The sequence below is a fragment of the Gorilla gorilla genome, chromosome 8 (genome assembly GCF_029281585.2).
Source record: "Gorilla gorilla gorilla isolate KB3781 chromosome 8, NHGRI_mGorGor1-v2.1_pri, whole genome shotgun sequence".
Lineage (NCBI taxonomy): Eukaryota > Metazoa > Chordata > Mammalia > Primates > Hominidae > Gorilla > Gorilla gorilla.
The window spans coordinates 33,736,895-33,808,983 of record NC_073232.2 but is presented as its reverse complement, the minus strand read 5'-3'; the positions used below and the strand labels follow the sequence as shown (position 1 = coordinate 33,808,983).

At 42.5% G+C, this 72,089-nt stretch overlaps 1 long non-coding RNA gene across 1 annotated transcript; it reads left to right on the top strand.

Annotated features, from left to right (window-relative positions):
• Nucleotides 1-34,744: 34,744 nt before the first annotated feature.
• Nucleotides 34,745-59,993, top strand: LOC129524813 (uncharacterized). The gene is made up of 3 exons (XR_008668752.2): nt 34,745-34,874; nt 36,177-36,367; nt 59,283-59,993. It is a non-coding gene; the product is annotated as an uncharacterized lncRNA (long non-coding RNA).
• The last annotated feature ends 12,096 nt before the right edge of the window (nt 59,994-72,089 follow it).

Below are 72,089 nucleotides of genomic sequence, written 5' to 3'. Positions count from 1 at the left end.
TCCGCCTCCCAGGTTCAAGTAATTCTCCTGGCTTAGCCTCCCAAGTAGCTGGGATTACAAGTGCCCACCACCATGCCCAGCGAATTTTTTGTATTTTTAGTAGAGACGGGGTTTCACCATGTTGGCCAGGCTGGTCTCAAATTCCTGACCTCAGGCGATCCGCCCACCTCGGCCTCCCAAAGTGCTGGGATTACAGGCATGAGCCACCACACCCAGCCAATTATTATTATTATAGGCTGTCAAGCCAATTCCCAGTAGTACTCTTACCTACATGAGGATGGAAGCTCTGGCAGGACAGGGAGGTAAGCTCACGTTAGAGCCAGTCTACCTGCTGGGAAGCAGAGAAGCTCAGGCTGCCGCCTGCCAGTATTTTTAGCAGCGATGGTGAATCACGAGCAGTTAGTGTCAGAAAGACTTAAAATTGAAATAGCTTCTAACACCTCGACAGTATTTTTACCACACTGTTTTATCTGGGCATTAAAAATATATATGGTTTTAATTATATCTTGCTTTGCAGGAGGGGAAAAAAAACCCTCAACCGCTTGCCATCTCTCTCCTTTTTATATGTGTCTTTCTTCATGAAAAGCGGGCCTCTAAAAACGATGGCATGAAGTGGAGTGTCTCTCAGTCAGGTGGAACTGGCCTCCCAGGCCGCATTTAGCCCAATGTTATTACAGGAAATGAATGCATTGTATTGAAGGCCGTTCGTCGCTCATTGTTCCTCAGGCTCAGGCCTGTGTGGGACTGTTTGTCCTCCCGCACACACAGCAGCCATTGTGTCCCCTGCAACATCCTACATGCAGCTGTGAACAGTTGTGCCCGAGCCAGTTTATTGGCCGTGGAATTCACTCAGAAAGGAATCGAGAACAACATATCAAGTCAAGCCCTCATTTTCTCTGGGAATGTTCTGAGCTCTCCCGCATTCCTCCTCCCACTTGGCCAAGAAAAACAAACAAACAGTGGCCTCCTTTGATGTACGCACCTCTGGGCTATTCAGAGGTGGGACTTTTTGGGTAAGAATTTCCAGTTTCTACATGGAATCTCCATTCACAACTTTCTGGACCCAGAGAGCTAAGGCAACAGAATCTAATAACTACAAAGGCTGTCCCTGCCACCGATCTCTGGGGCCAAATGATGTCCCTACAGTAAACAAAGTCAAGGGGGTGTCCCACCTCGTCATTTCACACCATGACAGCTGTGAGGCTAATTTGCAGGGTGACTCTATGAACACTGTGTGGTCCTTTCGGGTTGTTCATATGGCCCACCTCCCATAGGACACATATTTAATTCATCAGAACATGAAACACTTGGCAGGGCACCGTGGCTCACCCCTGTAACTCCACACTTTTGGAGGCCGAGATGAGAGCATCACTTGAGGCCAGGAGTTCGAGACCAGCCTAGGCAATATAGCAAGATCCTATCTTTATTTTAAAAGAATGAAAAATAAAAAACAGGAGGCCGGGCATGGTGGCCCATGCCTGTAATCCCAACACTTTGGGAGGCCAAGGCAGGTGGATCACCTGAGGTCAAGAGTTCGAGACCAACCTGGCCAACATGGCAAAGCCCTGTCTCTATTAAAAATACAATTAGCCAGGCATGGTGGTGGGCACCTGTAGTCCCAGCTACTTGGGAGGCTGAGCAGGAGGATCGCTTGAACCCAGGAGGCGAAGGTTGCAGTGAGCCGAGATCGTGCCACTCTACTGCAGCCTGGGAGACAAAGTAAGACTCTGTCTTAAAAAATAATAATAATGAAAAAAAAAAAAACAAGAAATATCGGCTCCCAGGCTAGAAATAGGAGTCAAGAAAGACTGAGGCAGGTTTCATAGGTGAACATTCATATCAAGTCTTGGCAACTGTTTAGGTGGGACAGTTGAGGCTTGGGTTGGCTTAGAAACATTGATCATTTTTTCTTAAGCATAGTGCCTACAATTTTGATTGGTAAATGGGGTTTTAGGCTTGGTTGTGGAAAGTGAACCAACCATCTGTTTTTTTCCTTGGACTGCAGTGGTGCTCAACAGAACATTTTGCACGAGGAGCCTTAAGCTAAACATTTGCTCTAAAACATATATGTGTATCTATACATCTATGTACATGTAAAAAAACCACGTGTATCCACTTATCAGAATAAATCTCTGATGCTGGGTGTGGTGGCTGATGCCTGTAACCCCATCGCTTTGAAAGGCCAAGGCAAGTGGATCACTTAAGCCCAGGAGTTTTGAGACTAGCCTGGGCAACACAGTGAAACCCTGTCTCTACAAAAAATACACAAATTATCTCGGTGTGGTGGTGCATGCCTGTAGTCCCAGCTACTAGGGAGGCTGAGGTGGAAGGATTGCTTGAGCCTGGGAGGTCAAGGCTGCAGTGAGCCATGAGCATGCCACTGCCCGAGTGACACAGCAAGACCCTGTCTCAAAAGAAAAAAAAAGAATAAATGTCTAACAAACACAATATATCAATAGTTGCCAATAAAGTTTAGAGTAAGTAGAATTTAGAAGAACATGACTTAACTAAGTCCAAATACATAGATGTAACTTTTCCTCACTGTCCAAATTTCCAGTTTTCACTATTAAATGTGACTCTGATATTCATAAACAGGGCAAAGGAGGAAACAAACTTAATTCACTCAACTTGTTCTTCAGAGTCTAAAAGCCTTGTGGGGCTTATGCTCAACTTTTACATAACGGCTTTGGCATTAAAAGTCTTTGCACAGGCTGCCTATAATCCCTGCACTTTGGGAGGCCAAGGAAGGAGGATTGCCCTGAGCTCAGGAGTTTGAGACCAGTGTGGGCAACATGGTGAGACCCTGTCTCTACACAAAATTTTAAAAACTAGCTGGGCAGGGTGGTGCATACCTGTAATCCCAGCTACTGGGGAGGCTAAGGCAGGAGCATCGCTTGAGTCCAGGAGGTCAAGGCTGCAGTGAGCTATGAGTGTGCCACTGCACCCAAGCCTGGGCGACCCTGTCTCAAAAAAAATAAAAATAAAAAAATTTTTAAAGCCATTGCACAGTTTTCTCTGCTGCTGGAATAAACGGATCTTATGCTAGCTCTAATTGCCCTAGTAAAATAATATTATCTTTGACCACTGATCCTAAGAACCCAAATTCCCTGGAATTCCTTTGCTAAAGGAAATCCCTGTCTTCTCTCCATTTCTGGCCCCTGAATGCTATTTTTCTTACAACCAACAAAGAAGAATATAAAGGTGTTTATGGAAAGAGCATCCCTGTGAGCCCCCTTTTCCTGGGACAGTTATTCTTTTTCCAAACAGAGAAGGGTTCTTTTAATAATCAAGTTACCGATTTATTCTAAACTCTCCCCTCCCAACTGATATTTGAAGCTTGGAATGGCAATAAAAATAACATCACATAGAAAGCTAATTATGTTCCCCTTCCCACCCATCCTTCTTGCCAAGTAATCTTGGGTTTTGCCACCTTGTTTTTTTTATTTTTTGAACATTAAAAAACAGAAGAAGACGAGGGAGGCAGCAGAGAATGGGAACAGGTTAGGCTTTAAAATAGAACTATCAAGGTGGTTCCCCGCAGGCTCTGTTCTGATCTAGCAATTGGTAACTTCAGATCCACTTGCTTTCACAAGTGTCTGGATAGCAGTAGATTGAGCAGCAATTAAGGGATAGAGCATTAAGCCGAATGAACTTACTTTTCTAGCATTAACTATGGTTTTTCATGGTTTCCAGTGAAAAATAAATTTAAACAAACTTATAAAATATTTACGTGAACAAATAACATGTGAAAAAACAAATTTATAGAAATCGGTCAGTTGTTCAGAGCATATTTGCAAAACACTCTAAATTGGGGGTCCTTAAACATTTTACTCACAACTCCCCACCTCCACTCAAAAAAAAAAAAAAGTTTGAAAAACTATGCAGCACTTTCTCACCTGTTTGAAGGATAACATCTAAAATTTTTCAACATAAGTTTAAATAGTTGCCAAGGATGTAATTTCCAGCTGATTGTAAACGTTAATATTGTAAACTAAACACACAGATCACTTTTAAACGTGTCCGATGGAATCTAAATATCTGGGCAATTTAATACTCATTTTCATTCACTAAAAAGTATATGAGGCCAGACACGGTGGCTCATGCCTGTAATCCCAGCACTTTGGGAGGCCGAGGCGGGTGGATCACCTGAGGTTGGGAGTTTGACACCGGCCTGGCCAATATGGTCAAACTCCGTCTCTACTAAAACTATTAAAAAAATTCACTGGGCATGGCAGCACATGCCTGAAATCCCAGCTACTCGGTAGGCCGAGCCGAGAGAATCGCTTGAACCTGGGAGGCGGAGATTGCAGTGAGACGAGATCGTGCCGCTGCACTCCAGTCTGGGCATGACAGAGCGAGACTCCGTCTCAAAAAAAAAAAAAAAATAAATAAATAAAGAATATGAAAGTCATTGTTTAATATTTGAAAATAAAATATCTTTTTTCTTTTTATATCCATTCTACTTCTCCATATAATTTTATCCTAGTGAAACTTATTCTTATCTCTGATTTTTTTTTTTTAAGACAGTCTTACCCTGTCACCTAGGCTGGAGTACAGTGGCATGATCATGGCTCACTGCAACCTCAATCTTCTGGGCTCAAGGGATCCTCCTTCCTCAGCCTCCCTAATGAGGGGGGGACTACAGGCATCCACTACTATGCCCAGAGACTTTAATTTTTTTATAGACATGGAGTCTTGCTATATTGCCTGGGCTGGTCTCAAACTCCTGGCTTCAAGCGATCCTCTCACCTTGGCTTCTCAAAGCGCTGTGATTGCAGACATGAGCCACAGTGCCAGGAACTGTTTTGTTTTGTTTTTGAGATAGGGTCTCACTTTGTTGTCCAGGCTGGAGTGCTGTAGGGAGATCACAGCTCACCATAGCCTTGAACTCTGGGCTGAAGGGATCGTCCTATCTCAGCCTCCCAAGTAGCTAGGACTTCAGGTGCATACCATCACACTCAGCTAATTTTTAAATTTTTCAAAATGTTTTGTAGACATGGGGTTTTCCTATGGCTGGGGTCACCCAGAATGGTATCAAACTCCTGGGCCTAAGTGATCCTCCCACCTCAGCCTCCCAAAGTGCTGGGATTATAGGTGTGAGCTATTGCACCCAGCTAAAAGTTGTTTTATTCATCATACTGTCATACTTCTCTGTCACAAAAATAGATTTAAAAACTGCATTTATGACTGGAATTTGGAAGGAGAGTTGGAGGTAGATTTATGATTTGATGGACTGGAGCAAGACTGGGGAAGCACTCAACAGTTTGCTTCAACAGCATGCTCAGTGTGCTAGGAGCAAACAGCATGCTGTCTGGGACATAGATGTTTCCACCAGTTTCTCCCAGCAAACAAGCATCAGAATCTTGATGCAAGAAAGAGGGAGGCAAGTATGAAAGTGCTTTCTCAGCCGGGCTTGGTGGCTCACACCTGTAATACCATCACTTTGGCAGGCCAAGGTGGGCGGGTCGCTTGAGGTCAGGAGTTCGAGGCCAGCCTGGCCAACGTGGTGAATCCCTATCTCTGCTAAAAATACAAGCCGGGCATGGTGGTGTGTGCCTACAGTTCTGGCTACTTGGGAGGCTGAGGCAGGAGAATCACTTGAACCCGGGAGGCAGAGGTTGCAATGAGCCAAGATCACGCCACTGCACTCCAGCCTGGGTGACGGAGACTTCATCTCAAAAGAAAAAAAAAAAAAGGACTTTCTCATACAAAACTCTTTGTGAGACACTTTGGGAGCATAAAACAGGGCAGCTTTGGTCTGAGGTAGAAGAGCATGCCCTAAAAGTGATGGGGAAGGTTTATCCCTACTTCTGTAAGGCCAGCTCTGCATAGGGAGCCATGGACACCCTGAGACTGCAGCCCTGGGAAGCAGCACACAGTATCACTATTTGCAGCCCCTAGGCCAGCACCTGCTCTGGTGGTGCCTGCCCCACAAGGGGTTGCAGATCCCAGCCCAGAACGAGAACTAGGGCTGTATCTGTGGGCAAGTCCATCATAATGGCACTGGCAGTCTCAGGACAGTGTTGGCAGAGACACCCCAACATCAGCCCCAGCATCCCTAGAACAACGATGTCTTTAGTGGATGTGGGTGACTTCAGCTGCAGCTGATGAGAGCAAAGTATCAGTACTTTTGTTCAGATGAGGGGCTGAGCTACAACTTCCGGGGTGGTATTTCCTACAGGAGCCAAAGAAAATGGCCAACACTCAAAAGGCATATTTGCAAACCCACGTGAAACATTAACTAGGACCCCTCAAAAAGATTGGTATGGACTTAGATGAGTCCCAGAGGTACTTCAATAGCAGAGGAAAGCCAGAACCAAGAAAGCATTGCTCTTCTGCATGGATCTGCCTTTATTTATTTGCAAGACAGAAACTAGGAATTTTCCAGTCCTGCAGAGCACCAAATCCAATTAAGGGAAAATAGTATTACTGTGGATCAAATCAGAATGAAAGGTAGAAATAGTAAAGTAAAGAAGAAAAGCAGAAGTTAGCATGGCAACAGCGACCTTCCAATTCCTCTACAAGAGGAGAGAGAGGAAAAAACAGAGACATTTGCCGATAATCAATATCTAGTTCCAATAAATAGAATCTTAATTGAAGGGCACTAACTGGCTGATTTTAGTTGTGGTTTTTGTTTCGTTTTGTTTTATTTTTTTGAGATGGAGTCTCACTCTGTCGCCCAGGCTGGAATGCAGTGGCACAATCTTGGCTCATTGCAACCTCCGCCTCCTGGGTTCAAGCCATTCTCCTGCCTCAGCCTCTGAGTAGCTGGGATTACAGGCTCCTGCCACCACACCTGCCTCATTTTTCTATTTTTTGTAGAGACAGGGTTTCACCCTCTTGGCCAGGCTGGTCTCGAACTCCCAACCTCAAGAGATCCGCCAGCCTCGGCCTCCCAAAGTGCTGGGATTACAGGTGTGAGCAACCACACCTGGCCCATTTTTAGTTCTCTTTTCAGAGGGTTTGAAGATCTATGAATGAGAAGTAATGTAGATACATGCCAAGTATATCATGGATGCCTGAAACAGAAGTCTATTCTCTATGAGAAAAATGGAGGGGTGCAGGCAGGAAACGAACCTGTACAGAGAGCAATTTTTAAAAATGAGGCCCTACATCTAGCAAATTGCCAAAAAATTAAAAATTGGTAGGCAGCTGAGCCTGGCACAGAACATGTTCTGAAAAGAACTTGCTGTATCCACTAGCATTCTCCCTTTGGGTTTTCCCCGCCCCCCCCCCCCCCCCCCAGAAAGATGAGAAAACAACCCTGTACTAAAACAGCTCTGAGCAGGGAAAGCATTTTGGCTCCTGAAGACAAGTCAGCATGTGCACACATTCCCAGAATCCCCCAGACCCCACCTCACATTAGCATGAAACTCCCTAAATCCCAGTTAGCTCTGCAGAGGTGAAGAATGCTAGGCTCTATTGCACAGCTGGGTGAAGAAAGCCATCAAGGTCTCTCCCACTCTGAAATTCAACAAGTCTCCAGGCTTTTGTCCATAGTCCACTACTTGGTTTAGTTCTAGATGACTTATCTAGTTGTTTGGTTTCTTTCACAAAATTGTAAGCTCTTTTCTTCTTCCTCTATGTCCTCCATATTACCCAGGATATTGGACAGGGCTTAATAAATACTGTTTAATTGATTAAATACAACATTATTCAATTGCTGAGCAAAACAAGTCATTATCAGAGAGAATTTCAGATAGTCCTGAAAAATTTAACCTCTGCAGATCCTTTAAAAGGGAATGTCCTATAGTAACATAATTGCAGTGGAGCGGTGTAATTGCATTCCGGTGTTGCCTGGGCCAGATCCTGTCTTGCTGTGGGAATCTGGGAGTTATATTTTGGACTGATAATTATGTACAGTGGGAAAAGGAGCAAAAAATGGGAGCTAAAGGGAGTTCTAGGATACACCAGACAATTTTTACATATGCAAACTCATCCATTTACGTGATAACACTAAGAAGTATTCGTTTTACAGATGAAAGAAGCAAAGTTCATAAAGCTGTGAGAAATTGAATCGGGGATAAAACTGGAACTCAGATCAAACAGACTCTGAATTCGGGCTCTTTCCAGCACACCAGAGGTCCTCCTTTGGAACGGAAGAAGTCAGGGTTAGGGCATCCGGATGTCTGCTAGAGCTTGCTGACCTCCCGCTCCTGTGTGGGTCCCAGCCCCTGCCAGCCCCTTTCTTTTCCCACATCAGGCAAGGGTTCAATGTCACAGATCCGCCAGAGCATAGCGTCCCACTTCCCACAAAAACTTCCCATCCAAATCCTGAGTTCGTCGTACCCTTCCAAGCACACGGCAGCTATTTATTGAAAGGAATCAAATAAGAAAGGGGCTTTCCTGGGCGGGGCGTGGTGGCTCACGCCTGTAATCCCAGCACTTTGGCAGGCCTAGGCGGGCGGATCACTTGAGGTCAGGAGCTCAAGACCAGCCTGGCCAACATGGTGAAACCCTGTCTCTACCAAAAGTACAAAAATTAGCCAGGCATGGTGGTGGGTGCCTGTAATTCCAGGTACTCAGGAGGCTGAGACAGGAAAATTGCTTGAACCCAGGAGGCGGAGTTTGCGGTGATCCAAGATCGTGCCACTGCACTCCAGCCTGGGTGACAAGGGCAAGACTTCATCTCAAAAAATAAAAATAATAAATAAAGGGGCTTTCCTGAAGAGAAGGGAAGAGGACATCTAGGGATGCCACGTGAGCCCACATGGAGTATCCGCAACCCACTCTGGGCACGTTGGCTTTATTAGGCAAACTTTAACATTCACCTTGGAAATACCAACAACTCATACAGCAAAAGAATCTAGTGGGTCTTCCTAAAGCAGTCCTTGTATGTCATTTGAGGCTTAGTTCCTACAGAATGAGCTCCACATCTTGTATTGGATCAACAGCTGCAGACTATTCTGTTTTGTTTTTCTTCTAATGGTTTTCTTAAAAAAAAAACAAAGCAACACCTGTCATTTGAAATGACAGCAATAATCATAGCAAACACCTATATAATACTTATAAGGTATGAGGCATTATTATAATTATTTTCTTCTTCTTTTTTTTTTTTTTTTTTGAGTCAGAGTCTTGCTCCATTGCCCAGGCTGGAGTGCAGTGGCGTGATCTCGGCTCACTGCAACCTCTGCCTCCTGGGTTCAAGTGATCTTCCTGCCTCAGCCTCCTGAGTAGCTGGGACTACAGGCGTGTGCCACGGTGCCCAGCTAATTTTTGTATTTTTAGTAGAGATGGGGTTTCACCATGTTGGCCAGGATGGTCTCAATCTCTTGACCTCATGATCCACCTGCCTCAGCCTCCCAAAGTGCTGGGATTACAGGCGTGAGCCACTGTGTCTGGCCATCCCTATTCTCTGTCCTGTTCAGAAACATGTCCCCAGTCATTCCATGGACAGCAAACTATGGTCATTTCTGGCTTCAAAGACTCACTCTAACAACTCCTTAGACTTTTGCTTAAATATGGCGGATTTAACAAATACCTAATAAATCTAACAAAATGTTAATAATAAAACGTCAGGAATAAAAAGGTAAAAAGTTGGAAAGACCAATGAATGATACGTTAATGTCTCTTTAGGAGAATAAAAAAATAGATGGATGAGATATATGCAGATTTGAGACCCCAACCATCTAAATGCCTGCAAAGGGGGAAAAACAAAGAAAAGAGAGTCATTTTTCCTACTTACCCCCACCAGAGCCCCAGAGGGCATCGTGTTTTGGAATCACCAGCTAATATGGAAGATTGTATTAGGCACAGAACTGAAAAGATGGATATTGGATGAAAAGACTACCTACACAGGCCAGGCATGGCGGCTCATGCCTGTAATCCCAGCACTTTGAGAGGCCCAGGAGGGAAGATCATTTAAGCCAGGAGTTCAAGACCCGCCTGGGCAATATTGCAAGACCCCATCTCTACAAAAAAATTTTTAAAAATTAGCCAGGCCTGGTGGCACACACTTGTAGTCCCAGCTATTTAGGAAGCTAAGGTGGGAGGATTGCATGAGCCTGGGAGGTCCCCATTGCAGTGAACTATGATCACTTCACTGTACTCCAGCCTGGGCAACAGAGCAAGATCCTGTCTCAAAAAAAAAAAAAAAAAGACTACATACACAATATAGGTTGTCTCCTTTTCCTTATATATCCAGACATGTTATCTACCCACCCACCCACCCTAACTCCATCCCACACACTTAGGAAACAAGAAATTATTGTCAATCTGAGTCTCTAGATTTAAAAGGGCCGGTTGTACACCTACCACAAAGGACCCAAACCACAAACATCACTGGGAAATTCCAGAACCTAAAAAAATAAAGAGAAGATCCTAAAAATTTCTAGAGAGGAAAAAAATACACAACGGTTTACATAAAAAGTATCAAGAATCAAAATGGCATTGAATCTCTTCACAACAATAGCAGAAGGTATAGATCAATGGATTCGTTTTTGATCTTCAAAAAACCCGAGGGGACTTTGTTTTTTGACTTCAATTTCTACATCCAGCCAAATTATGAACAAAGTATAAAGATAGAAAAAAAAAAAAAAGATCTTTTCGTGGACTGGGTGTGGTGGCTCACGCTTGTAATTCCAGCAATTTGGGAGGCTGAGGCGGGTGGATCACTTGAGGTTAGGAGTTTGAGACCAGCCTGGCCAACATGGTGAAACCCTGTCTCTACCAAAAATACAAAAATTAGCTGGGTGTGGTGGCGCGTGCCTGTAGTCCCAGCTACTCTGGAGGCTGATGCAGGAAGATCACTTGAACCCAGGAGACAACAGAGGTTGCAGTGAGTCGAGATCACACCACTGCATGCCAGGCTGGGCAACAGAGTAAGACTCTGTCTCAAAAAAAAAAAAAAGATACTGTCACATATTTAAATCCACAATTCATACACAAGTGTGTATGATATACGGAATGATGTTCTTTGGAAAAATAAGAGAGAAAGCAAGAAACAGAAATTATAGAAACCAGAGAATGCAACACAAGATGATGGCTATATGGGAGGCATACGAAACAACCAGTTCAAGTTAGACTATGAGGAGAGAAGTCTCCAAGAAGAAGCTCTGCTGGATAAAACAAAACAAAACAAAACCAACGTACTTGTGTGAAAAATAGAATCAAGAGGCATATTACAGAGCTGTCGGAGTATTTAGAATTAATGATTGCACAAATTTAAAAAAATATTTAGTCAATAACTCCAGGAACATTTAGGGACTTTGCATGATGATATCTTGTAATATAAAAAACAAAGCAAAAAAAATTTTTTTTAATTTTAAATAAGAAAAGGAACATATGCTCTTCTATTTACCTCAGCCAAAAAATAAAAAAACATTTACATAGTCATAATAATGTGAATTCCAAATATTGATTTACCCAAAACTTATGATATAAGTTAGGAAGAATGAGAAGTCAGGACAGCAGTGGGGAAAGAAAGCCAAATCCTCATCTAGGATAACAGACGATTACATTTCAAAAGGGATTCCGTGAAACATGGTGCTATAAACACATTACTAAGAATGACGGAGGAAAATGCCATAGGGGATAGTTTTGAAGTCGATATCATTAGAAAGCACGATTCCAGTTGGGGAGGCCTGGGAGATGGGTCTTAAAGTTTTCTTTTATTTGTTTGTTTCTTTTTCTTTGAGATGGAGTCTCACTCTGTGGCCCAGGCTGAAGTGCAATGGTGCAATCCCAGTTCACTGCAATCTCCACCTTCCGGGTTCAAGCAATTCTCCTGCCTCAGCCTCCCGAGTAGCTGGGATTACAAGTGTGCGCCACCATGCTCGGCTAATTTTTGTATTTTTAGTAGAGATGGGGTTTTGTCATGTTGGCCACGCTGCTCTCAAACTCCTGACCTCAAGTAATCCGCCCGCCTCAGCTTCCCTAATTGATGGGATTACAGGTGTGAGCCACTGCGCCTGGCCAGGGGGCTTAAAGTTCTAAAACTACATTGATGAGTTACTTTGATACAAATTTAAATTAATTCACTTTAAATTGTAGCTAGATTTTCCAGGTGTCTAGGGTGGCAGATGACATGTTTTTGTGTTTGCTAAGACTTGTAGAGGTCCCTACCCATAGTAATGGGTAGTAGATCACTACCTAATTGTTGATATAATTAGGAAAAAAAACACAGCTTTAAAATGAGCTATTTTTGTAATGACTGTATTTTTTGTTTACTTTCCCCTTTGCATTTATAAAATTATAACATTTAGAATTGGAAGAGACAGGAGATTGAATTAAGATGGTTAACTGAGCACAGATGCCTAAAAATGACAGAAAAGAGATTACAAGTTTAAAATAATAAACCCATAATAGGGCTGGAGAACAGGAAGGGGTATTCTTGGAGGACCAGAAATAAGAAGGAATATCTAAATAAGGGAAGGCAGGCAGGGTTCGTTCATAGAGGAGGCTGTTTTTCTGAAAGCAAACGACTGTTGTAGAAGGAGGAAGTCATTCTGGAATGCTCCAAGCCTCCAACCCCAAGCTGGGAGGTACAGCTTGTGAGGAGTAAGAGGGGAGCCCAGAGGCAAACCTGGGGGTAACTGGCTTGCGACATGCATTAGGAGCAGCCAGATGAGATAAGCTCCGACTTCTCCTTGCCAAGTAGAGGTGTCTGCCCTTGGGTAGGAGCAATGAATGTGAGCTTTGGAAGAAGACTTGTAAACACTCAGAAATAATGGGGTGTCCCCATATCCAGGAGACTGACTATGGGTATAGCCCACTTGACAGTAGGTATAGTTCACCCCTTCTTAAGAATGCTGGGAAGCAAAGAAAGCACTCTAGACAGGCTACAAGGACATGCCAGCCATCATATGAGTTCACACCTAAGAATGGGCAATCATTTTTTACAAAACCAATATCCTGAAGAGTGATATCAAACTCAATAAGCAGAAGCTCATTTTTTATGAGGACACAGAGTTAATATCCTCAGAGAGATAAAAGAGGATATTGCATCCCTGAAACCGAACAGGATTTTTTTTTTTTTTTGAGATAGGGTCTCACTCCATCATCCAGGCTGGAGTGCAGTATCATCACGATCATAGCTCACTGCAGCCTTGAACTCCTGGACTCAAGCAATCCTCCCACCTCAGCCTCTCAAGTAGCTGGAAGGGCTGCAGACAAGTGCCACCATGCCCAGCTAACTTTTTTATTTTTTATTTTGCAGAGAGAGGGTCTTGCTATTTTGCCCAGGCTGGTCTCAGAATTCTGGTCTCAAGTGATCCTCTCACCTTGGCCTCCCAAAGCACTGGAATTACAAGCATGAGCCACCACGCCTTGGCCATTTTTTTTTCTCAGGAAATGATTAGAGACATAGAAATCAAAACTATGGGGCCATGCCTGTAATCCCAGCACTTTGGGAGGCTGAGGTGGGTGGATCACTTGAGGTCAGGAGTTTGAGACCAGCCTGGCTAACATGGTGAACCCCTCTCTCTACTACAAATACAAAAATTAACCAGGTGTAGTGGCGCGTGCCTGCAGTCCCAGCTACTCTGGAGACTGAGGCAGGAGCATCACTTGAACCCGGGATGCAGCGGTTGCAGTGAGCTGAGACTGTGCCGACTGCACTCCAGCCTGAGCTACAATGGTCAGAACGAGAATCTTTCAGATCTCATTTGTATTTTCCTTCCTACGGCATTCTTGACTGTGTCTGTGTTGACAGACAGCTCACAATCTTATCAGTCTACTCTATTGTGGGAGAGCTCTAATTTAAAAGTTTAACAATTCTCTTGTATTTTGAATTTTGTCTCCTTGCTCCTAAATCCACTGGTCCTGGCTCTGCCTGTACAGCAAAACTAAGTCTGCTTCCTCTTCTACAAGAAAGCCTTTCAGATATTTGCAAACACTTACGATGTCTCTCTCCTTAGTCTTCTTGTCTGTGAGCCAAATAGTCAATTCATTGAACTGTTTTTCACCTGACAGCTTCCAGATGCTTTCTTCTTCTGATAACCTTTCCCCTGAGCTCTTTTTAGAGCTCTTTTTAGATTATCCCCAATACCTGGGATAGAAACAACTTGTGGTAGATCTGGAATTGTGCATATTTTGGATGTGGCCTAATATTTCCACGGTGGTATTATTATTATTACTCAACCGCTATTAATAATAATATCTAAGCAGACATGAGTGGTAGTGCTTTCCTTGAAGAACCCCAGGGAATGAGTAGACTTGTTTCTTCAATGTTTAATATTAGGTTCATCTATTTACTAAGTAGTTATTACCCACGAGCTACAATCCACAGATGGTGCTGGGTGCTATTGGGGCTTCCAAAATGAATGAGGTATAGTTGCTGCCCTAAGGAAGTTTATGGTTTAGTAGGAAACTTAAGATATACATATAAATAAACCTCCAATGTAGAAAGTGGTACAGATGGTAGAAGCGTACAGATATAGAGCTATGGGATCCAAAGGAGATGCGTCATCTAAAAGCAGAAATGCTTCCTGATAAACAATATCTCAGAAGGCTGGAGATAGGCTGGGCACAGTGGCTCATGCCTGCAATCCCAGCACTTCGGGAGGATGAGGTGGGCAGATCACTTGAGATCAAGAGTTTGAGACCAGCATGGCCAACATGGTGAAACCCCGTCTCTACTAAAAATACAAATATTAGCAAGGTATGGTGGCGCACACCTGTAGTCCCAACTACTTGGGAGGCTGAGGTGGTTGGATCGCTTGAACCCGGGAGGTGGAGGTTGCAGAGAGCTAAGATCATGCCACTGCACTCCAGCCTGGGCAACAGAGCAAGACCCTCTATCAAAAAAAAGAAGTCTGGGGATGGAGTTCGTCCTGCCCAGACTCCTTTCCTGGACTTGGGTTCTCTCCTTGCCCAGCTTTCTCTTCCCATCTTCTCCTCAGTTCCAGAGCTCTGTGCATGTCTCTGTTTGGTCTTATTGTTCCCTCCTGGGCTTAAAGATGGGCTGAGATGCCTAGCTGGAAGAATCAGCCTAGGGTTGGGCACAATGGTTTATGCCTGCAATCCCAGTACTGAGGCAGGAAGATCCCCTGGGCCCAGGAGTTCAAGATCAGCCTGGGTAACATAGCAAGACCCCATCTCTATAGAAAGTTTTACAAAAGTAGCTGGGTGTGGTGTTGCTTCCCTATAGTCCTAGCTGCTTGGGAGGCTAGGGTAGGAAGATTGCTTGAGCTCAGGAGTTTGAGTCCAGCCTGGACAACATAGCAAGACCCTGTTTCAAATTAAATAAATAAATAAAAGGTTAAATGGTAAATTTTATATTATGTATATTTTACCTCAATTAAAGAAAAAAGAATCAGCCCATGCTTGGCCCTTAGACATTACAGAATTCAATTTCTCACTTCTTTTCCTGGCTTTGTCCCACAGCTTCACCCCTCCTTCTAAGGACTGGATTGACTCGGAGCTACTCCTGACATGGGCCTGTCTCATGGATGCAGTGATGATGATGAAAGATTAGCTAAGGGAAAACTATGTTCCCAGATCAGGGACTTGTCTTCAGCGGACACAGTCAACAGACTAAAGCTAGAACCCTCCAGGGCAAGGCTCACATTCTAGTCAGGGCTCATCTTCCCATAAACTTGTATGTAGCAGGCTCATTAATTAACCAGGAGATTTGTTTGGTTCTAGTCTGGACTGGGGCTGACATGGAAAATCCTCATCCCCATCCCTGCCAATCTCGCCACTGCCACAGAAGTGCTTTTTTTTTTTAGATGGGGTCCCACTATGTTACCCAGGCTGGTCTTGAACTTCTGGGCTCAAGGCATCCTACTGCCTCGGCCTCCCAAAGTGCTGGGATTATAGGAGTGAGCCATTGCACCTGGCCAGAAGCACTTCTTATTTTTTATTTTTTTTAAATGATAGAGACAAGGTCTCACTCTGTCACCCAGGCTGGAGTGCAGTGATGTGATTACACCTCACTGTAGGCACTAACTGCTGGGCTGAAGCCATCCTTAACCTCAGCCTCCTGAGTATATAGGACTATAGGCATGTATCACCTTGCCCAGCTAATTTCTTATTGTTTGTAGAGATAGGGTCTTACTATGTTGCCCAGGCCAATCTTGAACCACAAGAGCTCAGGTGATCCTCCTGCCTGGGCCTTCCAAAGTGTTGGCATTACAGGTGTGAACCACTGTGCCCCAACCTGGAAGCTCATTTAGAAAGAGGCTCTTTCCTGGGCATTTCTTCCTCCATGGCCAGGGCAGGACCTCATACTTAGGGTGGGCAGCCTCGGGACCAGGCGACTGAGTTTCCAGATTGGTGACCCAGCCAACAGACTGCAGTATTGTGTCATAAAGAGTGCTCTATTCATTGATTTTGACAAGCGTTGTTTAATTTTAATTATTCATGATGCTTTATAGTACACTAGAGACTGCCCACAAGTCCTTCAATAAGAAGCAATCCAGGAGAGTAAACTGAGACCTTGGTCTGCCTCTCAACTGTCAAATCCTTTTTTTTTTTTTCCTTTGTAGAGACAGGGTCTCATTCTGTCACCCAAGCTGCAGTGCAGTGGCACAGTTATAGTTCACCGCAGCCTCAAATTCCTGGACTCAAATGATCCTCCCACTTCAGCCTCCTGAGTAGCTGGGACTTCAGGCCTGTGCCACCATATCCTGCTAACTTTTAAGTTTTTTTGTAAAGATGGGGTCTTGCTATGTTGCTCAGGCTGGTCTTGAACCCCTGGCCTCAAGCAATCTTCCCACCTCAGCCTCCCAAAACGCTGGGATTACAGACGTGAGCCATGGCACCCGGCCTCAAATCCCTCTTACAAAGAAAGAAGAGTTATTTGTTCATTCCATAAACATTTATTGATATTGACATGATAATTATATGTGTATGATAACAGGGTTATGATAATAAATGGGTCTGTGATTGATTAAATGAAAATTGACTCCTTACAGGTCCGTAAGTATTCTGTTTTTATATGAAGACTCTTCCACCACAGTCTTGTAAAATCCAAAACAGCTGTATCTCTAGGTATTCATGGGGGCCAGTAGTGGCACGATTCCATGTAATTGGTTGAATTACTTCCCTCTCCCTCCCAAATTCCTATGTTGAAGTCCCCAGTACCTCAGAATATGACAGTATTTTTGGAGATAGAGTCTTTAAAGAGATAAGAAAGTGTCCTACTCTGTTTGGACAGCAGTAACCAAATACTATAGACTAGGTGGCTTATAAATAACAGAATACTATTTCTCATGGTTCTGGAGGCTGGGAAGTCAAGGTGCTGGCAGATTTGATGTCTGGCGAACACTTGCTTCCTGGTTCAAGAGGGCCACTGTGTTCTCACACGGTGGAAGGCGCAAGGGTGCTCTCTGGGCTTTCTTTCCTAAGGGCACTAATCCCAATCATGAAGGCTCCACCCTTATGGCTTAATTACCTCCTAAAGGCTCCACCCCCTAATAGCATCACACTGGGGGCTAGGATGCTGACATATACATTCTGGGGATGGGGAGCACGCAAACATTTGGTCTCTAGCATTACGGTTAAATGAGGTCTTTAGGGTGGGCCCTGATCCAATATGACTGGTGTCCTTATAAGAAGAAGAGATTAGGACACAGACACAGAGAGAAAGAAGAGTATGTGAAGGAAGACACAGGGAGAAGATGATCGTCTACAAGCCAAGAAGAGATGCATTAAAAGAAACCTACCCTAGCCAGGTGCAGTGGCTCATGCCTGTAATCCCAGCACTTTGGGAGGGTGGATCACTTGAGATCAGGAGTTTGAGACCAGCCTGGCCAACATGGTGAAATCCTGTCTGTACTAGAAACACAAAAATTAGCCAGGTGTGGTGGCACACACCTGTAATCTCAGCTACTCTGGAGGCTGAGGCAGGAAAATTGCTTGAACCCAGGAGGCGGAGGTTGCAGTGAGCCGAGAGCGTTCCACTGCACTCCAGCCTGGGCAACAGAGCAAGACTCGTCTCTGAAAAAAAGGAGAGAAGAAGAAGAAACCAACCCCGCTGACACATTGATCTTGGATTTCTAGCCTCCAGAATTGTAAGACAATCAATTTCTGTTGTTTAAGCTCCCCAGCATGTGTACTTTGTTATGGCAGCCCTAGCAAACGAACACACTCTATCATTGCCCAGGCTACTTCTCTTACAATTTAATAATCCCATTCCCTTCAAGGACATTTTGAGACAGAAATCATATCCAAGACATTAGGACAGAACTGTTTTGATTCATGAAAGAACTGAAGAAATACACAGCTAATAAGTATTCCTAGCATTCCTAGCAACACAGTGTGCTTTAGGAAAAGAAAAAAATATGGTGGGGAGGGGGTTGGGATGTACCATGTCCCAGCTCAGCAAGCTGTCGACCTGCTAAAAAAGCATATGTGTTATTACTCACATTTCCTTCCAGTGTAGGAAGACTCCCTGGAGCTGGCTTTGCTGCATCAATGCTCAACACCCAGGCATGTGTTTACCACAGTCACCAGCAGTTCAGTCAAATTGTGCAGTCTTTTAACAAGGACCCAGATTATAATTTATATGAATAGGAAAACTCTCCAACTTTAATCTCCAAAGAAGGAAGCCATTTCCAGCAGTCAGGGAATCTAGGTGATTAGCGCCTTAGCTTTGTGCTCCTAAATGTCTGCCTTGTACTTCCCCTCCCTTTGAACCCTCTCCCTGCCACACCCAACACACTCCACCACAGCCATGGGTTCACAGCACATTCCCAGCTTGGCCATGTCAAGATCCACTTTTGCTTCTCCAGGGAACATTTCTGGCTATGGTCTCCACCTGTTGCCCTAACTTCTTGCCAGCATTTTGAACTATTTTCCCAGCTTTCCCCCTAATCTCATGAGCCTTGTGCCCAGTATGCTTCTTTTTCTTTTTCTTTTTTTTTTTTTTTTTTCTAGACAGGGTCTCATTCTCTCACCCACGCTGGAGTGCAGTGGCAAAATCACAGCTCACTGCAGCCTCAACCTCCCAGGGTCAAGCGATCCTCCCACTTCAACCTCCCCAGCAGCTGGGACTACAGGCACTCACAACCATGCTCAGCTAATTAGTGTGTGTGTGTGTATTTTTTGTAAAGATGTGGTTTTACCAGATTACCACCCTCCTCCACCTCCCAGAGTGCTAGGACTACAAGCATGAGCTACAACACCTGGCCCCTGTGTACTTCTTAACTTATAACAACCCCTCCATTCCCAATGTGCCCATGACTGAGCTGCCTGGCTTGTAGATTCAGTTATTCCTCTGGAGAGCATCATCCAGATCTGACCTGTTCACCTGAACCATGCCCATCAGTTCTCCTAGCTGATGGTTATGATCCTGCCCTTGTTCTCCTGGCCTAATACACTATCTTTCCAGACCTTTTAGTAAGAAGTCCCTAGGCAAAGCAAGCTTTTTGCACAGATCACCTTATTACTGCCCAAAGTTTAGCCAACATTTACATATTTCTCCCTTCTTCGAATCTTGCAGAAAGAATCTTTGTGCCCAACTCAATGGCAAAACAACTTCCATATTTACTGAAAGCTGGGCACAAGATTCTTTCCTAATGCTCTCTTCTATCAATATTACTGGTAGCAAGCCTACTTGGCAAACCTAAGGACCCGGTTTCCTTTCACATTGGAATTTATGTTAGATGCACCAGAAAAATATCATTCACAAAATGCTCAACATCACTAATCATCAGAGAAATGCAAATTAAAACCACAATGAGGGATTATCTTACATCAGTCAGAGTGGCTATTATTAAAAAGTCAAAAAAGCAACAGATGTTGTCATGGATTCAGAGAAAAGACAACCTGATTCGGTTTGGCTGTGTCCCCAACCAAATCTCATCTTGAATAGTAATCCATAATCCCCACATGTGGTGGGAGGGACCCCATGGGAGGCAACTGAATCATCGGGGCAGTTTCCCCCATGCTATTCTCGTGATAGTAAGTTTTCACAAGATCTGATGGTTTTATAAGGGTCTTCTCCCTTCATTCGGCTCTCAGTCTCTCTCCTGCTGCCATGAAAAGAAGGAGGTGTTTGCTTCTCCTTCTGCCATGATTGTAAGTTTCCTGAGGCATCCCCTGCTATGCAAAACTGTTAATCAATTAAACCTCTTTTCTTTTTACATTACCCATACTCGTGTATGTCTTTATTAGCAGTGTGAGAACAGATGAATACAGAACTCTTGCATACTATTGGTGGGAGTATAATTTATTACAACCTCTATGGAAAACAGTATGGGGATTTCACAGAGAACTCAAAATAGAACTACCATTCGAACCAGCACTCCCACTGTTGTGTATTTATCCAAAAGAAAAGAAATCCCTATATAAAAAAGACACCTGCACTCGTATGTTTATTGCAGCACTAGTCACAATAGGAAAGACACAGAATCAACTTAGATGCCCATCAACGGTGGGCTGTATTTAAAAAATGTGGTACATATAATACCATGCTATACTATGTAGCCATAAAAAAAGAATGAGATCATATCCTTGCAGCAACATGGCTGGAGCTGAAGGCCTTTATCCTAAGCAAATTAATGCAAAAACATCACACCACATCCCCAGCTTGGCCATGTCAAGATCCACTTTTGCTTCTCACTTACAAGTGGGAGCTATAATTCTCTATAAGTGAGAAGCAAAAGTTATGTTTAATTAAGATAACTTATTCCACATGTTCTCATTTGTAAGTGGGAGTGAAACAATGGGTACACATGGGCATAAAGATGGAAACGATAGACAATGGGGACTCCAAAAGGTGGGAGGTTGGCAGAGGGATGAGGGTTGAAAAACTATCCATTGAATACAATGTTCACTATTTAGGTGATGGGTACACTAAGACGCCCAAACCTCACCATTGTGCAATACATCCTTGTAACAAACCTACATGTGTACCCCCTGAATCTAAAATTAAAAAAAAAAAGACTTATAATGCTGCCCCCAGCCTCTGTGAGAGCTCTCATTACAATCACCCTTTCGGTTTTGGGGTGTCATCCACTGAGCCAGCTCGATGACCTTACTCTGAAATAAACCTTCTCCCAACCCCTCATCGGCTGTTAGGCTAGATGACAGATTAGTTTCTATCATCCTGCACCCCATTTCCTTCCTCCTCCACTTAGCCACAGACATGCTGTGTCACCTCAGATTTTGGGGTGCATTTCCATGCCCTTCCATTTCTCTCTGCACTTTCTTATCACACTGTTTCTGCTTGTTCAAAACCAGAGCATTGTGTGTGCAGAGCTGTTTATGCCCGAGGCAACGCCAGGCCAGTGTATGTTGGGAATAGCCAGGACCCTGCAGCACATATTATTGCCCTAAGGAATACTAATTGACTCGCTGATAAATTGAGAAGGAAGAAAAGCCTCAAAGACAATGCCAGGCTCATTTTAGAAGAGAACCCTTAAAGCACATCTACAGAAACAGCAGTCATTTAAAGAAACAATCCTTTTCTCTCTCCTAAATTTGTACTTCCTTGGGCTTCATCCTCTGCTCCTTTCTTAGCCATTTAAGGATCGTTCTTTAAAGGGCCTGAACAACGCATACGCAGACAAAAATAAAATAAAATACAGAGCTCAGAATCAAGGTCTCTGCTGTTGTCAAGTTCAGGATTAGCTGAAAAAGCCCAGCCTTTCTGGTCTTGTCCCGTTATCATGAAACACCATTTTCCCAAGACATTCTTGTAATACGTCATCATTCACCAATCAGAGAGCCCAGTGGGGTGATATTTAATTCATGCCTGTCAATCACAACACAAAGAAAAGGCCTTCAGCTGGCCACCGAGAGAATCCTCTGCTGACCGAACAAAGAGTCCGCAGGGATGTGGTCCCAGCCACGAACTGCTCTCAGGAGCCGGCTCTGCCTCGCTACCAGGCCCTTGCGTGGTTTCAAAATAATTGAGGGTTTGGAAGCAGCAAGGCAGATTAAAGAGATTAACCCAACAGAGCAACTCTGCGACATGGTCAGGAGAGAATAAGATGGGGACTTTCATGTTTTAGCTCTTCAGTCGTAGATCAGCATGGCCTTGGCATTCGACCTCTGCATCAAATCCAAATATTTGAATTTTAGAGTAAATTGCCATAGCATAACCCTCTCAACCACGGTGTGTATCAGCTCTGTGAGTTTTAAATGGATGTATCAGCAAAACCAGTGAAATCAAGTAGTTAAGATATGAATCTGGTGTATGAAAACTCAAAAAGCTTCATTTCCATGCCTTGCATTTCTCTTTGGAAGTTGGAGGGATATGAACAATAAATAATTGAAATTAAACACTTCCATTGCAATTGTTGGTAACGCAAACACAGGATTCAAAGGCAGCAGCTGGACAATAAAGGAACAGTTCCTCACGTTCAAAATTAGCTCACCAAGGAGTTTTTTTCTCCTCAAAACAGTCACTGGATAGTACAGTGTTTTTTTTCTCCCCGCCTCTCCTGTACTAGTAATAGAATCAAAATGGTTTTGTATCGTATGTTGATGCTAAGTAGGGGAACTTGAGCATATGCATCTCAGTGATGCAAAAATCTAATCCCACCTTTCTTTCTATCCCAAGAACCCTTTACATTTATCCTATACCTTTTTCTTCCAAAACATTTTCATATTTGTTCATTCCACCTTAATGAAGGTAAAACTCATTTTACTAACTCTTTTGTAACCCCCTTTTCACACATGAAAAAACAATGAAGGAATCTGGCATAAAAATTAATCAGTGGTTGGGTGGAAGAAAAAAAACAAAAGCAAATGGGGTTTGGATATGGGAAAAGCCCGGTGTTGAATCTCAGCCCTCCAATTTCTAGCTCTCTGACTTTGGCAAGATGCTTAAACTCTTTAGGTTTTTTGTTTTGTTTTGTTTTGTTTTTGAGACAGAATCTCGTTCTGTCCCCCAGGCTGGAGTGCAATGGCACGATCTCACTGCAATCTCCTCCTCTCCGGTTCAAGTGATTCTCCTGCCTCAGCCTCCCGAGTAGCTGGAATTACAGGCGCCTGCCATCATGCCCAGCTAATTTTTGTATTTTTAGTAGAGACAGGATTTCCTCATGTTGGCCAGGCTCGTCTTGAACTCCTGACCTCAAGTGATCTGCCCACCTTGGCCTCCCAAAGTGATGGGATAACAGGTATGAGCCACCATGCCCAGCTAGATGCTTAAATTCTTTGATCATCAGTTTCCACTCCTGTGAAGTGGAAATAATACCTATCTCACAGTAGTCTCACTGCAATTAAGTCAGATTACACAGGTGTGGGTTCCTGGCACATCCTAGAAATACTTAAAAATACAGTCGTGTGTTGCTTAACAACAGGGATACCTTCTGAGACATGCATCATTAGATGATTTCATTGTATCTTGTAGAGTGTACTTACACAAGCCTAGATGGCATAGCCTATTACATAGCTAGGCTATATGGTACAGTCTACTGCGACAAATCTGCACTGCATGTGACTGCACTGCATACTGTAGGCAGCTTTAACACAATGGTAAGTATTTGTGTATCTAAACATAGAAAATGTACAGTAAAATATGGTATAAAGGATTAAAAAGTGGTATACTTACAGGGCATGGTGGCTCACACCTGTAATCCCAGCCCTTTGGGAGGCAGAGGCAGGAGGATCACCTGAGGTCAGGAGTTCAAGACCAGCCTGGTCAACATGGTGAAACTCCATCTCTACAAAAATACAAAAATTAGCTTGGCATGATGGTGGGTGCCTGTAATCCCAGCTACTCCCAGCAATCCTGTAATCCCAGCTAATCCCAGGAGGCTGAGGTGGGAGAATCACTTGAACCCAGGAGGCTGAGGTTGCAGTGAGCCAAGATGGTGCCACTGCACTCCAGTCTGGGCGACAGAGCGAGACTCATTCTCGAAAAAATAAATAAGTAAATAAATAAAATGGTATACCTGCATAGGGTACTGAGCAGGAACGGAGCTTGCAAGACTGCAAGTTGCTGTGGGTGAGTCTGTGAGTGGTGGGTGAATGTGAAGGCCTAGGACATTACTGTGCATTACTGTAGACTTACCTTATAAATATTGTACACTTAGGCAACACTACATTTATTTTAAAATTTTTTTGTTCTTCAATAATAAATTACTCTTAGCTTACTATAACTTTTTTTATTTTATAAACTAGACTTTTTAAAACTTTTAGACTCTTTTGCAATAATGCTGCTTAAAACAAATACATTTTACAGCTGTATAAAAGTATCTTTCTTTTTTTCTGTTGAGACAGACTCGTGCTCTGTTGCCCAGGCTGGAGTGCAGTGGTGCCATCTCAGGTCACTGCAACGTCTGCCTCCCAGGTTCAAGCGATTCTTGTGACTTAGCCTCCCAAGTAGCTGGGACTACAGACGCCTGCCACCACGATCGGCTAATTTTTGTATTGTTCGTAGAGACAGGGCTTCACCGTGTTGGCCAGGCTGGTCTCAAACTCCTGGCCTCAAGTGATCTGCCCACCTCAGCCTCCCAAGCTGCTGGGATTATAGGCATTAGCCACCGTGCCTGGCCTGTTTTCTTTCTTTATATCTTTATTCTATAAGCTTTTCTCTATTTTTATATTTTTTAATTTTTATTGTTTTACTTTTTAAACTTTTTTTATTAAAAACTAAGACACAACCAGACATTAGCCTTGGCCTACACAGGGTCAGGATCACCAACATCACTGTCTTCCACCTCCACATTTTGTCCCACTGGAAGGTCTTCAGGTGTAGTAACATACATAGAGCGCTCATGTCCTGTGATGACAATGCCTTCTCCTGGAATACTTCCTGAAGGCCCTTCCCAAGGCTGTTTTACAGGTAACTTTTTAAAAATAAGTAGGAGTACAAGCTCAAATAACGATAAAAAGTATAGTATAGTAAGTATATAACCCAGTAACATAATTATTTATTAGCAAGTATTATATGCGCTAAACTTGTATATGACTGGCAGTACAACAGGTTTGTTGACACCAGCATCACCACAAACACGTGAGTAACACATAGTGTGCTACAACGTTATGACAGTGACGATGCCACTAGCGATAGGAGTTTTTCAACTGCATTGTAACCTTGTTTTTTGGGGTTTTTTGTTTTGTTTTGTTTTGTTTTGTTTTTGAGACAGAGTCTTGCCTGTCACCCAGGCTAAAGTGCAGTGGCACCATCTCGGCTCACTACAACGTCCATCTCCCGGGTTCAAGCGATTCTCCTGCCTCAGCCTCCCAAGTAGCTGGGATTACAGACACCCACTGCCACATCAGGCTAATTTTTGTATTTTTAGTAGAGACAGGGTTTCGCCTTGTTGGCCAGGCTGGTCTCAAACGCCTGACCTCAAGTGATCTGCCCCCCTTGGCCTCCCAAAGGGCTGGGATTACAGGCCTGAGCCACTTGTACCCAGCCAACTGCATTGTAATCTTATGGGGCCACCCCTGTATCTGTAGTCTGTCTCGACAGAAGCATCATTATGCAGTGCATGACTGTAGTAGATTCCTCCTTACGCCAGGAGAAGTTTTGCAGTAGAGCTGGAATTTCTGCCTCTAGCCACGATGCCCTGGACCACTGGCTGGCTCGGCTGATTCTCATATCTGACTGGGTTGCTGGCATCATCTTAAACTAGATGCCCTTGGGTTCCCTTTCTGTCCCAGGAGCAGCAGCAGCAGCAGACCTTCCAGAAGTTTCTCTCTCTCCTTTTATTTGCTGACCCTCTTATGGAAACGCGGGACTGGAGAAATTTCAGGAAGAGATTAACCCTGTTAGACCCAGGTCTTTTGTGCCCTACATACTCCTATAGTCTTAGGCTACAATTAAGATTCCAAAAGTAGAATATCTCCAGGAAATTTGCCTTTTAAATATGCCTGCCTTGGCCAGGCATGGTGTCTCACACCAGTAATCCCAGCACTCTGGGAGGCCGAGATGGGTGGATCACTTGAGGTCAGAAGTTCAAGACCAGCCTGGCCAACGTGGCGAAACCCCATCTATACGAAAAATACAAAAATGAGCCAGGTGTGGTTGTGGGTGCCTGTAATCCCAGCTACTCAGGAGGCTGAGGCAGGAGAAGCGCTTGAATCTGGGAGGGAAAGGGTGCAGTGAGCCGAGATCACACCACTGCACTCCAGCCTGGATGACAGAGTGAGACTCCATCCTCGAAAAATAATAATAATTAAAAAAAAAAATTTTAAGTGCTTGCTTGGCCCGGCGCAGTGGCTCACGCCTGTAATCCCAACACTTTGGGAGACCAATGCACGCAGATCACTTAAGGTCAGGAGTTCAAGACCAGCCTGGCCAACATGGTGAAACCTTGTCTCTACTAAAATAAAAAATACAAAAATTAGCCGTGCGTGGTGGTGGGCACCTGTAATCCCAGCTACTTGGGAGGCTGAGATGGAAGAATCGCTTGAACCCAGCAGGCGGAGGTTGCCGTGAGCTGAGATCATGCCATTGCACTCCAGCTTGAGCAACAGAGCGAGACTATCTCAAAGAAAAAAAGTATCTGCCTTATAAGGTGGGAAGCAATAATGATAGCATTAAAGTTTAAAAATGCAAGTTGAGGCCAGGCTGGGATTACAGGCATATATATATATGTATATACATATATATGTGTGTGTGTGTATAGACATATATATATGTGTATATATATATATATACTATTCTAGTATCTGAGAGGTTAAGTAAATATCCTAGCATCCCAGAGGGTTAGGGCTCAGAGAATATGTGATTTTTAAAGTTATATATATATGTATGTATATACATATATATGTATATATACATATGTCATTTCACCTGGACAAAAAATTATATATACACATATATATGTAATTTTTAAAATCACATATTCTCTGAGCCCTAACCCTCTGGGATGCTAGGATATTTACTTAACCTCTCAGATGCTAGAATATTTAACATATATATATGTTAGGGTATTTAACTTTAGAGCTTCTTAGGGTTTTCTCACCCACATCCCAGGACACAGTTCCAGAGCCTTACACAGCAGTAGGCGTTGTTGGGGGTAGAAGGTGGGGGATTCAAGCTCATCTTTGAGATGTCTACACAGGCCACAGGCCCCTGGTCCACACGGGCCCTTTAGTCACTTCCTCACCACGCTCGGAATAAAGGAATCTTCTATTAGGCTGGGAAGTCCAGTGTGCGTGGTCTCTTTCCTTCTCTGAATTCTTGCCTCTGCCTCTTCCCCGGCCACTCCCAGGAGGTAGCTCTTATTCCCCATGGCAGGAAATTTCCTCCCAGTCTGGTTGCCACCTACTTCTCAGCCCGCCTATGTCCCACTTTCATAGACATCCTCCACGGCTGCTATACCAAGAAGCCACCTGCAGCTCACCAATCTGCCATGATCCCTCATGCCTTCTTGCGTTGCATTGCTGACCCCTCTACCTGCAATATCTTTCCATGCCCTCCTCCCAACCTATGTCAGTTGTTATTCATTCCTAAGCGAAAGCTGATTTGTCATCTCCTGCAATGAGTCATCTTTCGTGCCGTCTACAGGTTCTACATTGGCTCCTCCTCCATGCTACTTGCATAGCACATAAGCACCGTGGCACCCATTCCATTTTATTGTAATGGCCTGGGTGCATGTCTGTTTTCACGACTCATCTAAACACAACCTGAGCTTCGTCTTTCTTTCTCCAGCCACTGCCTGACATACAGGAAGTGCTCAGTTTAGGCTTGTTAAGGCAATTTTCCTATCAGCATCCCTATCCCTTAGCCTTCTCTCCTAATCACCCTTGCCCTCTGCGCTTGAATTTATGGCAGTGCTGTCCACATTTGAGCCATTTAGCTATTAATGTGACCACCAGGGGACCACAGGTTTGAATGAATGTATTACATGTTCTCTCTACTAACCTCCTAATTACAGGGATCTTAGTGGTCAGCCAGTCCAACCTCCTGTTTAGCACACAACTCATCTTACGAATAGTCGCTCCATCTCTGCTTAAATAATTCTTAATGCTCTTATATCAAGTGGATATAATGAGCTTGTCGTAGAAAACACTAGTATGTGGGGTAAACATTAGCAAGAAAACATCCTGACAGAGGAATCATCACTCTGTTGATAAGGACAGAGCAGTCCAGAATGATGCTGGGAAAAAAAGGACATTCTGTTTTCAGTGGAGCTTATTTTTCTTCCAGATTGCAGGCCAGGTGAAAAGGGAGCTTGACTACCCTAATCTTGCGGGCTGCGTTCTGTGGGCTGGTTTGGGCTGAAATTCTCCAGGTGAAATGACTGGAGCCCTCTGCTCCGTCTTCGAGGAGCCTTTGTTATCTCCACAGCGAGTTTTGGACTCTAACAGTTTTTGGAGAAGAAAAAAAGAGGCGAAGACAGTGGCTCTTTGTGTCTCTCAAAGGAGGCACTGTTTCCTTGGGTTGGCACGGCCCACTGGCAACGTGCTGCCCTTCATGCCTGATGGTTTTCATGCCCGGACACACGGACTGCGTGGTACCAGCCTTCTCGCAGGACAGAAAGGATGGTTGTCTCCTGTGTTGCAAGGGTGACTTCCAAAGCAGAAAATGGAGATAACCGTCTGATCATGACTGTCAATAATTCATCATACCCTCTTTTTATGTCTTCATGATGCAGGTTTAGGAGAGCACTAACAGCCCTAGCATTTCCAGCCAACAGTGGTCTTGAGCTTAGAAGGAGTGGAGTTTCTAAGGATCTCTCTCATATTTCCTTTATTTAGATTCATTACCCAAAGTTGAAAGTCAATGACACCTTAATCTTTATAAATAGCTGTCTGTTTGGTGCAACCTGAACTTCCAGAGTGATATGGTTTGGATTTGTGTTTCCATCCAAATCTCATGTCAAATTGTAATCTCCAATATTGGAGGAGAGGCCTGGTGGGAGGTGACTGGATCATGGGGGCGGAGTCACCCCTTGCTGTTCTCGTGATAGTGAGTGAGTTCTCACGATACCTGGTTGTTTGAAAGTGTGTAGCACCTCCCCCTTCTCTCTCTTCCTCCTGTTACGGTCATGGCCTTCCGTCATGACTGTAAGTTTCCTGAAACCTCCCCAGCCATGCTTCCTGAACAGCTCCTGAACTGTGAGTCAATTAAACCTGTTTTCTTTATAAATTACCCAGTCTCAGGTAAATCACCCAGTCTCTTTATAGCAGTGTGAGAATGGAGTGATTTTGCATCATTCATTCTTTTTTCTTTTTGTAGACATGGAGTCTTGCTGTGTTGCCCAGGCTGGTCTCAAACTTCTGGCCTCAAGAGCTCTTCTCACCTCAGCTTCCCAAAGCACTGGGATTACAAACGTCAGCTACCATGCTCAGCCTCATTCATTGATATAGTTAAACATTTGTTGAGGACCAGCTCCATGCCCCTGCTGTGCCTGGTAATGAGGATAAGGATCAGACAGTCACTATTCATGGAGTACCTTGAACACCCAGAGGAAGAGCTCATGAAACATGGCCAATGGGAATCATGGAAGACCTCTCAGTGTAGGTGGTGATGGAGCTGTCATGTGAACAAACAGGAGTCAGCCAGGGGCTGAGTAGGGGAAGGGCAGGCAGGATTGTGAAGGTAGAGAGAAACCTTGGCACACACTGAGTATGGAAATTAATTCTTAATGGCAGGAGTGTGGGGTGTATATTGGGAGAATGGCAGGAGATATTGACAAAAGTAAAGAGAGATTTTGAAAACAAGCCTTGGGAGCCATTTGATTTTTTTTTTTTTTTTTTTTTTTTTTGAGACGGAGTCTTGCTTTGTCGCCCAGGCTGGAGTGCAGTGGCGCGATCTCTGCTCACTGCAAGTTCCACCTCCCGGGTTCACGCCATTCTCCTGCCTCAGCCTCCCGAGTAGCTGGGACTACAGGCGCCCACTACCACGCCCGGCTAATTTTTTTTTGTATTTTTAGTAGAGACGGGGTTTCACCGTGTTAGCCAGGATGGTCTCGATCTCCTGACCTCGTGATCCGCCTGCCTCGGCCTCCCAAAGTGCTGGGATTACAGGCGTGAGCCACCGCGCCCGGCCCATTTGATTTTTTTTTTTTTTTAATTTTTATGCCGGGCAAGATGGCTCACGCCTGTAATCCCAGCACTTTGGGAGGCCAAGGCGGGCAGATCCCCCTGAGGTCAGAAGTTTGAGACCAGCCTGGCCAACATGGTGAAACCCTGTCTCTACTAAAAAATACAAAAATTATCTGGGCGTGGTGGCACACACCTGTAGTCCTAGCCACTTGAGAGGCTGAGGTGAAAGAATCACTTGAACCTGGGAGGCAGAGGTTGCAGTGAGCCAAGATGGTGCCACTGCACTCCAGCCTGGGCCACAGGGCAAGACTCCATCTCAAAAAAAAAAAATTATTTTTAGAGATGAGATCTTGCCCTGTCACCCAGGGTGGAGTGTAGTGGTGCCACCATAGCTCACTGCAGCCTCAAACTCCTGGCCCCACGATATCTGGCTTCAGCCTCCCAAGTAACTGGGACTATAGGAGTGCACCACCATGCCCAGCTAATTTTTAAATTTTTTGTGGAGTCAGAATCTTGCTATGTTGCCCAGGCTTGTCTCAAACTCCTGGGCTCAAACCATCCTCCTGTCTTGGCATCCCAAAGCATTGGGATTATAGGCATAAGCCACCATGCTTGGCTGGATTTTAGATTTTATCCTGAAGGTATCCAGGGGCTCCTGAAAGATTTTCTTTCACTGGATGGTGACATGACCAGATAAAGCAGACAGACCATATGTCAGGACAACAAAACAATCACACATGGAAGGCCACACATCCTCAGTGGCTCATGTGGGCCCAAAGAAACAGTGTTGCCACAAAAGACACCAACACAAGTTTCAGAAAACTGGATGCTGTCCTTCATTCCTACTGAATTGTATTCTCAGGGGCAGGGAGAGTTGCTTTTGTACTCTGTACTACTAAGAGATACCTGGTCTAAGAGACATGTGGTAGGTGCTCAACAGATGTTTGTTGGATGAATAAATAAAGGAAGGAATGAAGGAATGAACAAATGAGTGGTTCTGCCTTCTGGGAGAAGAGGGAACAGGTATAATCCCTCTTTGATGGGATTTCATATTCGACTTTCTGATACTTGGAGATCACTATTTCTTTTATTTATTTATTTATTTATTTATTTATTTATTTATTTATTTAATTTTTTTGTAGAGACAGGGTCTCGCCATGTTGCCAAGGCTGGTCTTGAATACCTGGCCTCAAGCGACCCTCCTTGCCTCGGCCCCCGAAAGCCCTGGGATTATAGGCATGAGCCACTGCGCCCTGCCTGGACTGTTATTTCTCTTTTTTTTTTGAGACTCACTGCAAGCTCCACCTCCTAGGTTCACGCCATTCTCCTGCCTCAGCCTCCAGAGTAGCTGGGACTGCAGGCGCCCACCACCACTCCTGGCTAATTTTTTGTATTTTTAGTAGAGACGGGGTTTCACTGTGTTTGCCAGGATGGTCTCAATCTCCTGACCTCATGATCCGCCCACCTCGGCCTCCCAAAGTGCTGGGATTACAGGCATGAGCCACTGTGCCCGGACAATTTTTATTTCTTTAGTCTGATATTTGCAGGTTCTGCATTCTTAGCTCTTTCAACTATTCCTATGTGATGTCATTTTTCCCTACCATCCCTATTGAATTTGTTCTCATCTGTCATTTCCCCCCTGATTAAAATGTGGTCCCAAGAAAGAAACGAAGACTGAGAGTAGTGGTTTATGCCTGTAATCCCAGCACTTTGGGAGGCTGAGGCAGGTAGATTGCTTGAGCTCAGGAGTTCCAGACCAGCCAGGGCAACATAGTAAAACCCCGTCTCTGCAAAAAAAAAATACAAAAATTAGCCCAGCATGGTGGTGAGCACCAGTAGTGTCAGCTACTCAGGAGGCTGAGGCAGGAGGATCACTGGAGCCCAGGAAGTCAAGGCTGCAGTGAGCCATGATCACACCACTGCACTCCAGCCTGGTGACAAGAAAGACCATGTTTCAGAAAAAAAAAAAAAAAGGAAACAAAAGGCTCCAGGGATAAAAAGAAAAAGAGAGAGGCAAAGGCTCCAGGTGAGGCCGGGCGTGCAATGGCTCATGCTTGTAATCCCAGCACTTCGGGAGGTTGAGGCAGGCAGATCACTTGAGCCCAGGAGTTCAAGACCAGCTTGACTAACATGGTGAAACCCTGTCTCTACTAAAAATACAAATAATTAGCCAGGCGTGGTGGTGAGCGCCTGTAATCCCAGCTACTCAGGAGACTGAGGCAGCAGAATCACCTGTGCCCGGGAGGCGGAGGTTGCAGTGAGCAAAGGTCACGCCACTGCACTCCAGCCTGGGTGACGGAGTTAAGATTCTTTCTCAAAAAAAAAATTAATTAATTTTAAAAAGGGTCCAGGTGAGCTCTGGCCTCAGAGAAGGCTCTCAGGACTCTATCTGATTGCTTTTCATCTCAGTTTTACCTAGCAAACACTTAACCCTGGTGACTTATATTGTGCCTATAGTAAATTAAAATCCTGAAATATTTTTCATATATTTCACTTTTATGCCATATCTGCTTCCACAAAAATAAACTAAAATTTTAGCTGGATGTGGTGGCTCATACCTACAGTCCCAATACTGAGGCAGGAGGATTGATTGAGGCCAGGAATTCAAGACCAGCCTGGGCAACAAAGTGAAATTCTATCTCTATAGAAAAATTAAAAATTAGCCAGGTGTGGTGGCGTGCACCTGTAGACCCTGCTCCTCAGGAGGCTGAGGTGGAAGGATCATTTGTGCCCAAGAGTCTGAGGTCGTAGTGAGCTAAGATTGTGACATTGCACTCAGCTTGGGTGACGGGGCACGACCCTGTCTCAAAAAATAAATAAATAAATAAATAAATAAAATTTAAATATTTCCTCTATTTGGTGTATATGGCTTACATCTTTTAGACACAAGTGTAGAGTTCTACATTTAGTTCTTTTTAACCTCAATTCGCTTTCTTGGACCCATTATTGCAGCCTATTAAGGTCATATTAGCTACATCTTCCAGCTTCATGTCATCTACAGACGTGATCAATGTGCAATCAATGCCCTAATTCAAACCACCAGTGGAAATGTTTAGCAGGCTAGATCCTTGTGGCTTAGCAACTAGAAACTTCTCTCAGGCTGGGCTTTTTCAAACTGTGGTGGTGATCCTTCACTGGATAGTGAAATAATTTTATTGACTGAAAATAGCATTTTTTAAAAATAGCATAGAAGAGAAGAGAGTATGTCAGAATTTATTGCATGTAGTAAGTGCAGGCTTTATTTTGTGAAACTTTTCTTTCAGTCATACACACATACACACACATTACTAAGGTCTATATAACACAACCACAGACAGATACAAATAATATCATTACATGAATCACATAATTAAATTGGAGAATAAATATTGTACTACTTCTTTAAAACATAGTAAATAGGTTAACATAGAAATAAATACAGAGCCCCATTATTACACTTCTAATTCTTGACTTTTTTTTTTTTTTTGAGACAGAGTTTCAATCTGTAGCTCAGGCTGGAGTGCAGTGGTGCAATCATAGCTCACCGCAGCCTTGAGCTCCTGGGCTCAAGAGATCCTCCCACCTCAGTCTCCTGAGTAGTGGGGACTACAGATGCATGCCACCACATGCAGCTAATTTTTAAAATGATTTAATTTTTGTAAAGACAAAAAGTACTTACAACATTGCCCAGGCTGATCTCGAACTCCTAGCCTCAAGCAGTCCTCCCACCTTAGCCTCCTGCATCACTGGGATTATATATTCATGAGCCACCACCTGGCCCTTAATTCTTGAAAACTAAAGCTCTGATCGTTTAACAATCAAAGAACACTCTTCTATTGACAAGTGTTTTGTAAAACTATATTCTAGAATATTCCAGGGTATTCTAGTGTCTCAGGACCACTGTGGGGTCCAATCCCAGTTTAAGTAACTCTACTACTACTCTGTTTTTATATCTGTGGTGCTACATAAGATTTTATTTGGGTGGGGGGAAGGAGTTTCTCCTGGCTTGAAAAAAATAAAAGGCCAGGTTCAGTGGTTCTACCTATAATCCTAGCCCTTTGGGAGGCCAAGGAGAGTGAATTGCTTGAGCCCAGGAGTTCAAGGTCAGCCTGGACAACGTGGTGAGACCCCATATCTCTATAAAAAATACAAAATTTAGTTGGGCATGGTGGTGCACACCTGTAGTCCCAGCTACCTGAGGAGTCTGAGGTGGGAAGACCACTTGAACCCGGGAAGTTGAGGCTGCAGTGAGCTCTGTGCCACTGCACCCCAGCCTGGGTGACAGAGTGACACCCTGTCTCAAAAAATAAATAAATAAAAGATTGAAGTCTACTAACAAAGACCAGGCTTCCTAATAAAACTGGTTAGAAAACGTCCTTGACTTGCTGAGTTCATAAGCAAATATATTGTCATCAATAAAGTTTTTTTTGTTGTTTGTTTGGTTGGTTTTTTTTTTTTTTGAGACAGAGTTTTGCTCTTGTTGTCCAGGTTGGAGTGCGATGGCGCGATCTCAACTCGCTGCAACCTTCGCCTCCTTGGTCAGGCTTGTCTTGACCTCCTGACCTCAGGTGATCCACCCGCCTCCGCCTCCCCAAGTGCTGGGATTACAGGCATGAACCACCTTGCCTGGCCAGACCAATAAAGTTTTGCCTGAAATTTATGTTAGGACCATTTCTCATGATGACTTATGTCCTTCTTTTCAACCTGAGCAATACGTTTTCTAGATCCTCATGTTCATGTATTGATTAGTAGTAAATTTGAAAATTATTTTTTTTTTTTGCTGTCAACAAATACCTTCCAGTGGTTGATATTAATAGTTCCGTAGACTCTCTTTGCATGTAATGGTCCTTGGCCTATAACTAGTTTTTCTTTTGTAAGTGTGTCAAACAGCTGTTCTCAGATATTCTAATTTGCTTTCTTCTAGGCATATGGTAGAACTGAATTTTGTCCTACTGAAATTGCTCATTGCCATGTGATTTGCTTTGGCGAATGAAATGAAACTGAAGGTGATGTGTGGACTCTTCTTGGGGGAGGCATTTCATTGCCAGTGACAGGTACCTTACTGCTCCCTTCCATGTCCCATGTTGATTAAGAAAATAACAGAGCAAAGCATTCTTGCAAACCCATGCTAAACATGTAGCATAATGAAAAATAAGCCTTTGCTGTCTTAAGCACCTGAGATTTGGGATGTATTTATAATTAAAACATAAACTAGTCCACGCTAATATGTGGTTTATCATACATTTATTTTCCTGTACATTAAGCTATATTTCTTCTTTGTTTTAATTTGTATCTTTGTTTCTATAGTGATAAATGTTGATTATTCTTCTTACAGCTCCATACTATTTATTGGGCTGTAATAATTCTCTCTTCTGATTTTCCAGTGGGTTTTCTTTTTCTGTGAAAGAGTCACATTGCAAGAATCTTTCTTGAATGACTATCAATAGTGGGATAGTTGGAAGAAATACTTTTTTCATTATATTTGGCAAAGAAAAAATATACTTCTTTTTAGAGGATCTCCACCCTGCAGCTGCAACTCATTACTGTCTACCTAAATGCGCTAAACTAGCCAGAAAGCAAATGTTTCCCATTACAAATGACATTTATCAGCTAGTCTCAGGAATCAGTTTCCTTCAAAATTGATCTAGTTTGGAAGTCACAGTTATGACTCACTACTGGATCTTTCAGTGCTTTCAAAGTATAAAAGTACAATGGGCGATATGATTAACACTGACCCATTGCATCTTTTGTACATATATATCAACCATAACATTTATTTCTCCAAGAAGACATATTTTTGGCTACCAGTATCAGAATGCCTTCCTTAATATGTCTGGTAGTCTTTCATTTGCATTAATGCTTTATATTTTGAAGTTTTTCATATAATGTATTCATTATTATATTTTTAGAATCTGTTTTTTGAGTTTGCACTGTTGCCCATACACCAAATTATATTGTTAAGAAAATGTTTAAGTAAGTGCCATCCAGACTTGAAACCTGCTTGAAGTATAAGAAGTCCCCAACTTCCATATGGGTTATGTTCTTAAGATTTATAGTCTGCATTTTGGAGCATGGGTGACATTTCCCAGAAATAATAATTTTGAGATTCATCATTAGTTCCCATCCCAGCCATCCAAAGCCGAGTTAACCCCTAAAGTTAATTGACATACTTCTTTTGTGTGGTCATCTTAGAAGTCTAATCACCATTTATAGCAATGTTTGAGAAAAACAATCCATTGGCATTAACAAAAGGCATGCATTGATTTGGAGAAAATGTTTGTACCCCTAACCTAATCGTAGGAGAAGGGAAGAAATGTAAAGCACTAGGAACACATTGTATTTATTTATTTTTTTAGAGATGAAGTCTCACCATATTGCCCAGGCTGGTTTCAGACTCTTGGACTTAAGCAATCCTCCCACCTCAGCCTCCCAAAGTGCCAGGGACACACTTACGTCTCTTACAGCCATGGAAACAATGAACTGCTAACATGTGTTTTTAGAAAGAATGTGGAAGTATGGGAACCTCTTCCTTTATGTGGCAATTGAGGTGAGTATCTTAGAACATCTGGTATGGCTTAGGATGGATGGTAAGATAAAAAGATCTTTATAAATCAGACATTTCTCATTTCAAACTCAATTTCACACAGTGGCTTAAATGATACTTGAAACAGATCCATGTAGAAGCAACATAATGCAAAATTAACTCAAATGGGGTCTCACCTTCTCATTCTGACTTTCTAGTTGTAAAGTATTGATCATAATCTAATAGGACTATAGTCTAACAATAATTTTTAATGAGATGATGCAGCTACAAAACTTACATTCCAACCAGTCTATTCCTACAGTGCTATGTGAAGAAGGATTGAAATGACTTTGAAACTCCAAAATTTGTCAATGTAGAACAAACAGTATCTGTTTATGTAGTCATAAATTATAGGGGCCCTGGTGTCCTGCCATCTTGACTCAAAGATGAAGTCGTTCAGTATTGAATCAGTAGGAACTTAGATTTTAGGTATTGTTGGCTCCAGTTTGAAAGCTATAAAATGGTGGCCTGTGGACAAGAGAAGGAACTAAAGAGGAAAATACATAACTCATTGAGGAATTTACCCAATTCTGCCTTTGACCATTATGATACAGTGCTATAAACTCAAGAAAAAGGGTTTTTTTCCCCCTGCTAAGAACATTTTTTTCAAAGGAAATAGAGAATGAGATCAAAACAGTGCTTGAACTTTTGAAATCTTTTAGGCACAGCTATGATTCAGGCATTCAATAACACTGACAGCAAAATCCTTCCCACCAAGTCTTGAAGAGTGAAACTAGAGTCAACCGTGAGGTTAAATGGTCTTGAGAAGATTATCTTATTATTGTAAAACTGCCTAGAAGATGAATGGAATTTTCTCTAAGTCACTAGTATTAACCTGTTTGCTAAGTTGAATAGAGAATGCCAGGCAGTTTGAAAAATCTGGGAAAAGTTGAAGCAAAAATAAAAAGTAGGAGGTCTTGGCTGTAATGTCTCTTCTGTGCTCTACTAATTGCCTGGTCATTTTGACAACTGAAAGTTAATTTACCCTTCTGCAATGATATCTTCTTGGATTACTTGCTCTCTAACTCTCTTCCAACTTTGATATGTTCATGTCTCAGTGACCTATTACTGTCAGATATAGGCATTTCTAGGTACTAAAAGGTGGACAGTCATTTATATTATGTCAGTGGTAAGTAGCAGTGGTAGCAGCAGGCTACCATTCATTGAATATTTATTACAGGCAAGATTCCATGCTGAGTCCTTTATATGGATTATCTCGTTTAATCTTTGAAGTATCAGAGATTTGATATAATTTGCCCAAGTCCTCCCAGCTATAAAATGCCAGATGTAAAAAAGAGTAGGCTGGGCGCGGTGGCTCACGCCTGTAATCCCAGCACTTTGGGAGGCCAAGGCGGGTGGATCACGAGGTCTGGGCGCAGTGGCTCTTGCCTGTAATCCCAGCACTTTGGAAGGCCAAGGCAGGTGGATCACGAGGTCAGGAGATGGAGACCATCCTGGCCAACATGGCGAAACCCCATCTCTACTAAAAATACAAAAATTAGCCAGACGCGGTGCCGGGCACCTGTAATCCCAGCTATTTGGGAGACTGAGGCAGAAGAATTGCTTGAACCTGGGAGATGGAGGTTGCAGTGAGCTGAGTTCACACCATTGCTCTCCAGCCTGGACGGCAAGAGCGAGACTCTGTCTCAAAAAAGAGTAGTGGATATTGATCTTCTAGTCACTTGCTCAAAAGTTAACTGCCATAACAGCTTTGAATGAAAACATAAATCTAATATATCCATTCTTTCTGAAAATCAGATGTCTTGTGTGTGTTGGCAACAGATTTTTTTTTAGGTGACATATGGATCTATTCATAGGTATTATGTGCACCATCTCGTGATTCACTGTTCGATATAGTAGCCACCAGCCATATGTGGCTATTTAAATTTAAATTTTCATTAGCTAACTTAAAAACTTAATTCCTCTGTCACTAGCCACAACTCAATGCTCAGTAGCCACATGTGGCTAGTGGTTACCGTATTGGGTAGTGCAGATATAGAAAATTTCCTGCAACACAGAAATTTCTACTGGACAGTGTGGCTCTAGTGACTACATTCTAATTCTCTCTTCCTTGCTCCTCCCAATGTCTCAGTTTTGTCTTAAGATCAGCTCCATTCACAGCAGCTGTAGAAGTAAAAACCTTCCCATCCCATCTAGAGGAAGAATTTTCTTTTGGGGTTGTTAGAAGTGTGAGGGAACTTTTTTCCCAGAAGTTTCACTATAATATTGTTATGCCTCATTGTTCCAAATGTGATTATATCCATATCTGAGTAATCCTTATGGCTAGAGAGATAGGATGTTCTGATTGGTTTAAGCCAATCAGGTTCACCCCTGGGGCAATTTCACTGTAATGACTACAATTTCATGGCTGCTATCCATTGGGTTAGCAAAAAGATTCCTCCAAAACAAGTTGGAGTGCTTTAAACAGAAGAATGGAAGATAAATTTTGGTGAACTCCATAAAGATATCCACCATACCTTTCATTTTTGCCATTTTTCTAAATCAATATCTAAGGATGTATTAAAATGCTGTGCTGAATGTCTCAGGACTCAGGCAAGAATGTAGCCTGAATTGTTTCCATAGTCCCAACAGCACATTTTCCACTCCATACAATGGCCCTCCAAACTAACTGTTCTGTTTCAATATGGGCAAAGTCCTTAAAATAGTTTTAATGTAGACTATATTAAAAGATATGTATCTAGAAATTAGCTGGGCATGGTGGTGGGTGCCTGTTATCCTAGCTACTCAGTAGGCTGAGGCAGGAGGGTCGCTTGAAGCTGGGAGGTGAAGGTTGCAGTGAGCCCAGGTCACGCTACTGCACTCCAGTCTGGGCAACAGAGTGAGACTCTGTCTCAAAAAAAAAAAAATAAAGAAAAGAAAAGAAAAGAAAAGAAAGAAAGAAAAAGGAAGAAAGAGAAAAGGAAACATATGTATTTTTGGGTAAGTATCATAGGAATTATTGAATGCACCATAATAATGGATGTTCAAGTTCAAGAGTTTTGCGGAGACCCAAGGAAGAGAGACACAGTGAATGGGCAACCTCCCAGCTATGCTTGTGCATAAACTTGGGTAACTAAATTAACCTTCACTAGTTAGGGTTTTGTGCCACATTTCTCCCTGTGATACCTACAATGTAAGTCAATACAATAGCCACCATACATACCCCAGGTCTCCAGGTCTAAATTAATGTTTTCTAAAGCTCGTCGGCACTCTAGACTAGAGAATCTTTCTTAAGGTGAAGGATATTGTTATCCATTTTCCCCTAAATGGGAAGGAAATGGTGTCATTAGTCAATAAATACATTTCTTTCAAGTCTTTGCTTTCAGTTTTAATACATATGAAACCTGTGACTTCTTTTTCTTGTTGTTGTTTTGTTTTGCCGAGACAGAGTCTCTCTCTGTCACACAGGCTAGAGTGCAGTGGCGCGATCTCGGCTCACTGCAACCTCCGCTTCCTGGGTTCAAGCGATTTTCATGCCTCAGCCTCCCAAGTAGCTGGAACTACAGGTGCATGCCACCACGTCCGGCTAATTTTTTTATATTATTAGTAGAGACGGGGTTTCATCACCAGACTGGTCTCAAACTCGTGACCTCAAGTGACCCACCTGCCTCAGCCTCCCAAAGTGCTGGGATTACAGGCTTGAGCCACCGTGCCTGGCCTTATTTTGTTTTTAAAAGTTATATAAATGTATACCCCAAGAGGAATTTTCCAACCTGGTCCTTCGTTAAATATAAATATACAAAAGAAGAATCCACACTAGTCTGTTTACAATGTAGAACAAAAAAAAAATTGAAAAAGTCATGGTGATGAGTCCAGAATGTCCAAGCCAGTTTTAAGTCAGCTGGCCTTTGAGTTGCTAAGTGTGTTTATTTTTTCCATTCTCCTCTGAAACCATAGTTGCTACAAAATCCCAGAAACAGAACTGCAGTGAATCTACAGAACTACTTTATTCCATCAAACCCCAGTCAGCAAACTGTGATTAAATGGGTGTGAAGAATAAAACAGCCCAAGATTCCTAAAATGTCACATATTTGCAATTTGACCAAAATGGAACTGAGCCTGTAGGCTTGTCTCATTACTTTTTGGCAAGAGAAAAGGGAATATCCATGGAAATGCTCTTAAAATTGTCCTTGTTTTCTTTTGAAAAAAAAAGGCATCTATTTATAAAATAAATTTTTATTTTTATTAATTATTATTATTATTTTTTAGAGAGAGAGTCTCCCTCTGTCACCCAGACTGGAATGCAATGATGCAATCATAGCTCACTGCAGCCTTGAACTTCAAGGAATCTTTTCACCTCAGCCTCCTGAGTAGCTAGGCCTATAGGAGCAAACCCCCATGCCTGGCTACATTAGTTTTTATTTTTGTAGGGACAGGGTCTTGCTATGTTGCCCAAGCTGATCTCAAACTCCTGGCATCAAGCAAATCCTCCTGCCTTGACCCTCCAAAGCACTGCGATTATAGGTGTGAGCCACCATGCCTGGCCCCTATAAAAATAAATTTTAAACCTAGAAAAAGGTGTTAATATACGCACAGAACAGAGGCTCTCAAAGAAGAATCAACCTACTCAAAACTTCGGTGTTTGCTGGATGTGGTGGCTTATGCCTATAGTCCCAGCACTTTGGGAGGCCAGGGTGGGAGGAGGACCACTTAAGCCCGGGAGTGCAAGACCAGCCTGGACAATGTAGTGAGACCCAGCTGTATTTTTTAAAAAATTAAAATATATTTTTTTAAAAAACTTTGGCATTAGAATTATGCTTGGGGCAGTAGTGAGACGACTAAGCTTACATTTTAGAACATGTCTTTGCCTTTATTGACTGCATTATAAAGAGATCTCTTGCCCTTAAAGTGGCTACCCTCTTTTCGAGGTCTACACACTAGCACTTTCAGGACAATAATTGCAACTCTTCTCTGAACTAAATGAACTCGCGGGCTTCTCTAGACTAATAGAAAGCATTTCAATGACACTTGCTTATGATGGGGTCAGTTCTTCCTACGTAGAAATGCCCATTACAGAAATAAGCAGACTCAATATTCTTCTCACAGATTCTAACAATGGATTCCGTGGGTAGAACCGTTATCTTCTTGTTTGTTTGTCTGTTTATTTGTTCTAGTTTTTGAAAATGACAATAGCACACATGATTGTCCCAAATTAGTTCCTTATTTAAGGCAGAAACTAAGTCCATCAGCTTAACTATCTCCAATGTCTTTCTTTTTTCTTAAGGTTAAAAAAAAAAGGCAATCAAAAAGTCAGAATTCTCTGCACCCCTCATTGCACACTTTTGCCTTTCAGGATGCATATTTGACAGTCTTGGAACAAAAGACATGCTGTTCCAGGCCTTATAGTACTGTATAGTGCACTCATAAAATGTTACTCACCTTTAAATAGTCTTGTATGACTTTCAGATAATAACAGTAAATCACTAATTAGATGAAGAAAGAAAATACATATATGTCTTAATCAAGTTTAAACCTAAACAAATATAGAGCATGTTTAATTTACTTAAAGAATTCGTGAGGAAAAGTTGATGTACTTGTTAGTTGTATCTGCTGCTCTAATAGAAAGAGAAAGCTCCTAAAAATATTTATTAACCTATATTATTTTAACCACCACGACCCTATAATGATGATCAGATTCAGAGTCTTTACTCTTTCGAAGTCACTGACAAGAGCTGGCAGCATCCAAAATGAGTGTTTCCACAGGTTTCCTAGCAAAACAGACAAGAATGACATGAGTGAAAACAGAATATAGGCCTGAGAACAAATCTATTTTTCTGAAGAATGTTACAAAGAACAGGATGTAGTGTGGTGTTAGGGGACATTGTCAGGAATGTCATTGGAGTGGAGACCTAGTTCTGGCACTCCAGACGCCAACCTTTTTACTTTCAGAACGCTGTCTTTTCCTTTCCTTTACGCTCTCTAGAGTCTGCTCCCAACTCTGGAAAACTTTACTAATCCATATCCTTTGTTGGTATCCTTCTGCCTCCTAAAGCTTATGCCTCCAAATCTGTCTCTTTGGGATTCTCCACTGTGTTGTCTACCTCTCTCTCTCTCTCTCTCTCTCACTAACCTCATCAGTATCCTAGAACTAAATGTCCCCTTTAGGGGCATGATTCTCACATCAGTGTCTCTAAACCACTACTCAGTTCTGAGATCCAGAACTACATTTCCAATTGCCTGATCAATAGATTCACCTACAAAGCGCATAGGTAAACGACACTCAAGATTGATAGCTACCTCCTCAAAGCAGCTCTTCCTGTTAGGTTCCTATTTCTGTGAATGGCACCATTTTCCTCCTAATTCTCTGCTCCCAAAATGTCAGTCAGGTATGTCACTGATTTCTCTATTTCTTCTCATCTCCGATTTCTGTTTTACTGGTTTTCCCTCTACAGAATCTTTTATATCCATTTCCATCCCGTTTTTAGGTCACTGCCATGGTTCAGTTTCACCTTGCCTCCTGTCTAAACTATTACAGTATATATTAAATCATCACATGTACACTTTAAATATATATAACTTTTATTTGTCAATTATACCTTAATAAAGCTGGAAGACAAAATAAAATAAACAATTAAAGTAGCCTACTAACTGCTGTCCTTACGCCTGGTCTCTTCTAATTTATTCACCATATGCTGCCAGAAAAATCTTCCTAAGGCATAACTCTACATATATCATCCCCCAAAACAAATGCTTTTATTTATTTTTATTTATTTATGTATTTATTTATGTAATTTTTTTGAGACAGGGTCTCCCTTGGTTGCCCAGGATGCTGGGCTGTAGTAACACTATCACGACTCACTGCATCCTCAACCTCCCAGGCTCAAGTGATTCTCCCATCTCAGCCTCCTGAGTAGCTGGGACTATAGGTGTATGCCAGCACGCCCAAGTCGGGGGACTATAGGTGTATGCCCAGCCAATAAACACATTTGAAGACTCCCATTTGCACAAAAAATTAAATTCATACTTCTGCTTACCCTAGTTTCATTTTGTTTATTTACTTATTTATTTATTTTTTGAGATGGAGTCTTGCTCTGTCGCCCAGGCTGGAACGCAATGGTATGATCTCAGCTCACTGCAACCTTCACCTCCTGGGTTCAAGCAATTCTCCTGCCTCAGCCTCCCAAGTAGCTGGGATTACAGGTGCCCATGACCACACCCAGCTAATGTTTTTTGTATTTTTAGTAGGGTCATGTTGGTCAGGCTGGTCTCGAACTCCTGACCTCAGGTGATCCACTCACCTCAGCCTCCCAAAGTGCTGAGATTACAGGTGTTAGCCACTGCACCCAGCCTCATTTATTAATTAATTCAACGAATATTTATTTTTAAATGCCATAAACACAACAAAAAGTGAAAACGAGTGATTTCTGCCCTCACTGAATTTTCAGTCTCTTGTGGAAGATAAACATTACAGATATAGGCTTAAAAAAAGTTAATTCGAATTGTGAGCACTTTATGAAAGAAAAATAAAACTTATCTTGAAAGATTTAACCTGGTCTGAGAAGACTCTCTTGTCGCAGTTATATATACATATACATAATATATGTGTAGCGACTTCGGTTTTCTGAAATCTTCTGCTCAAAACTGACCTTTAATTCAAATTGAACTTTTCAGCCCTTGATTAGGCCTCCTTCTGTGCTTTGTTCATGCTGCAGCTTTTCTTTATAACATATCCTATATATCCTTCAAATCCCACCTCTTCCTTGCAGCTCTTTTAGTAATTTCTTCTATATACTGTGAGTTCTTGCTCCTTAATCCCCCAATCACTTTATATTTACCTCTCTTCAGATGTGTGTATGTGAAAGATCCAATAATCTTGTTAAAACCGTACTATTTGGAGGATACAAGGTCAATATACAAAAATCAATTGTATTTCTAGAAGTAATCAGAAAATTAATGTTACAAAATCCACTTAAAATAGCATTTAAAAACAAAACAAAACAAAACAAAAAAAAAACAGAGACTTCTGTTTCCAGCCCAGATAGAGAAATAGAGGTTGATTTACTCTAACACATGAAGCAACCAAACAACAACAAAACAGATGAAATATATGAAATAATAGCTTTCAAGGCACTGAGTATAGGCAATGAAGGACAGTGATCCCTGGAAAACAGTCAGTGAACAAGTCGAGTGCTACAAATGCTCGTTTTACCACTATGAGAAAGTTTAAGAGTTTCTAGGCTGCAACATACAGAGAAACCAGGCAAAACCCAGTGAACTCCTTGAATTGAGATGAAATTGAGAGTCCACAAAGACAGTGGAAGCTAGAGTGTTGAGGACAGAGTAATGGAGAAGAGACTATTTCATAAAAAAAGAAATCCAGGCTCCACACAGTGGCTCATGCCTGTTAATCTGAGCACTTTGGGAGGTCGAGGCAGGAGGATTGCTTGAGTAGGAGTTTGAGGTCAGCCTGGACAACATGGTGAGGCCACGTCTCTACAAAAAATACAAAAATTAGTTGAGTGTGGTGGTGCACGTCTGTAGTCCCAGCTACTCGGGAGTCTGAGGTGGGAGGATTGTTTGAGCCTAGAAGGTCAAGCCTGCAGTGAGCTACAGTTATGTCACTGCACTCCAGCCTGGGTGAAAGAGTGAGACCCTGAGAAAGAAAAGAAAAGAAACGAAGAGAAAAGAAAAGAAAAGAAGGAAGGAAGGAAGAAAATAAAAGTAAGAAGGAAGGAAGGAAGGAAGAAAGAAAATTTAAAAAAAGAAAGGAAAAGAGAAGGGAGGGAGGGAAGGGAGGGAGGGAGGGAAGGAAGGAAGGAAGGAAGGATCCAGGTATCTGCAGAAGGTCCCCCTTAAGTATGCAGCAGAACATTGAGCAGTGGATGCATATGAGGAAACTACTTGATACTGGGAAAAGCACCATTCAAAAGGATTAAAGAAACAGCACCCATTCCACACAGAGGGCCACGAATAGTGCCTGCTCCCACTGGACAGACCGGAAAAATACTGTAATTCCCTGGGCATGGGGTTGAGTATACAGAAGGCTCTTGCCTCAGTATTGTGGGCAATTAGCCTTAGGCTGACCACTGTGCTGGTCCTACCTAACAAAACTCAACGCAAGACCCAAATGAATCAGACTGCTTCCAAGTAATGTAACTGCACCCCAGAACAAAGCTCAAGAATATTTACAGGAATATAAAATATCCAGCACCTAACAAAGTAAAGTTTACTATGTCTGGCATCCAGGCAAAAGTTATCAGAAATAAAACAAGCAGAAAATAGGACCCCTAATGAGGAGAAATATTTGAGTCAGTTCAAACTGACTCAAAACTGACATAGAGATTAGAATTAATAGACAAGAACTTTAAAACATGTTATTATAACTGCATTGCATATGTTCAGAAATTTACATAGAGACATGGAAGATGTTTTTAGAAGACCCAAATTGAACTTTTGGACATAAAAAGTAGAATGTATGAGATGAAAAATCTCTAGATGGGGTTAATGACAGATTAATCATTGAAGAAGTAAATATTAATAAACTTGAAGATAGACCAATAGAAACTATTGTAGTGAAAGACAAGAGAAAAAAGAATTTTTTAATGAAAAGAGCATCAGTGAATTGTGGGATAACTTCAAGTGACCTAATGTATTTGTAATTGGAATCTGCAAAGGAGATGAGAGAGGACAGAAAAATATTTAATGGCCCTAAATTTTCCACATATGACAAAAGTTGTAAACCCACAGATCCACCAAGCTAAGTGAACCCTCAAGCACAAAACACAAGTCTGTGCACCAAATTACAGATCTTTTAATTACATGAGGCAAAAAACTAATAGATCTGCAAGGAGGAATAAAGAAATGAGAAAATATAGTCAGAAAACATTAGAGAGAAGTATTCCCCATGAACATAAATTCTAAACAAAATTTTATCAAAATTAAATCCAACAACATATTAAGAGCATCATGGCCAAGTGAGGTTTATTCTAGAAACGCAAGGTTGGTTTATCATTCAAAAATCAATAAATGTAATTCACCATATTAATAAACCAAAAAAAGAAAAATTATGTAATCATCTCAATGGACACAGCAGATGCATTTGACAAAACACAACATCCATTCCTGATGAAAATTCTCAACGAAAATTCTACAGATAACATCATACTTAATGTTGAAACACAGAATAATTTCCCTCTAAAATTGGCCTGGCCAACATGGTGAAACCCCATGATATGGTTTGGCTTTATCCCCACCCAAATCTCAACTTGAATTGCATCTCCCAGAATTCGTGTGTGTTTTGGGAGGGACCCAGGAGGAGGTAATTGAATCATGGGGGCCAGTCTTTCCCATGCTATTCTTATGATAGTGAATAAGTCTCCCAAGATCTGATGAGTTTATCAGGGGTTTCCACTTTTGCTTCTTCCTCATTTTCTCTTGTCACCACCATGTAAGAAGTGCCTTTCACTTCCCGCTGTGATTCTGAGGCCTCCCTGGCCATGTGGAAGTGTAAGTCCAATTAAACTTCTTTTTCTTCCCAGTCTCAGGTATGTCTGTATCAGCAGCATGAAAACAGACTAATACAGTAAATTGGTACCGGTGGAGTGGGGCATTGCTGAAAAGAAACCCAAAAATATGGAAGCAACTTTGGAACTGAGTGTCAGGCAGAGGTTGGAACAGTTTAGAGGGCTCAGAAGAAGAGATGAAAATGTGGGAAAGTTTGGAACCTCCTAGAGACTTGTTGAATGGCTTTGAAAAAAATGCTGATAGCGATATGAGCAATATGGTCCAGGCTGAGGTGGTCTCAGATGGAGATAAGGAACTTGTTGGGAACTGGAGCAAATGTGACTCTCGTTATGTTTTAGCAAAAAGACTGCAGCATTTTGCCTCTGCCCTAGAGATTTGTGGAACTTTGAACTTGAGAGAGATGATTTAGGGTATCTGGCATAAGAAATTTCTAAGCAGCAAAGCATTCAAAAGGTGACTTGGATGCTGTTAAAAGCATTCTGTTTTAAAAGGGAAACACAGCATAAAAGTTCAGAAAATTTTCAGCCTGATGATGCAGTAGAAAAGAAAAACCCATTTTCTGAGGAGAAATTTAAGCCAGCTGCAGAAATTTGCATAAGTAGTAAGGAGCCTAATATTAATCCCCAAGACCATGGGGAAAGTGTCTCCAGGTCATGTCAGAGACTTTCATGGCAGCCCCTCCCATCACAGGCCTGGAGGCCCAGGAGGAAAAAGTGGTTTTGTGGGCCAGGCCTAGGGTCCCCATGCTGTGTGCAGCCTAGGGACTTGGGGCCCTGTGTCCCAGCTGCTCCAGCCATGACTGAAAGGGGTCAGTGTACACCTTGGGCTGTGGCTTTAGAGGTTGGAAGTCCCAAGCCTTGGGAGCTTCCATGTGGTGTTGAGCCTGTGCATGCACAGAAGTCAAGAATTGAGGTTTGGGAACCTCTGCCTAGATTTCAGAAGATATATGGAAACCCCTGATGCCCAGGCAGAAGTTTGCTGCAGGGGTGGGGCCTTCATGAAGAACCTCTGCTAGGGAAGTGTAGAAGGGAAATATCAGGTCAGAGCCCCCATGCAGACTCCCTACTGGGACATTGCCTACTGGAGCTGTGAGAAGAGGGCCACTGTCCTCCAGACCCCAGAATGGTAAATTGGTACCATTTACCATTGTCCACTGACAGCTTGCACCATGCACCTGGAAAAGCCACAGACACTCAATGCCAGCCCATGAAAGCAGCCAGGAGGGAGTCTGTACCCTACAAAGCCACAGAGGCAGGGCTGCCCAAGACCATGGGAACCCACCTCTTACATCAGCGTGACCTGGAGTCAAAAGAGATCATTTTTTGGAGCTTTAAAATTTGACTTCCCCACTGGATTTTGGACTTGCATGGGGCCTGTAACCCTTTTGTTTTGGCCAATTTCTCCCACTTGGAGCAGCTCTATTTACCCAATACCTGTACCCCCATTGTATCTAGGAAGTAACTAGCTTGCTTTTGATTTTACAGACTCATAGGCAGAAGGGACTTGCCTTGTCTCAGATGATACTTTGGACTGTGGACTTTGGGTTAATGCTGAAATGAGTTAAGACTTTGGGGGACTGTTGGGAAGGCATGGTTGGTTTTGAAATGTGAGGACATGAGATTTGGAGGGGCTGGGGTGGAATGAGATGGTTTGGCTGTGTCCCCACCCAAATCTCAACTTGAATTTATCTCCCAGAGTTCCCCTGTGTTATGGGAGGGATCCAGGGGAAGGTAATTAAATCATGGGGGCCAGTCTTTCCCATGCTATTCTCATGATAGTGAATAAGTCTCACGAGATCTGATGGGTTTATCAGGGTTTTCCGCTTTTGCTTCTTCCTCATTTTCTCCTGCCACTACCACGTAAGAAGTGCCTTTCATCTCCTGCCATGATTCTGAAGCCTCATCGGCCATGTGGAAGTGTAAGTCCAATTAAACCTCTTTTTCTTCCCAGTCTAGGGTATGTCTTTATCAGCAGTATGAGAACAGACTAATACACCCCATCTCTACAAAAAATACAAAAATTAGCCAGATGTGATGGTGCATGCCTGTAGTCCCAGCTACTCAGGAGGCTGAGGTGGGAGGATCACTTGAGCCCAGGAGGTGGAGGTTGCAGTAAACCGAGATCATGACACTGCACTCCAGCCTGGGTGACAGGCTGTCTCAAAAAAAAAAAAAAACAAAAAACCCTGTCTCAAAAAAAAAGAAAAGAAAGAAAAAAAGAAAGAAAAGAAACGTTAGATAAATATTAGCCTTGTCAGGTGATAGATCATGATTAATAGTTTATACAGCTTGTTTGTAAGCTATAAATAAGTATTTAATTGTGTAAAAGTAATCTTCAAATTTTTACTCTGTAAAATATCAAATACACATAATCTATTCAGACTTAGAATGTAGGTGTTTATAAAAATCATATATAGTTCTGAGCCTTTACTTCATCCAACAGATAAAAGTTTTAAGAAATATAAGAATTGCTGAGCTATGTACAAAGACTCAGAGAAAACAGAAAACAAATGCTCCTGAACTAGCATTTGGATGAGATCAAATGGACTTCGAGACTGAAATGAAATTCCACAATACCAAAGACAGAGAATGATGAAAAAAGGGAAGAACAAATGAAAATTACAGGAATAATTAAACACCCTAGGACTGATCTAATAGAAGTAATGAATGTGATAACTAACAAGCAATGATCCATGTGGAGGAATATAACTCACGAAATATGCCTTACAACTGTGAGCCCTGCAATGACCCTGGGTCCTGTTCTCATACCATGCATACCTCTCATTCCACGGGACACAAATATGCCTTTCACATTAGAATGAAGACTATTTCCTATATGCTCAGCCTTTTCAGTGGCCATCAGCAAGGCACAGGGACAGGTCACTTGTATTTTCCAAAACCTTCCTTTCTTCCTAGACAACAATATATTATTCTCTGAAAGCTTGTTCATTGGCCTCATTAAATGCTGTATTTGAGAACAAGATTTTCACATATGTTTAGAATAAGATATACAAGATTTTCACGTGTGTTTAGAAAGAAGATCTGTAAATATAATTGATTATGAATAATTATTAAGATCTGCTAAAATGGGGGGTGTCACGAGGATGACGGCCACATTTTTACGGTTTGCTGTATGTTAGTGTCACTTGCCTGCTCTTTTTCTCTGCTGAGCAAGAAGCTCCATGAGGGCAGAGGCTTGTTTTACTTACCTGTGTCCCTTCTGCAGAGCCTTCAGCATGACGGGACTTTCACAATTATTAACCTTAATGCCTCAATTAGAGGCATTTGTGTCTCTCTGGTGCAAATGCCTCTAATCAGTCAATCACTTTCATTACTCTCTCTGGTGTGTTTTGAAGATGGATTTTTAAAAAGATTCACTCATGCATCTCTTAACTGATTTCTTTCTTCTTTCCCGGGGAGTTCAACAGCTAAACAGATAAACTGTTTCCGTTTGTGGTTTGAGTCCTGTTTTCTCTATGATTTCCTCCAAAAGAAAGAGCAATAAGTAAAACAGGGCAAACATGAGCTGTGTCAACATAGCAAAACACCTGCAGAACAACAACTCCAAGCTGACAAAGACTTATGCAACTGTTTAATGGTTTGTCCTGGATCCAACAGTAAGATTTTCCTGACAGTAACTCTCTCCCTGCCAAAGAGGCCATAACCCTTGAATCTGGTAGAGAAATTGGAGAGTATAATACTGTACTGTTGCTTCTGGCAGTGACAGAGTGAAATATGTGGTTGGAGTTTTTTTTAAAAAAAAGATGTATGTAGATTAGCACACAAGGCAGAAAACAATAAAGATAACAACCAAAACATCTAAAATATATAGGCTTTTGACTGGGCGCAGTGGCTTATGCCTGTAATCCTAGCACTTTGGGAGGCCAAGGCGGGTGGATTGTTTGAGGACAGGAGTTAGACACTATCGTGGTGAAACCCCATCTCTACTAAAAATGCAAAAATTAGCCGGGTGTGATGGCATGTGCCTGTAATCCCAGCTTCTTGGGAGGCTGAGGCTTGAGAATCACTTGAACTCAGGAGGCAGAGGTTGCAGTGAGCTGAGATCGCACCACTGCACTCCAGCCTGGGCGACAGAGCAAGACTTTGTCTCAAAAAATAAAATAAAATAAAATAAAATAAAACAAAATATCTAGGATTTCACATTTGCAAAGCAGTTTTACATACATTATGTTAGTCCCTTCACCCCTATGCACATATATATAACAAACCTTGGGGTGTCTGTAATTTTCTTCATTGTACAGATAAGGAAAAGGGTTCCGAGCAGTGGAAATATTTACTCAGGGTCATAAAATAATATTTCTCTTTGATATTTTCAACTCTTATGCATTAATCAACTAATTCAATTTATGAAATATATATGATTATTGACTTTTAGTAGAGCCATTCCTGAGCTTTGACACAACGTTTAAAACTCATTAAAGTGACTTCTGGTTTAAACATATATAAAGTGTCTCCCAATTGTCCACTAAAATAGCTATGAAACTACAGAAAAAAAGAAGAAAAATTAACACAAGGAAAATTAAGACATATACAACTTATCAGAATCTGGGGTGAATCTTTATTAACTGAAAATTAGATTTGGCAAACATTAATGGGAAATTTTGAACACTTATTCTGTGCCAAGTACCTTGCTAGGTACTAGGAATACACAGTGGACAAATACGGTCATGCTATTGGCCTTTACAGAGCTTACAGTCTAACTCGACTGAGAAAATCACTCAGACATTGCTTCACAGTATACCTAACTCGCCTGAAAAGATGTAGGAGCACTTTTTTAATCAGCCGTGTTATTCTTGCATTCAGAGATTCTGCAGCAATTGGAATATTGGGCAGACAGTATATTGCTCATAGATCCCAACTTATGTGGCAGCCACAGCACTGATTCACGATTCTTCTTCTTCTTCTTTTTTTTTTCTGCCAGCACCTGATCTTGGATCCCTGGCTAACTGTTTTTAGAGATGAGGTCTTGCTATGCTGCCCAGGCTGGTCCTGAACTCCTGGCCTCAAGTGATCCTCCCTCCTCAGCCTCCCAAGGTATTGGGATTAAAGGTGTGAGCCACTGTGCCCAGCCTGATTCTTTCTTCTTATTCTTCACCTCACTCTCCCATCCCCCCATATCTTTCTATATTGTTACATTAGCTAGGACAGTAGATGTAAAATCCTTAGCATAATCTTTGAGTCAGAATATGTTCCTATTAATGTTAGCCAATTTCATTATCAGTTTTTACAATTCAGAGGTAACAACCAAAGACTGATTGGGCAGAAAGTAGTGCTCTGGAAGGCTGGTGGTAGTATATTGCAGGTATAGACTCCATGCATAAAATTTCAAAGGCAGAGGGTCAAAACTGGAAGAATCCCAATAGAGGTGCTGTATCAGTCAGGGTTCCTCAGAGAAACAGAACCAATAGTGTATTAGTCCATTCTCACACGGCTATGAAGAACTACCTGAGACTGGGTAATTTATGAAGAAAAGAGGTTTAATTGACTCATAGTTCTACAGGCTGTACACGAGGCATGGCTGGGGAGGCCTCAGGAAACTTACAATCATGGCAGAAGGCAAAGGGGAAACCGGCACATCTTACATGGCCAGAGCAGGAGGAAGAGAGAGAGAGTGAAGGGGGAAGTGCTAGACACTTTCAAACAACCAGATCTCGTAAGAACTCCATCATGAGACAGCACTGGAGGATGATGCTAAACCATTAGAAACCATCCCCATGATCCAATCACCTCCCACCAGGCCCCTCCACCAACACTGGGAATTACAATTTGACATGAGATTTGAGTGGGAACACAGAGCCAAACCATATCAAATAGGATGTGTACAAAAAAAGATTTATTATAAGGAATTGGCTTATGCAATTATGGAGGCTGACAAGTCCCAAAGTTGGCCGTCAGCAAGCTGGAGACCCAGGAGAGCCAATGGTGTATGGAGTTCCAGTCCCAAAGCCAAACAGGCTTAAGACACAGGAAGAGTACATGTTTCAATTCAAGTCCGAAGGCAGGGAAAAAAACAATGTCACAGCTTGAATGCAGTCAAGCAGAAGGAGTTTTCTCTTACCCAGCCTTTTTGTTCTATTCAGGCCTTCAACAGATTGGATAATGGCCACTCACATTGGAGAGGGCAGTCTGATTTATTCAGTTTACCAATTCAAATGTTAATCTCATCCAGAAATACCTTTACAGACATACATGAAATAATGTCTGACCAAATATCTGGATACATTATGGCCCAGTCAAGTTGACACATAAAATTAACCATATAGAGGCTGGGTGCGGTGGTTCACGCCTGTAATCCCAGCACTTTGGGAGGCTGAGGTGGGCAGATTGCCTGAGTTCAGGAGTTTGAGACCAGCCTGGGGAACAAGGTGAAACCCCATCTCTACTAAAATACAAACGATTAGCCGGGTGTGGTGGCATGTACCTGTTATCCCAGCTTCTCGGGAGGCTGGGGCAGGAGAATTGCTGGAACCCAGGAGGCAGAGGTTGCAGTGAACCAAGATCGCACCACTGCACTCCAGCCTGGGCAATAGGAGCAAAACTCTGTCTCAAAAAAAAAAAAAAAATAACCATATACATACCTAATGGGGATTTTTTTTTTCTTTTGTAGAGACACAGTCTCACTATGTTGCCCAAGCTTGTCTTTAATTCCTGGGCTCAGGTGATCCTCCGGCCCCAGCCTTCCAAAATGCTAGGATCACAGGCGTGAGCCACTGCACCTGGCCAGGATATTAATATTCAAGCACTTGATAGTTTCAAAGTGCAAGGAGTGAGGTAAGATTATCATGAACAGGACCAGAATAATTGAAAATATCCTAAAAACTGGCAACTGGACTAGCAGCAGTTTATCTTCCTCTCAAACAGTAGATCCAAGAAAGGAGTTCAATCTCCCCACGAGTGTGCAGTGAGGAACGCCAGGACTGTCCCCTCTATCTGTTGACAAAAAAAAAGCATGGCTAGATGATCTCAACTTATGTAAGAATGAGTGACAGAGAAAAAAATTGCCTATAAAAATGTAATGCAAAACTAGATTAAAAGAATAATCTCCACTAGGCACAGTGGCTCACGCCTGTAATCTCAGCCCTTTGGGAGGCTAAGGCAGGCAGATCACTTCAGGCCAGGAGTTTGAGACCAGCCTGGCCAACATGGCGAAATCCCATTTCTAATGAAAATACAAAAATTATCTGGGCGTGGTGGCATGCACCTGTAATCCCAGCTACTCAGGAGGCTGAGGCATGAGAATCGCTTGAACCTGGGAGGCAGAGGTGGTGGTGAGCCGAGATCGAGCCACTGCACTCCAGCCTGTGAGACAGACAGACTGTCTCAAAAAAAAAAAAAAAAAAGAAAAGAAGGAAAGAAGGGAAAGGAAGGGAAAGGAAGGGAAAGAAAGGAAGAAAGGAAGAAAGAAAGAAAGAAAAAGAAAGAGAGAAAGAAAGAAAGAAAAAGTATCTTCACAAAGTTCTGAAGAATGTTTTTAAAAATCTCTTGGACATTCTCAATAGAATGCAGGAAGATGCTGTCTCCATGAATTAGAGCAGAAAAATAAAAGATGAAAGAAAGAGAAAAAGATGACAGGATGGGATTAAAAAATAAAGCAAAGGATGACTTGAAAAGCAAAGTGGCTGAAATAAGAACTTCGAAAAAGTAAAAACAAATAGCAGAGTTGAAATAAAATCGGCTTTCACTTATGAAGAGAACATGATGACTTTTTGGAATATGCAAGGGTTACAAAAACATATCTTTCACAATATCATCAAAGTGGTCTATCTAAAATACTGAGGGAAAAAAGGGGTTGGGCACTGATCATTGGAGAACGTGGACATTCATGGAGGAAGCAGAGGAAGATGGATCCATGTTGGAGAATTAAAAGCAATAGCCACAGAGGCAGGAGGAAAACCAGAAGACAGTAGTGTCATGAAAAACCAGGAGACAGAGTCAAGAAAGGAGTCATCAACTGTGTCCAATGGTGCAGAAACTTAAGTAAGACAAGCATTAGAAACTGTCCACTGGACTTGGGAATTAAAAGATCTTTAGTCTCAGCTGGGTGCGGTGGCTCACATCTGTAATCCCAGCACTTTGGGAAGCCCAGGTAGGAGGATCACTTGAGCCTAGGAGTGCCAGACCAGGCTGGGCAACACAGAGAGACCTCGTCTCTACAAAAAAAAAAAAACAAAAAAACAAAAATCAAAATAAAAACAAGCCAGGTGCAGTGGCTCATGCCTGTAATCCTAGCAATTTGGGAGGCCAAGGCGGGTGGATTGCTTGAGGACAGGAGTTAGACACTACCATGGACAACATGGTGAAACCCCATCTCTACTAAAAATACAAAAATTAGCCAGGCATAGTGGTCCGTTTTTGTAATCCTGGCTATTTGGGAGGCTGAGGCGCAAGAAGCACTTGAACCCGAGAGATGGAGGTTGCAGTGAGCCAAGATCATGCCACTGCACTCCAGCATGGGTGACAGAGTGAGACCATGTCTCAAATACACACACACACACACACACACACACACACACACACACACACAACATCTTTAGTTTCAAAAATGGAATAAAATTTTAAAAAGATGTTTAGTCTTTTTAGCAAAAGCAGTCTTAGTGATATTGTAGAGGAAAGAATTAAGAGAAGGTAAGGCATAGGCTATTGTTTTAAAAAACTTGGTTGGGAGAGGTGGCTCACACCTGTAATCCCAGCACTTTGGGAGGCTGAGGTGGGTGGATCACTTGAAGTCAGGAGTTGGAGACCAGCCTGGCCAACATGATGAAACACTGTCTCTACTGAAAATAGAAAATCAGCCGGGTGTGGTGGCAGGCACCTGTCATCCTAGATACTTGGGAGGCTGAGGCAGGAGAATTGCTTGAACCCAGGAGGCAAAGGTTGCAGTGAGTTGACATCGTGTCACTCCATTCCAGCCTGGGCAACAGGGTGAGACTCCGTCTCAAAATAAATAAATAAATAAATAACTCGACATGAAAAAGTGAACGATGGGATGACTACTCTAGAGTAAATAGTTGAAGGAGATTTTGTCTTATTTTGTTTTGAAATAGATGACTTGATATTTACTTCATATATCAATTAGCTATGCATATAACAAACTTCCTCAAAACTTACTGACTTAATTCAAAAGGGACTTATTTAGCTTACAAGTCTGCAGGGCTCCTGGGTGATTTTGCTGATCCTAACCATGCTCAGCACATCTTGGCTGGGCTAGCTCATGCATCCACCATCAGCTGCTTGATAGGCTGAGGACTGGGTGGTCTAGGATGGTTTCAGCTGGGAAACTCATCTCTGCTCCATGTGGTCCCTTATCCTACAGTAGGCAAGCCTGGACTTGCCATATAGTGGTTGCAGCATTCCAAGGAAGAGAATTGAAGCACATAAGGCTTCATGAGGCCTAGACTGAGAACTAGCACACTGTCACTCACCTGCGTTCTATTGGAAGAACATATCACACAAGGTCAGTCCAGATTCAATAGATGAGAAAACCAGCACCACCTCTTGATGGTGACAACTGCAAAATCACATTGCAAAGGATGCAAATAGAGGAAAGAGTGGAGAACTGGGACCATTTTTATAGTCAGTAGTCATCAGTCCATACCCTGTATCATAGCCAGCAGGAAAGGCAGGAAGGCAGGGACTGAACCTACAGGAGAGTGAGTTTCTTTTTTTTTTTTTTTTTTGAGACTGTTGCCCAGGCTGGAGTGCAATGGTGTGATTTCTGCTGACTGCAACCTCCAGCCTTCTGGACTCAAGAAATTCTCCTATCTCAGCCACCTGAGTAGCTGGATTACAGGTGCCCACCTCCATGCCTGGCTAATTTTTTTACTTTTAGTAGAGATGGAGTTTCACCATGTTGGCCAGGCTGGTTTCAAACTCCTGACCTCAAATGATCCACACACCGTGGCCTCCCAAAGTGCTGGGATTACAGGCATGAGCCACTGTGCCCCGCCCAGAGTAAGTTTCTTGATCAGCCATTTTGGTTGCTCCTGTTCTGTGATCTGCGAGGATCTTTACTCATCCATGGATCTCAACGGGTTGAGAGCAGTGTTAGAGAGGCTTCCCTTTAGGATAACAAGACAAACCAGGACTCAAATGCAATTATGAATTTTCACATTTTGTGAAATAATTCAATATCCTGCCATATCGGTTCTGTAACTTCATAATTTTATAAAAATTAGTTTATTCAAACACTAGTTTCTTCCTATTCTCCATGATCTTATAGATACTATAAATCATTTTCTGTAGAATATATTCTTCTAGTTATACTCTATTGATTTCTTTAGTGAAGTTAAGGAGCCTTATTTTTTTTAATATATATTAAAATAATAAAAATTGAGACAGGGTCTCCCTATGTTGCTTAGACTTGTCTTGAACTCCTAGACTCAAGCAATCCTTATGCCTTGGCCTCCCAAAGTGCTGATATTACAGGTATGAGCCACCACTCCTGGCAAAAACTTTATTTTTTAAAGTGTTGTTCATTCCTTGAAACAGAATTGTTTATCTAGCAGAGAAGCAATTTTCAAATGGTTTTATTCCCTAGAACCTACTGCCATTAATCTACTGTTACTTTTAGTTTATTTTGATGCAGTGTAATATTTGTATTAATGTACATCTATTTTAAAATATTATTTGTTTTAAAGACTAGAACAAGTTCATTGAAAAATGTCAGCCTTGGCTGAGTGCAGTGGCTCATGCCTGTAATCCCAGCCCTTTGGGAGGCTGAGGTGGGCAGATCGCTTGAGACCAGGAGGTCAAGACCAGCCTGACCAACATGGTGAAACATTATCTGTACTGAAAATATAAAAATTAGCCAGCCGTGGCGCCACACACCTGTAGTCCCAACTACTCGGGAGGCTGAGGCACAAGAATTGCTTGAACTTGGAAGTTGGAGGTGGCAGGGAGCCGAGATCATGCCACTGCACTCCAGTCTGGGCAACAGAGTGAGACTCTGTCTCAAAAGAAAAAAGAAAGAAAGAAAAATGTCAGCCTTAATGAATTATGACTTTTACAAGATTTTATATATATAAAAATAATGCTGTACTTTCATTTAACATTTCAGTTTATGCTTAAAAGTAATGGTTATGATAAAGAGACACCTAAAAGGACTAAAAGATGTTCTATACCATATGAGTGTCACCCACCACTCTAAATAGCTTACAAAAACAAATATAAGAGCATTCGCCAAAAATTAAGATCACATAAATTCCTTCCCAAACAAACATAACTTATTAAACTATGTTTACAGTTCATTTGATACATAACTGTGGTCATACCTTAAAGGTATGATAGTATGTGACATTTTATATTGAATAAGTGAAAATATATATATATATATTTATATATATTCTGTATCTATATGCTAGCACTTGTGAATATAAATTCAAATAATCTCAAAGACCTGATAGCCCAAGGATAATGTAAGTATTAAAGGCATGGTGGCCAGGTATGGTGGCTCACACCTGTAATCCCCTCACTTTGGGAGGCTAAGGCAGGACGACTGCTTGAGCCCAGGAGTTCGAGACCAGCCTGGGAAGTAAGGCAAAACATGGTGTCTACAAAAAAATACAAAAATTAGGTGGGCATGGTGGTGCACGCCTGTAGTCCCAGCTACTAGGGAGGCTGAGGTGGAGGATCGCTTGAGCCTGGGAGATCAAGGCTGCAGTGAGCTATGATTGCACCACTGCATCCCAGCCTGGGCCACAGAATGAGACCCTGTATCAAAAACAACAACAACAAAAACAAAAACAGAGTGTGACAAACCCTCCTCACTCTCTCTCTTGCAGAATCATGAGCCAATTAAACCTCTTTTCTTATAAATTACTCAGTCTCAGATATTTATTTATAGCAATGTAAGAACAGCCTAATATACATGGGTTCAGTGTTCTGCAATAACAGCCAAGATTTTTGTTTTCCCTGTTATTAATTTGGTCTAATAACTTCCTGTTAAGAGACACAAAGAAAACACAGCATCTTAGATAAATACAAAATTTGGCACCATCATTTATTTCTTTTTTAAATATATATATATTTTTAATTGAGACAGGGTCTCACTCTCGCCCAGGCTGCAGTGTAGTGGAGCGATCTCAGCTCACTGCAACCTCCACCCCGACAGGCTCAAGTGATCTTCCCACCTCAGCCTCCCAGGTGGCTGGAACTACAGGTGCATTCCACCACATCCAGCTAATTTTTGTATTTTTTGTAAAGACAGGGTCTTGCCATGTTGCCTAGGCTGATCTCAAACTCTTTTGAGCTCAAGCAATCCACCCGCCTCAGCCTTCCAAAGTGCTGGGATTACAGGAGTGAGCCACTGCACCCAGCCAACCAACGCTTATTTCTATATTCAGGTAGATCCTAACATCCATATCTCAATATTTTCTCTTTTTTTTTTTTTTTAACAGGAATAGGCCAGGCACAGTGACTCACACCTGTAATCCCAGCACTTTGGGAGGCTGAGACAGGCAGATCACTTGAGGTCATGAGTTCGAGACCAGCCTGGCCAACGTGGTGAAACCCAGTCTCTACTAAAAATACAAAAAATTAGCTGGGCTAGGTGGTGCATGCCTGTAATCCCAGCTACTTGGGAGGCTGAGGCAGGAGAATCGCTTGAGCCTGGGTGGTGGAGGTTGCAATGAGCTGAGATCGCGTCACTGCACTTCAGCCTGGACAACAGAATGAGACCCTATCTCAAAACAACAACAACAACAACTACTATTGTTTTTATACGGTACAATGTTAAAATTTTTCAAATCATAGAAAAAGTTTTAAAATAAGTCTTTGGTCTATCACCTAGTACTTATTCCTACAATCTTCAGAGTTTGTTTGTCATTTCCAGCCAATAAATGCCTTTCCATAAATGTTTTTGAATATATAAATTATACATACTCACACATGTATAATCTATGTTTTCATACAATTCTATATCTACTACTACCTTGCATATCAGTGCACATATCTAACTTATTTTAACAACCACATATTTAATTTCAGATGTTCCATAATTAATTTACCAATCCATATTTACAGCCATTAAGCCAAATGTTCATTACCTATGGGGATAGCTTTGTGCATGTAATCAAACTCATTTTAGAATTCTGCATTCTATTTGTTGTAAAATAAATATGAAAAAACATGAAGATGCTTCTCACATAATTTGTAGATAGCTTTTAGGGGTTAGAACATGGTTGGGAAGTGGTTTGAAATTATTATGTTACCACTGACTTGACTGTCTCTTCCTTGCCACTTGGAAGTTTTTTCATCCTTATACTTTAAGGGTGTTTATTACACTTTAAAATATATAGACATTTTTGGCCAGGCATGGTGGCTGATGCCTGTAATCCCAACATTTTGGGAGGCCAAGGTGGGTGGGTCACCTGAAGTCATGAGTTCAAGACCAGCCTGGCCAATATAGTGAAACGCTGTCTCTACTAAAAATACAAAAATTAGCTTGGTGTGGCGGCACATGCCTGTAATCTCAGCTACTTGGGAGGCTAAGGCAGGAGAATAACTTGAACCCAGGAGGTGGATGGTTGCAGTGAGCCGAGATCACGGCCACTGTGTTCCAGCGTGGGTGAGTGTCCAGACTGTCTCAAATAATAATAATAATATATAAATTTTTAAATGTTCAATATGTTATTTCACTATGAACCATAGAGTAAATGCTGGTAAGCCTTGCTTATGAATCTGTGGTTTTGAATACAATAATCAGGTTTCAAATGCTCTTCCTTTCTGTATACCCATCTCCTCCCAATTTCAGAAATGATTAAAGGAACTGAACATTAGGTAAAGAAATGTGGCTTCATCATGCTTAGAAATTCAGAGAATCTGAACCAGATCTATTCATGATTCTGTGAGTTGCAGAAGCACTTGCAATTTGAGATTGAAAGAGCTTATCAAGTATTTATCAGGCATGAAGAGACACTTCCTCATACATAGGCTGATGACAGCTAGGAATTGCAAAGAAAAACAAAAATCCCACAAGCTATACTGACACACCCAGAAAAGGTTACTTTAAAAAGGCAAAAATAAATTGGCATCAAAATTGTTTTCTGTAATATTAAATATCAGAAGGGAATGAAGCAAATTTTAAAATGTTGTGAAACTATGATCAATTTTATGAAATGCCTATGAATTCTGTATAATAACTAAAAATAATTGGACATGTTGTTTGAAGTGTTTTGCATGGATTAGCTCATTAAATCCTCAAAACAAGGTAGGTGCTATCCCCATGTTGCAGATTGGAAAACTGAAGAAAGAGAGGTTGCCCAAGGTTTGCAAGTTTACCCATGCAAAGCCAGACATGGGTAAGCCAGCATTTGGACCTTGGCCATGTGAGAACAGAACTTGATCTCTTAACCATGACTCTATTTTGACCCATCATAAGAGACAATGTGGTACTTCCCCCAACCTGCTGCTTCAAAAATAATTTAAAAACCCCAGACATTAGGCCTAGTGCAATGGCTCAAGCCTGTAATCCCAACACTTTGGGAGGCCGAGGTGGCCAGATCACCTGAGGTCAGGAGTTCGAGACCAGCCTGACCAACATGGTGAAACCTAGTCTCTACTAAAAATATAAAAATTAGCTGGGCGTGGTGGCAGGTGCCTGTAATCCCAGCTACTTGGGAGGCTGAGGCAAAATCGCTTGAACCCGGGAGGCAGAGGTTGCTGTGAGCTGAGATCACACCACTGCACTCCAGCCTGGGTGACAGAGCGAGACTTCACCTCAAAAATAAATAAATAAATAATAAAACCCCAGATGCTATATATAAAACAAACATAAGAAGAGCACATGAAAAGATGTTCTACATCAATAGCCGTTAGGGAAAAGCAAATTAAAATCACAATTAGATATCACTATATACCTATCAGAATGACTACAAGAAAAAATTGTAACACCAAATACTGGCAAGGATGCCGAGAAAGTGGATCACTAATACATTGTTGGGGGAGTATAAAATGATGCGATCACTCTGGAAAACACTTTGTCAGTTTCTTTAAAAACATGTCACTACTATGTGACCCAGCAATTGTACTTCTGGGTATTTATCCCAGAGAAATGAAAATTTATATTCATGGAATATAAATTTGTACACACATGTTTTACAGCAGCTTTATTTATAATAACCAAAAGCTGGAAACAACCTAGATGACCTTCAATGGGTGAATGGTTAAACAAACAGTGATACATCCATACCATGGAATACTGCTTAGCAATAAAAAGGAATAAATTATTGATACATGTAACATTCTAGATGACTCTCCAGAGAATTATGCTGAATGAAAAAAGACAATCCCCAAAAGTTATAGACTGTATGATTCCATTTATAAAACATTCTGGAAATGACAAAGGTATAGAAAAAAAAGAACAAGTTAATGGTTGCCAAGTCAAGGGGTGGTTGGAGGGGCTGGGAGAGAAGTGGGAGTGGCTAAAAAAAGACAGGGCAACCTGAGGGATTCTGTTTTTTGTTTAGTGTTTTTTTGGTTTGTTTTTTTTTTGAGACGGAGTTTCGCTCTTGTCGCCCAGGCTGGAGTGCAGTGGCGCAATCTCAGCTCACTGCAACCTCCGCCTCCTGGGTTCAAACGATTCTCCTGCCTTAGCCTCCCAAGTAGCTGGGATTACAGGTGCCCGCCAGCACGCCCGGTTAATTTTTGTATTTTTATTTTTTTAGTAGAGACAGGGTTTCTCCAAGTTGGGCAGACTGGTCTCAAACGCCTGACCCTAGACAATCTGCCCGCCTCGGCCCCCCAAATTGCTGGGATTACAGGCGTGAGCCACCGCGCCCGGCCAACCTGAGGGATTATTGAAGTGATGGAAGTGTTGTGTATCTTGACTATGCCAATATCCATATCCTGGCTATTTTACAGTCTTGTAAGATTTTACCATTGGGGGAAACTGGGTATTTCTTATAACTGCTTGTGAATCTACAATTTTCCCAAAATAAGAAGTTTAATTAAGAAATAAAAATTTGGGCTGGGCGCAGTGGCTCACGCCTGTAATCCCAGCACTTTGGGAGGCTGAGGTGGGCGGATCACCTGAGGTCAGGAGTTGGAGACCAGCCTGGCCAACATGGCGAAACCCCATCTCTATAAAAAATACAAAATTAGCCGGGCATGGTGGCACATGCCTGTAATCCCAGCTGCTGGGGAGGCTGAGGCAGGAGAATCGCTTGAAACCAGGAGGCGGAGGTTGCAGTGAGCCAAGATCACGCCACTGCACTCCAGCCTGGGTGACAGAGTGAGACTCCATCTCAAAAAAAAACAAGAAATAAAAATAAAAATATGGCAGGGCATGGTGGCTCACGCCTGTAATTCCAGCACTTTCGGAAGCCAAGGCGGGCAGATTACCTAAGGTCCAGAGTTTGAGACCAGCCTGGCCAACATGGCAAAATCCCGTCTGTACTAAAAATACAAAAATTATGGCTAGGCGCGGTGGCTCATGCCTGTAATCCCAGCATTTTGGGAGGCCGAGGTGGGCGGATCACCTGAGGTCGGGAGTTTGAGACCAGCCTGACCAACATGGAGAAACCCCGTCTCTACAAAAAATACAAAATTAGCCGAGCATGGTGGCACATGCCTGTAATCCCAGCTACTAGGGAGGCTGAGGCAGGAGAATTGCTTGAACCTGGTAGGCAGAGGTTGTGGTGAGTCGAGATTGCACCATTGCACTCCAGCCTGGGCAACAAGAGCGAAACTCCATCTCAAAAAAAACAAAAACAAAAACAAAAACAAAAACAGAAATTAGCCAGCCGTGGTGGTGGGCGCCTGTAATCCCAACTACTCGGGAGGCTGAGGCAGGAGAATCACTTGAATCCAGGAGGTGGAGGTTGCAGTGAGCCGAGATAGCACCACTACACTCCAGCCTTGGAGATAGAGTGAGACTCTGTCTCAAAAAAAAAAAAAGAACAACAAAAACATGCTAAGATATACCACACTATTCACACTATTACCCTTTAGGGGTGGGGGAACAAAAGAGGGTGGCATTGGTGCTCAAAGAAGTTCTTCAAATTGAGAGGTTGAGAGGCCGGGCATGGTGGCTCACTCCTGTAATCCCAGCACTTTAGGAGGCCAAGGTGGGCGGATCACTTGAGGTCAGGAGTTCAAAACCAGCCTGGCCAACATGGCGAAACCCTGTCTCTACTAAAAATACAAAAATTAACCAGGCGTGGTGGTGAACACCTGTAGTCCCAGCTACTCCAGAGGCTGAGGCCAGAGAATAATTTTTTGAACCCAGGAGGTGGAGGTTGCCGTGAGCCGAGATCACACCACTGCACTCCAGTCAGGGCAACAGAGTGAGACTCCATCTAAAGAAAAAATAATAATAATAAAAGAAAAATAGTAGAACTTGAGCAGATGAAGAGCACATTAAAAACATGATAAAAGTGGACCCACAGGGAGAGAGAATCACACCGAAGTGTCAAATTTTCATGTCAAGCTGTTATCTTCCTAAAACACTACTTGTGTGAGATTTAGTCTATAGACAGTGATTCTGCAAGGGACAACTAATTACAGTTAGAGGTTAGCAGGCAAAGACGATCAACTTGGATCTAATACAGTAATTTTCCTTCAAAACTGTTATTTGTGGTTTTTTCAGTTGTGGAAAAATATATATATCCCAAAATTTACCATTTTAAACTTTTTTTTTTTTTTTGAGATAGGGAGAGTCTTGTTCTATGCACCTGATAAGTGAAATTATAGAGTATTTGTCCTTTTGTGTCTGGCTTATTTCACTTAATGTAATGTCTTCTGGTTTGTCCATGTTGTAGCATGTGTCAAAATTTCCTCTCTTTTTTTGAGAGAGGGTCTATCTCTGTTGCCCTGGCTGGAGTTCAGTGGCATGATCATGGCTCACTGCAACTTCTATTTCCCTGGCTCAAGTGATTCTACTGTCTCAGCCTCCCAAGTAGCTGGGACAGGCACATGCCACCATGCCTGGCTAATTTTTTTTTTCTTTTTTTTAGAAACAGGGTCTCACTATGTGGCCCAGGCTGGTCTCGCACTCCTGACTTCACGCAATCCTCTCGTCTTGGTCCCCCAAAGTGCTGAGAATACAGGCATGAGCCACTGCATCTGGTCAAAATTTCCCTTTTTTAAAAGAATTAATAGGCCGGGCGCGGTGGCTCACACCTATAATCCCAGCACTTTGGGAGGCTGAGGCGGGCAGATCACCTGAGGTCAGGAGTTCGAGACCAGCCTGGCCAATATGGTGAAACCCCATCTCTACTAAGAACACAAAAATTGGCCGGGTGTGGTGGCATGCATCTGTAATCCCAGATACTCAGGAGGCTGACGCAGGAGAATCACTTGAACCTGGAAAGCAGAGGTTGCAGTGAGCCGAGATCACACCACTGCACTCCAGCCTGGGTGACAGAGTGAGACTCCATCTCAAAAAAAAAAAAAAAAAAAAAGTATCTTTCCCCTTTTCCTTCCCCCCTCAGAGTTTCCTTCTTTAAAAAGAAAACAAAATAATTAATAATATTATGTGCATGACTATAGTCGAGCACTTTGGGAGGCCAAGGTGGGTGGATTGCTTCAGCCCAGGAGTTTGAGACCAGCCTAGACAACATGGCGAAACCCTGTCTCTACGAAAAAATTCAAAAATTAGCTGGGTATGGTGGTGTGCACCTGTAGTACCAGCTACTTAAGAGGCTGAGGTGGGAGGATCACTTGAGCTTGGGAAGTCGAGGCTCCAGTGAGCTGTGATGGTGCCACTGCACTCCAGCCTGGGTGACAGAGTGAGACCCTGTCTCAAAAAATACATATATATTATAATAATATTACATTTCAGTGTGTTTGTGTATTAACCAGAAGTTTTATCCATTCATTCATGGCTGGACACTTGAGTTGCTTCTATATTTTGGCTATTGTAAATCATGCTGGTGTGAACATAGGTATACAAATATCTGTTCTAATCCCTGTTTTAAAATCTTTTGGGTATAAACCCAGAAGCAGGATTGCTGGATCATACGGCGATTCTATTACTCTATTTTTAATTTTTTGAGGAGCCACCATACTGTATTCCTTAGTGACTGTACCACTTTACCTTCCCACCAACAATGCACAAGGAGTCCAGTTTCTCCATATTCTAGGCAACACATGTTATTTTCTGGGTTTTTTGTTTTTTTTGCTAGTAACCATCCAAATACATGTGAATTTTTTTTGTTGTTGCTTTGTTTTGTTTACAGATTGTGATCGTATATTTTTATACATTGCTATAATCAAGAATTATATTTATACTGAAAAAGAATATCTGTTTGCAAAAGACTCTCAGATGTATCATCTACAGCTGGCTATGCTCAGTGCTGTTTGTCTCATGCTGTTAGCAAGGCTGCAGACACGGATTTTAGGAGGAATTAGCCTTTGTGGGGTTACCTCGAAATCCCATACCTACTAAGTGATGGTAACAGCATGTTATAGAGGCCATTCTCCCCCTCACCTCATCTGCTTAATGCTCCCAACTTTCTCCTATACCAGCCACTTCCCACATACATTTTTTAAGCTGCTTCAGTTTTTTTTTTTTCTTTTTAGAGACGGATGCCTTGCTATGTTGCTCAGGCTGGTCTTGAACCCCTGGACTCAGGCAATCACCCACCTTAGCCTCCCAAAGTGCTGGGATTACAGGCATGAGCGACCATGCTCAGCCCGTGTTTCAGTTTTTTTTTTTTTTTTTGGGGGGGGGTGACGGAGTCTTGCTCTGTCGCCCACGCTGGACTGCAGCGGCGCGATCTCGGCTCACTGCAAGCTCCGCCTCCCGCCTTCACGTCATTCTCCTGCCTCAGCCTCCTGAGTAGCTGGGACTACAGGCGCCCGCCACCACGCCCAGCTAATTTTTTTGTATTTTTAGTAGAGACAAAGTTTCGCCGTGTTAGCCAGGATGGTTTCGATCTCCATCTCGCGTGAGCCACCGCTCCTGGCCCTGTTTCAGTTTTAATAGCGCTTCAGTATTCATTTTAGAGGAAGAGGAGGAGGAGTGGAAAAAATATTCATTTCAAATGCCCGTTACTTGGAGGTATACGTTCTTCTCCATGAAAATAAGAAGTTAGGCCGGGTGCAGTGGCTCACACCTGTAATCCTAGCACTTTGGGAGGCTGAGGTGGGCAGATCACTTGAGATCAGGAGTTCGAGACCAGCCTGGCCAACATGGTGAACCCCATTTCTACTAAAAATACTAAAATCAGCTGGGCGTGGTGGTGCCTGCCTGCAATCCCAACTACTCAGGAGGCTGAGGCAGGAGAATTGCTTGAACCCAGGAGGCAGAGGTTGCAGTGAGCTAAGAGCACACCACTGCACTCCACCCTGGGCAACAGAGCAAAAATCTGTCTCAAAAAAAAAAAAGTTGAGCTTTATGTTTTTACTAAAGCCTTTGAAGTTTGTGTATTTATTAATATAAAAGTCAAAATTCAATCAAATTAAATATTCACTTTAGAAATATTTTCTATGGAAATAGAAGGAAAAAAATCCCCTTGGAGAAATGAAGTTCCTTCTGTACCCCTCAGAAAATCAATGCTATAATGGGTAAGTTTTCATTGCTGCCTCACCCAACTTGTTCCGTTTTATACAAAATCAGAATAGCTTCCTGTTGCACTGCCAGATGGTTGAAGTGATTTCACAGGGACATCGCCCACACGTGCTTTAATGAAGAAGTCCAAACAGAATAGTTTACATTTCTGGACTAAGAACTCCTAAAATGCCTTCTGCTCCAGAATAAGAGAAAGCAAGATACAAATTCTTGCACACGTTCTTAAGTGTCAAGCTTCTGATGGCTTCTGTGAAGTAAGCATTTCCTTTTCCACTAATTGCCTCTGTAGCAGGTGGTTCCCATCCCTGGTGGCACAGTGGGATCACCTGAGGGGAGTATTAAAATCCCCATGTGCGGGCCCCACCTCCAGAGAGCTTGAATTCATCTATCTCCATGGTGGCCTGAGCCTCAGGAGTTTTTATTGTGTGTGCGCGTGGAGATATATATGTATATGTATACATATATATGTGTCTGCACGTGCACACACAATAAAATATAGTGTGTGAGTATATATATATAGTGTGTGTATATATATATAGTGTGTATATATATATATAGTGTGTGTATGTGTGTGTATATATATAGTAGAGATGGGGGTCTCACTATGTTGCCCAGGCTGGTCTTGAATTCCCAAAATGTTGGGATGACAGGTGTGAACCACTGTGCCCAACAGGAGTTATTAAACTCTCAGAAGAATTTGAGTGTGTAGCTCAGGTTGAGAAGCCAGGTACTACTTAATTTGCCGCTTTTATCAACTCAATTCCTAGAATGATGAATCCTCTTTTTTTTTTTGAGACAGAGTCTGCTCTGTCGCCTAGGCTGTAGTGCAGTGGTGTGATTTCAGCTCACTGCAACCTCCACCTCCTGGGTTCAAGCGATTCTCTTGCCTCAGCCTCCTGAGTAGCAGGGATTATAGGCACGCACCACCACGCCCAACTAATTTTTGTATTTTTAGTAGAGATGGGGTTTCACCATGTTGGCCAGACTGGTCTCAAACTCCTGACCTCAAGTGAATCATCCACCTCGGCCTCCCAAGTGCTGGGATTACAGGCATGAGCCACCGTACGCAGCCCCTGCATTTTCAAACATGTAACCAGAATTCTAAATCACACTTGGCATCAGGGTTCTAAGTTCCCCACCTTCAGTTATGAGAGAGCACAATTTAAAATTAGTGAGCTAGATTTACTGCCTGGGCTCCCATGGACAAACTGGAGTTCTCTGAAATTTGTGCAGAAGCACAAATTCGAGTGACAGGAGCATCCACATCACTATTCAGTGTTGCTACTTGCTGTGGGTGGGCTTATTGCATAACACCTTTGTCTTCTGGTTAAAAATGACCTCCAAGTGAGAAAGCAAATGTTGGTGAAAATGAAAACAGCAGGCTGGGCGTGGTGGCTCATACCTGTAATCCCAGCACTTTGGGAGGCTGAGGTGGGAGGATGGATTTAGCCCAGGAGTTTGAGACCAGCATTGGCAACACGGCAAGCCTCTCTCGCTACAAAAAAAACACAAAAATGACCCAGGCGTGATAGCACATGCCTGTAGTCCCAGCTACTATGGCGGCTGAGGTGGGAGGATAGCTTAAGCTTGACAGGCAGAGGTTGCAAAGAGCGGAGATCATGCCGCTGCACTCCAGCCTGAGTGACAGAGCAAGATCCTATCTCAAAAAAAATAAATAAAATAAAAATAACAGTTACCTTGTTTTATAAAGATATACATAAAAAACACTCAAAAACATTCAATTGTAGGCTGGGAGCGGTGGCTCACGCCTGTAATCTCAGCACTTTGGGAGGCTGAAGTGCATGGATCACTTGAGATCAGGAGTTCGAGACCAGCCTGGCCAACATGGTGAAACCGCCATCTCTACTAAAAATTCAAAAATCAGTTGGGTGTGGTGGCACACACCTGTAGTCCCAGCTACTTGGAGGCTGAGGCATGAGAATCGCTTGAACCCAGGAGGCAGAAGTTGCAGTGAGCCAAGATGGTGCCACTGCACTCCAGCCGGAGCAACAGAGCAGACTCTGTCTCACAAAAAATAAATAAATAAAAGAAAAGAAAAAGAAAAACATTTAATTGTAAAGCATTTCCATGCGTTTTCCATTTTCCTCAGGAATGCTTATATTCTTCACCTCTTTCAATAGTCAGTCACTTAACAAAATGCCATAAACTAGAAAAAAAAAGGCAGCCACCTTTCTATAGCACATGTGGGGATAAAGAAATAGCAAATTAATTTCATGTCTGTTCCTGGCTCACGCAGCTGCATAGCTGTACCTCTGTTATCCCCTGTTCCCTCTGATGGCTGCCAGCTTCTTTGTTAGGCCTGTGTTCAACCTGTAGCTAGTTGCTGCTAAAAACCTTGTACTACTTTTATTTATTTATTTATTTATTTATTTATTTATTTATTTATTTATTTTGAGATGGAGTTTCTCTCTTGTCTCCCAGGCTTGAGTGCAGTGGCGCAATCTTGACTCACTGTAACCTCCACCTTATTTATTTATTTATTTATTTATTTATTTTGAGATGGAGTTTCTCTCTTGTCACCCAGGCTTGAGTGCAGTGGCGCGATCTTGACTCACTGCAACCTCCACCTCCAAGGTCCAAGCGATTCTCATGCCTCAGCCTCCTGAGTAGCCGGGATTACAGGTGCCCACCACCACGCTCAGCAAATTTTTGTATTTTTAGTAGAGATGGGGTTTCACCATGTTGGCCACACTCGTCTTGAATTCCTGACCTCAAGTGATCCACCTGCCTCGGCCTCCCAAAGCGCTGGGATTACAGGTATGAGCCATTGCACCTAGCCCAAAAAACCTTGTCCTACTCACCTTCCATGACACAAGGTTCTACAGCCATGCTGAGTGGAGGGATGATTTAGGGAAGGCCAAATTTCCATTTACTGCCCAATCGTTTGGTTTTCCACAACACTCCACCTGAGTACATGAGGCTTGCTGAAGTTATGCAACTAACTAAAGGGAATTACATCCAGGCTCAGTGGCTCATGCCTGTAATGCCAGAACTTTGCGAGGCTAAGGTGGGAGAATTGCTTGAGGCCAGGAGTTCAAGACCAGCCTGGGCAACACAGCAAGACCCCCATATTCACAAAAAAATTTAAAAATTAGGCTGGGCATGGTGACTGATGCCTGTAATTCCAGCACTTTGGGAGGCCAAGGCAGGCAGATTGTTTGAGCTCAGGAGTTCGAGACCAGCCTGGGCAACATGGTGAAACCCCATCTCTACAAAAAAATACAAAAATTAGCTGGGTGTGGCGGCACATGCCTATAGTCCCAACTACTCAGGAAGCTGAGATGGGAGGATCACTTGAGCCTGGGAAGTGGTGGTTGCAGTGAGCTGAGATCATGGCACTGCACTCCAGCCTGAGTGATAGAATGAGACCCTGTCTCAAAACAAAAACAAAAACAAAAACAAAAAAAAAATAAGCCAGGTGTGATGGCATGCACCTGGAGTCACAGCATCTCAGGGGGCTGAGGTGGGAGGATCCCTTGAGCCCAGGAATTGAAGGCTGCCATGAGCTATGATCATGCCTTGCACTCCAGCCTGGGTGACACAGTAAGACCTTGTCCCATAAAAAGAGAATTACAGGCTGGGAGTGGTGGCTCATGACTGTAATCCCAGCACTTTGGGAGGCCAAGGCGGGTGGATCATTTGAGGTCAGGAGTTCGAAACCAGCCTGACCAACATGGTAAAACCCCGTCTCTACTAAAAATACAAAAATTAGCGGGGTGTGGTGGTGCCCAACTGCAATACCAGCTACTTGGGAGGCTGAGGCAGGAAAATTGCTTGAACCTGGGAGGCGGAGGTTGCAGTGAGCTGAGATCATACCATTGTACTCCAGCCTGGTCAACAACAGCTAAACTCCATCTCAAAAAAAAAAAAGAGAGAGAATTACAATGTAGTCAGAGGAACTTTTAAACAGGAGGCAAAATATGGCTATTTTCAGAACCTAAGGCAAAAGAAGAAGAAATCAAGCACTCCTCACAAGGCCCTCTCTGGCACAGTCCATTTCCTGGCCTGTCTTCTCTGTCTCACGATCCACCTTCCTATATATTTCTGCAGAAAGGCTTTTCTTCAATTATTGTTTCATTTTTTGAAACTGAAAAAATTCCTTCCCTCCCTCTGAAATACCTTCCTTCCCGAATCAAGGCAATACATAGCACTCAAAAGTCTTAGAGTACATTTCCCAAAATTGAGTTGCAGGATCTATTCACTTAATTTACTCAAATTCAACTGCTATACAACCCTCTTTAAATAATAGAGAATAATAACAATTTGTATAGTGCAGGTGACACTGCCTGCTTTCTTCAAAAGCTTTCAACCAAAAGTGAAAATGAGGTGGGAGACATGAGTCTACATATCCTTCCTTGGTAGCAGTCCAGGAAGCATCTCATCTGCCTGTCCTAAGGTTAATCCTGCTATTAGATATCCATCTCATTCAGCATGCAATTGAAGAAATAATGACTCTCTTGCTGGGGAAAACACTAGTAGGGGCCTATTGGGTAACAATGTATCCATCTTCACTCCCTAAAGGATTTTCAAGGGTAATGTTGATTATATACAATTTTCTCTTTGGAAGTACTGACTGGGATTACAGGCATGAGCCACAGTGCCTGGCCAAAAGTGTTTACAACTCTTTATAGAAGGTTTTCTTCATGTATCATACAGAAAGAACACCCTTATC